The sequence below is a fragment of the Gossypium raimondii genome, chromosome 12, assembly GCF_025698545.1.
Source record: "Gossypium raimondii isolate GPD5lz chromosome 12, ASM2569854v1, whole genome shotgun sequence".
NCBI classification, from domain to species: Eukaryota; Viridiplantae; Streptophyta; class Magnoliopsida; order Malvales; family Malvaceae; genus Gossypium; species Gossypium raimondii.
This window is the reverse complement of record NC_068576.1, coordinates 1,759,735-1,815,479: the sequence shown is the minus strand read 5'-3', so window position 1 is coordinate 1,815,479 and position 55,745 is coordinate 1,759,735. Positions and strand designations below refer to the sequence as shown.

At 32.7% G+C, this 55,745-nt stretch overlaps 4 protein-coding genes across 8 annotated transcripts; 2 read left to right on the top strand and 2 right to left on the bottom strand.

Moving 5' to 3' along the window:
- Positions 1-7,990: 7,990 nt before the first annotated feature.
- On the bottom strand, positions 7,991-14,862 carry LOC105762723 (potassium transporter 7). Its single transcript, XM_012580582.2, has 10 exons — positions 14,239-14,862; positions 12,855-13,083; positions 12,487-12,735; positions 12,315-12,365; positions 11,241-11,501; positions 10,860-10,912; positions 10,621-10,735; positions 10,252-10,506; positions 9,523-10,045; positions 7,991-8,875 (listed from the first exon to the last, which is right to left on the bottom strand). The coding sequence occupies exons 1-10, from the start codon at positions 14,536-14,538 to the stop codon at positions 8,335-8,337; spliced, it is 2,577 nt and encodes an 858-aa protein (XP_012436036.1). The 5' UTR covers positions 14,539-14,862; the 3' UTR covers positions 7,991-8,334.
- Positions 14,863-29,124: 14,262 nt separating this feature from the next.
- On the top strand, positions 29,125-33,251 carry LOC105762722 (U4/U6 small nuclear ribonucleoprotein PRP4-like protein). 2 transcript variants are annotated; one of them, XM_052625632.1, is made up of 7 exons: positions 29,131-29,267; positions 29,567-29,673; positions 29,826-30,675; positions 30,926-31,379; positions 31,858-32,055; positions 32,144-32,225; positions 32,871-33,251. In XM_052625632.1, exons 3-7 carry the CDS (start codon positions 29,831-29,833, stop codon positions 32,969-32,971), a joined length of 1,680 nt encoding a protein of 559 aa, XP_052481592.1. In that variant the 5' UTR covers positions 29,131-29,267; positions 29,567-29,673; positions 29,826-29,830; the 3' UTR covers positions 32,972-33,251. The 2 variants fall into 2 exon arrangements, with proteins under 2 accessions (XP_012436034.1, XP_052481592.1); XM_012580580.2 differs by lacking the exon at positions 29,567-29,673 and having other exon boundaries at positions 29,125-29,267.
- A 1,944-nt stretch (positions 33,252-35,195) lies between these two features.
- LOC105762721 (uncharacterized) lies at positions 35,196-36,095 on the bottom strand. Its single transcript, XM_012580579.2, has 3 exons — positions 35,862-36,095; positions 35,578-35,734; positions 35,196-35,477 (listed from the first exon to the last, which is right to left on the bottom strand). Exons 1-3 carry the CDS (start codon positions 36,078-36,080, stop codon positions 35,341-35,343), a joined length of 513 nt encoding a protein of 170 aa, XP_012436033.1. The 5' UTR covers positions 36,081-36,095; the 3' UTR covers positions 35,196-35,340.
- A 6,813-nt stretch (positions 36,096-42,908) lies between these two features.
- Positions 42,909-48,540, top strand: LOC105762720 (protein LNK1). Of its 4 annotated transcripts, none has more exons than XM_012580571.2 (9): positions 42,909-43,215; positions 43,310-43,387; positions 43,717-43,832; positions 44,837-45,414; positions 45,631-45,958; positions 46,371-47,078; positions 47,172-47,320; positions 47,959-48,091; positions 48,177-48,540. In XM_012580571.2, exons 3-9 carry the CDS (start codon positions 43,809-43,811, stop codon positions 48,198-48,200), a joined length of 1,944 nt encoding a protein of 647 aa, XP_012436025.1. In that variant the 5' UTR covers positions 42,909-43,215; positions 43,310-43,387; positions 43,717-43,808; the 3' UTR covers positions 48,201-48,540. The 4 variants fall into 4 exon arrangements, with proteins under 4 accessions (XP_012436025.1, XP_012436026.1, XP_012436028.1 ...); XM_012580572.2 differs by having other exon boundaries at positions 43,292-43,387; XM_052625455.1 differs by having other exon boundaries at positions 42,910-43,215; positions 43,292-43,387; positions 48,180-48,540.
- The last annotated feature ends 7,205 nt before the right edge of the window (positions 48,541-55,745 follow it).

The following is a 55,745-nucleotide window of genomic DNA, read 5'->3' as shown; positions in this document are numbered from 1 at the left end:
CTATGGGGGCCACACGGGCAGACCACACGACTATTTGGTAGGCCGTGTCGATTTCGTGAATTTGCACCCTAAATTGCAAGAAATTGTGTTTTTAGGTTTTTCGGGCATTCTAAGGCTTATATATCACAAAAATAAGAAGATGAGAGTGAGCCGTCATAAAATATTCAAGAAAACAACTCGAAAAATAAAATTGAAGTCAATTCTAAAGCGGATTTCCGTCAAGATTGAAGATTCCCAATTGATTTCTTAGAAGAATATCATGAGTTTTTTTGTTTCTTTCGATTATCCTGTCTCTTAGTTGTTTTTATTTGCAAGCATGAACTAATTTTCTAAATGTCTAGGGGAGATAAACCCTATGATGGATTCTGTCGTTTGATTTTTATTTTATGCGATAAATACTTAGTTTCTTATTCTCAATAATGTGTGCTTAATTCTTGGTTTGATATTTCTAGGTTATTGATACATGTTTGGTGTGCTTAAATGAGAGGAGGAATAGACTCTGTTTAAGAGTATGTCTTGCGTAATTGAGTGGAGTTGCATGCAATCCTAGAACTAGGACAACATAAATCTACAGGATTATAGTCAAATCTAATAGGGAATCCATAGCACGAGTTAATGCAATAATAGAGGTTTTAATTAGAAAGAAATTTCAATTAATCAACCTAGAGTCAATTGCCCTTACTATCGAAAGAGATATTAGCCTAATTTAGGCATTTTTACAGATCAAGTTACTAATTAAATAAATTGTGTAATTTAGGTTGATAGTGATAGGTGAAGTCTAGGTGAATTATTTCTTGGGCATCGCTTTGTTTCTTGGTTGTTAATTGGTTATTTTCATGTTTTGTTTTTTGCCGTGTTTGTTAGTTAATTAATTTAGTTAATTTTAGTTTTTCATCAATCACTTGAATTTATCGAATAAATAATAGAAAGACAGTAATTACTAGTATTTTTAGTCTTCGTGGGAATGATATCTTTGCTCAATATAGATATACTATTAATTGATAGATGAACTTACTTTAGTCAAATTTTAGTTAATTTTGTGGACATCAAATTAAAAGATATAGATTTAAATTTTAAAACTCAAGCTTAATTTACATTTTAAATGTACAAATCTTTTTGAATTTCAAATTAACCTTATTTAACAAATGTAATGATGAAAAAGGTTGTGGTATTTTATATGTGAAAAGGACTACCAAATGAATAGACAAGTGCAACCGATGTAGTGTAAGCGATTTACAACGTGCAGATTTTCAAGAGTAATTAATGTGTGAAGGAGACGAGGTGAGGCAAGGTGTGAGGATTTATGGAAATGTATGATTGCGAGTGTCAGGAAAATAATGTTGGAGTGGGGAACTAGACCTGTCCATGGCCGGGTCGGGCCCGACGGCTCGCCTGAAATATGAGAGGGTTCGGGTAAAAATATAGGCCCAAAATATGGGCTTGGAAAAAAAATGAGGCCCGTTTAAAAAATGAGCCGGGCTCGGGCTCAACTTTTTTGGCCCGAGCCCGACCCGGCCTGGCCCGAATATAATAAATATATTTTTTATTTTTATTTTTAAATTTTAAAATACTTTAAAAATATTTTTATTTTTTTATTTTTAAAATATTTTTTTATGTTTATTAAAAATCGGGCCGGGCCGGGCCGGGCTCGGGCTTATTATTTTTTTCCGGGCCGGGCCTGGGCAAAATTTTAGGCCCATATTTCGGGCCGGTCCTAAGAGTCGGGCCGAAATTTTTTTCGAGCCCGACCCATGGATAGGTCTATGGGGAACCTACGGCTTTTTTTTATAAAATTAACCCTCAAAAATAATTAATTACTTAAATGATTTATTTTTTTGATAAAATACAAAAATAATCTAAAATCTACAGTAAAAATTGGTGAAGCCAAAGTGTTTGGCGCCACCAATATGCCATGTTAGCAATTTACATAAAAAATTATTTTTTTGGTGGAGCCATATAGAATGGCGCCACTTGTATAAATACTAAAAAAATACTGTAATTTTTGAAAAAATAGAGGGCTTTAAAAAATTTTACCTTTTTCTAATGGATACAAATAATTTAACGCCACCTGATTCCAACACCCTAGCCTATTCTGTTGCCTATTCAAACAGCCTGAATGTTTTTTACTTTTTTTCATTCGTTGCTTTTTCTATTTCTTTCTTTCATTTTTTTATTTTGTTTTTCTTTATTTACTATTTCAGTTTCTTTTATTTGTCCTTAATTTAAATATAATTTTTAAAAATCATTTTTTAATTTAAATATAATTTTTAAAATTATTTTTAAAAAATTTAAATATATATTTTTAAATTATTATTTTTAAAATTTCTTTTAAAGATATTCAAACATTTTTAAATTATATTTAAAATTTTAAAAATAATATTTTATTTATTTGTCCTTTATTTGTTTATTTATTTGTTTATTTTTTATTTTTATAATATTTTATGTATATTTATATAATTATTGTAGATTTTAAGTTATTTACGTATTTTATCAAAAATAGGTAATTTATGTAATTAATTTTTTAGGTTAGTTTTATAAAAAAAGCCTATAAATAATTTATGTAATGTGAAATTAAGAAAATTAAAGAGACACTTTTAATAGAAATAAAAAAATAAGGACCAAAAAATTGAAAAAATGATAAAAAAGTGAAAATTGAATTGATTGGAAAAAAATAAAAAGGATTTATTTGTTAAAAACTATGACTTTTTAAAATATATGTATATTAAAAATTAAAATTATATATTATGGCTAGTCACATCGTGACAGTGACATCAGCGATGTAACTAGTCATTAGCCTAATAATTGTTAGTTAAAAAAAAAAAGAGAAGAAGAACGTCTTATTTAATAATGTGAGGTTTTGGTCTCCCCGTCAAATATTTTAAAAAAAGAAGGAAGAAAGGAAAAATAAAAACTAGTAAGTTATTTATAGTTTGTATTTTGTATTTTATAGTTATTGTAATATAATAATTAATTATATTTAATTTATATAATTTTTTAAATTATACATATATCAAAATATTTTACGGAGTAAATACGGATCACACTTCATCAAGTATCAACGAAACAGTAAAATTGATTATAAATTAAATAAAAAATGTTTTAGTTTCTCGTTTTTTCTTACTAAGCGCTACTTTGCTCAACGTGTTTTGATTGTGTAAAACTGATCTCTATTTAGTTGTTATTATCCCTTTTAACTCATGTTTGCATGAAATTGATCTCTATGTGTTAGTTATAATTTTTTTAATTTGTGACACATTCATAAATTTATATATTAATTTTTTAATATGACGATATTTACGCTTAATTTTATAAAAGTTCTCGCATGTAAAATAAATTTTCGAGTTTGAATATGCCTAATTTATATTATATGTAAAATTCTATGTATTATTATCGATATCGATTCAATGAAAATAAGTCTTTTATTTTATATTTACCCATACCACCTATGTTTTTTAGAACATTATCGTTTTTTATGTACTTTTTGTAGTTATATGGTTGCCTTTTGTTTTAATGCTTAACTATGATTAGTACATAATAATCACATTTGATCTCTACGTGTTATTATTGATATTTTATGACAAATCTTTATTCTATTATTAATATTTTATTACTCATTTAATTTAAATTAAATAAAAAATACTTAGAATGACTACATTGGTATAGTATAAATGTGATGTTTTTGTTTTCTCAACCTTTTAGTTTTACTTTTCAATATATAATTTTATGTTTAAATTATATAGATAATTGATTTATCATATTTTTATAAAAATTTTACCATACAGGATGAGTATCGGGTTTTGAGGTCGCGGTTTCATTTTCCCAAGTACGATCTGGACTAGCGAATCATGTCATACTTACAGTTGGCGAGATTTGGGGACGTCGCATTGATCCTAATGTTTAACCTAATGGTGAACTTAATATCCGCCTTGGTTGAGCGGTGGTGTACGGAGACCTACACCTTTATTATGCCATGCGGGGAGTGAACTATCACATTGGAAGATGCGCTATGCAACTTGGGTTACGAGTTGAAGGTGTTGTGGTCACGGGCCGAAGCAAAGTGTTGGAACCTTCAGTACTATGCCACAGATTGCTTCGACGGGCCCCTAGTGATAGGGAACAGAATTTCACATGCTTGACATTGGCATGTTTGAGAGCAAATTTTAAGGAGTTATCGAGCACCGTCACTGAGCACGAGGTGATGTGTGCTGCTCGAACCTATATTATGCAGTTGATCGGGGGTACTTATGCCAGACAACACGTCTAATAGGGTCCATTTAAAGTACTTGCCTCTATTGGATGATTTCTCTCGTGCCGGTACTTACAGCTAGGGATCAGCAGTGTTGGCCATATTGTACCGTGAGCTTTGCCGAGCAACAAAACATGGGGTTAGTAAAATGGCTGGTTGCCTGGGTCTGTTGCAATCCTGGGCTCTATATAGGATGCCGTTTCTAGCGGCTGTTAGGCACCAACCATAATCGTGGCCACTTGTAAATAGGTAAAAACAAATTTATACTTAACATTTAACGACTCATAAGTGTGGATAATATTTTATCAAGTTTAACTGTTAATGTCGGTGTAGACTTGGCAACCTTGTAATCAATCAACAACTTCATGTTGTACTGTTTGATGACAAACACACAGTTTGTCTTGTTCTCAAACTGTTTCCCAACGAACAACTCCTCCTCCAACTACGGATTTGATGCCAATCTATGAGCAGGTACTATATCGGCGTACCTAGGGAACTCGGATGCATGCGTTGCATCTGGATTTACGTTCAACATGTCGCCCCCAGGTTCATTTCGTAAAACAATGCCACGACTCCAGTTATTGAATGAAGGGCCGTGAACATCTTCAACCTCCTTCGGGACTTCATCATCAATATCGTCTAGAACTTCATCAACATTGGGGTCACTAAAATCTTCAACGTCCTGATCAGAATCTTCACCATTATTGGTCCTTTCCCCGATGTTTGCCTCTGTGTTTATTATCACTTCCGAAGTATTTGTAGATTGGGATCGAGGGTAGAGTTGTTATACGAACTCCCACCATAATTTGGATTTTCGGGTATCTGCGATGTCTCTTCGCATTCTAACTGGTCTGTCCATCCGGCATTAAGATTAAAGTCAAATTCGCGATGTTGACTCATTGGACTAACATTCTCAACAGGCTTTATGTCCTCTAACTCAGCAAGTAACTCAACTGGTTGAGAGTTCTCACTTCCAGTCGACCACCATAGTGTCCAAGTCATCATCATCTAATAGTTGCATCTCACAAAATTTCAATGGATATGTAGAGATTAGAAACTTGTAAAATAATCTGGACATCGCCCTTCCACAACAGATAGCTATTTTCACACTAATCTTCCTTTTCATTTCTGCCAGCTTCACATTTTTTTTGAATCGCAACCCTACTCTTTGCCGACCTTGAAATACACAACTAACATCACCTTCAACAATTTCACCATAAAAAAGAACGTACACCAAAAACACCTCGTTATTCATCTTCAACAGAATTTTTGAACTCTCCTACTAAATACAACAACTTCACCATTCTATATATACTAGAGAACCAAGAGGTGAAGTCATTCTTATTGGCTCCAAAATAAAATATTAAAATTTAAAATTTTATATTAAAAAAACATATTTTAAAAAAATTACACTTGTAATAAAGTGGTGGAGCCATTCTAAATGGAGTCATTCTAAATGAATCCACCAAATAAAATACTATTTTTAAAAATTTTAAATATAGTTTAAAAAACGTTTGAATATCTTTAAAATAATTTTAAAATTTTAAAATATACATTAAAAATTTTATAAAACAAATAATAAATTTGAAAGGTTATATATTTAAAAATAATATATTTTAAATGTTTTATAATATTAAAATATGTTTAAATTTTTAAAATATATATTTAAATTTTAAAAAACAATATTTAAAATATTTAAAATATTATAAAGCCAATAATAAACAAATAAATAAAGCAAATAAAGGATAAAAAAACTGAAAAAGTAAATAAAGAAAAACAAAATATAAAAAAAGGACAAAGAAATGAAAGAAAGAATCAGAAAAAGCAACGAATGAAAAAAAAATTCAGGTTGTTTGAATAGGCAGCAGATTAGGTTAGGGTGTTGAAAGCGCCAAATTATTTGGCTCCACTAGAAAAATGTAAAATTGTTTAAAGCTCTCTCATTTTTTTTAAAAATCGCAATATTTCTTTAATATTTATACTAGTGGCACCATTCTACATGGCTCCACCAAGCAATTAATTTTTTTATACAGATTGCTGACGTGGCATGTTGGTGGCACTAAACACTTTGTCTCCACCAACTTTTACTATAGATTTTACGTTATTTTCGTATTTTATAGAAAAAAAAAAGGTTATTTAAGTATTTAATTGTTTTTTTAGGTTAGTTTTATAAGAAAAGCCGGTAACCTACCTATCTGAATTTGAAAAGGTATTTTAGCAACTCTACCACTTTTAGTCCTTTATTATTGAATTTCTGCGTCCTTATTTGCTCCTACCTTAGTTTAGTTTTATTACTAATATGGTTTATTTACCCGTGCTAGATTAATTATTTATTTGAATGAAATTATATAATAAAAATTTGAAAATTAAATATACTCTAAGCAAAATTTTTAGAATTAAAATAGCAGTTGAGCTGGTCAAACTACTAGTTCGTATTATTAGATTAAATGAATCATTAGAAACATAAAAATAAAAATATTTTTAAAAATAAAAAATCGGATCAATTGATTTTTTAGTCTAGTTCTACAAGCATGTACTAGTTCGCAAGTCAACCAATCTGATGCATTTCTTCGGACTGGCACCTCGAATGGTTCGACCAGTTCAAATAACCATGATTTTAAGTCTCTACACTTCATACATTTGAAATTAAGTACTCCAACTTTTATTTTCAAAAATTTAATTTCTCAACTTTATGGAATTAAAAAATTTGCTTTCAAATACATATAACCACATAATATTTAAATTAAAAAGCTAAGAATTTGAATTAATTAATAAAATTATAAAAACATAGAGACCAAATTAAAGTATAAAGATTAGATCTCAAAATGAAGCATATTAAAAGTACCAAAATTAGAATTTAACAAATTTTCATAAAATGAAAAAAAGAAAAGGTGGTAAGGAGGAGGGTACTCTGTAAACATTGTTTGTGCCCATGGTAGGACAGAAACCATGACCCATTATGATGGGTTGATGCCCTATCGGAGAGGATTCTGTCATTGTCCACCATCTAAATCAAAGGGTGTTAATCCCTTCTCAATCCTCAAGCCTTAAAAAAAAACATAACACAGTACTTATCTTACTGTTATCAAACTCTCTACTTAATTTGATATCACACCAACTCTTACTTTTGAACCTAAACTAAAATCACAATAATAATAATCTTTTAATGTTTATTAAATAACTAAGAAATAAAACATAACCAATTATTCAATATACTTTTTACATTTTTAAATTGTACCTTTTCTTTCCCTTTAAAATGTACCTGTTCTTTTAGAAATACGAGTAATTATTTCTTCCTACAATTAATATAATATATTTTTGCACAACAAAATATCAATTCACTCCAAAAATACATGAATATTATTCTAAATAACATATATCCATTTTTCTAAAACTTTTTTCTCAAAATATAAAATTCTAGTAAGGAAAAAGGTGAACTAATCCACACTAGTTAATATGATGTCTATATACAAAGATCATAATTAATGCATTCTTTACGTTCAAAAATAATAATTAATGCCTTTCTAATTCAGTACAAATTTTTTATTATTTCTTAACTGATAACCAGATCCTTAATAAATACCATTACCATAATAATTTCTAGAAAAAACTACAACACCGTTGGCATGTAGAGTTAAAATAACAAGTAATTTTTTAACTCAATTTTTTATATATATTAAGATTTGACCAAAATATCTATTCACTTAACGGAAAAAGTTAAAATTAAAATATCTGCCCCAATAATTACAACAAGATTTAATTTGATATGAACCAGCTTCTAACAGAGAAAAAACCAATACAGGAAAAGGAAAGGCAACTCCAGAATCGTTACAAAACTTCCTAATCAGCAAAACAAAATGAAAACAAACAGTATTCCATAACAAATTTGCAGATTCAAGGGGCCGGCGTTATCAAGAGAAAGGTTTAAGACTTACTGTTAGCAGTTGACTTGAGCTCCACGATGCAGCTTCGATCAGAGATAAGCTGAAAAGATAGGCCCTTTCTGAATGTTCATCTTCCTTTGTGGAACCGTTCTTTTCAAAGTGAGAAAAATTATGCACCTTATTTTGGTTTGCAAAAATGTACCATCAAACCATGTAAGTCATGCCAACCTGCATGAGATGCGAATGGGGCACACTCAAATTTGCAATGCCCCTCCTGCAATTTTTTCTCAAGAAAGCATAGAAGTAATTGATAACTAGTTTCTTAATAAACCAGGAATCCTTTCTTGCCCTAATATCTCCATGACCAAGAAGATAAACAACTCCAGATTCCTTAGCTTTGCGTATGAACGATAGCTCCCTCTCTAAACCATGCTCCGCATCAGAAATTGATGGATCTACAGGCAAATCTGCCGTCACCTCCTCTGAGGTGCTTGCTTCAGAAATGGGATTATTACTAGAGCTCCCGAACTCAGCCAACAGTGGAACAGCAAGTGAGTAAACACTTCCATTGGGAGCTATGAGAACCCTTGAGAGAGAGGTATCCTCTTCATTATCAGTGTCTTCATCGCCATCACTTTCCAATTGCCTTTCCTGAGCTTCTCGACGAATGAACTTCTCAATACTCTCGATCAGCAGCTGCTCAAATGTCTGGTGATTTTCTTTACGGACATCCTTATAACCATACCTGAGAATGGAGAAAGGGATAAGGCTGAAGAAAAATGAAAAAAAGGAAGGAATTGCACGCATAGTAATATATAATCTACTTTTCCGATTTTATTGCCAGTTTAATATTGACAACTTCCAGTCAAGGTGGCATTTTAACGAGGGATAAGTCTCAAATTTACACCTTAACTTTAATCTAATACGAAATGTGATACCTAAACTTTGATTTGATGCAATTGTACATGTAAAATTTTGATTTTGGTTCAATCATACAATTAAAACTTTGATTTTGATACAATTGTATGAATTTAGAAAAATAAATATATCCATTTATTTTCATGTGGGATAATGCAATTGTTTATGTAATATGTAAACATAAAGTGATGTTACATCAATCACATAGTTAGTGGTTTGTAAAAAATTGAATAAAATCACAATTTTTATGTATACAATTGCACAAAATCAAAGTTCACCTATCACATTGCACATTGGACTAGAGTTCTCGTATAATTTTGAGATTTATCTCTTTTTTACCATGCTAGTTAGTTTCTATGATAAATATTGCACTTCAAAGATTGAACCTGAAATGATGATAAATCCCAACTAACACAAAAAGGAACTGGGTTAGGCAAGATAACAGGTTTGGGGTTTCCAGCCAGAGCATCTTACCTGGCAATGCAACGAAAGATATGGTAACTCTTAGGGCAGACTCGCCTGAACAGGAATCTTTCACTCTGAGGCACCATAGGAACAGGGACATACTTTATGCAGACAAAGATGATCATGGAGTGGATTGCAGGGAGTGTAGTTAGAAAATGGCCAAATATAGCTGGTACTCCTTTTGCCAGCTCATTGTAAACCAAACCAATGCCAGGAGCTCTAATTGTCCCAAGATTGCAGCCCAATTCTCGCATCAAATCCATTGAGAGCTTTTGCTTTACTTCAGTTTCATACTTAAGCTTGCTACCATAATTCCAGATATACATAATGAGAAACATTATCACAGCAAAAACCAAGATTATCCAACTTCCATCTGTCACACTCCATAAAACTGAGGAGAAAAAAGTCAGTTCCAAACCCAGGAAAAAGATCACAAAGCTCAGGACAATTACAATGTTTATCTGCCATATGAGAAGCATGACAATGGTGACTAAAATTGTTGTCATCATCATGACTCCCAGCTCTGCTATACCTGAGAAAAAAAACCAAAACCAGAAAGATGAGAAAACTCGGATAAGATTGGCAGTTTGTTTCAGCTATCTTCCCCGTAAAACCAAAAAAATCTAGGTTTTTGAATTAAATGACATCACAGATTCATTCAAGGATAACAGAAATTATACTGTCAGTGAAAGCAATATATATAAATATATAGAGAGAGAGACTACGAGAAAATATTACCATATGCATTTCCAATCTCGTTAATGCTGGAGATAGAGCACACAACGATCAAGCAAACTACCAGCAAAAACCAGTTTATGACTGGGATATAGATCTGACCCATGAACTTTCTAGATGTATGAACGATTTTCAGGCGAGGGAAACAACCAAGAGCAGTTGATTGCTTTATGCATGAAAATGTGGCTGTTGTCATAGTTCGGCTGGCAATCAAAGCGGCAATATTAGCTACGAGGAAGATTGGCCAAAACATACCACCTATATGGAGCCAAAAAGTTCTCATTTAGAGGAAGGCAAGCAAGACAGTGTTCCAAATCAGAAAATAGGAATTCAATTATTTGGAGATCCACTACCCATTGATGATAAAGTTACCTGGAATTGAATAAAAGAAAGGCTGCTCTTCACCACTAGGATTATTAATAAGGTAGGCAGCTTGACCCAGATAACCCAACAATAGGCAAGGCAATACGAGAAAAACAAATGTAAGCTGCAGACAACCAACTATCACACAAATCAAAAGAAGTAACCTAGCAATTTCATCAGTCATTATAATGTATTAAAGTATGTATGAGAACCAGAAGATTGGTAACCAAGTTTTCTAGCTCCATTACCTGGATTGATTGCACCGAAAAATAGCAAAGATCTGCAAACATTGCCTCAGACCCTGAAACACAAACCATCAACAGCATCGAAAGATAAGATACAATGACCATTAATGCTCTACGTCAAATTCATCAAAGTTGAATCAAATGCATAACTTTTAACTTAACTGGGCTAACACCTAAAGAGTTACATTCCACTGCAGCAAATTAAGCATTAGGAGATGCAACAAAAATGTACAGGGCAATGTGAGATGATAACTTGAAGGAAAACTTATTCAAAGCTATTATTGTGCAGGACAAATATGTTGCACTACAGCACTCTCGGAAATTATATTTAAGATATGAATGAAATTTGAATAAAATGACAGCTATCTTTTACTAATGTGTTACCTGTTGCACATAAAAGACAACCGCCAAGAGCATACCAAGCTTTAACTGAGTTCCTCTTGAAGTATAAATAGATGTGAACAGGATTAAATGCCTTCAAGACACTGGTGTCATACTTAAGAAGATTGTAAATTCCAATGCCTGCTAGAGAACAAAACCATATGAACAAAGCAGGGCCTACAGCAAGTCCCACTTTACTTGTTCCAAACTTCTGTACACTGAACAAAATCACAAGAAAGGCAACTGATATCATCACCACTTCATCTGCATATAAAGAAAAGAGAAAAGTTAACTCAAAAAGCTAGCAATTCACTTGTAATAATATTGCAAAAATCATAAAGGAAAATAAACTCTTAAAATTTAAAGGCAGGTAGGCAGGCAAAAGAAAAAGGGATAGACATGGGGCTCCATCATAACATGTTTATAGATCCATGCAGAATGTAGGATTTAACCCAACTTACAAACTACAGTCTAGCAAAAGTTAAATCATCGTCACAAATAGCACAAAAACAATTCTAGACAAAGGATCACTCAATAACCTAGGAGACCTACAAGCTAGTCAACCGCAACATGGTCTGATATTAAATGCAAAGAACAAGTAAATTTTAAACATGTGAATTAAGTTTCGCAAAATATTCCTCACCAACATGGTAAACTAAGAAACAAAAGCAACCTATCCGAGAGAATTAGCTAACAAACAGCATAAAATCAATGGATGGAAAATTGGATTGGATTTGAATGATGGGGGCTCTGATCAAATCAAAAGAGATAATATTATTAATATGTTATTTTAGTATTAAATAAATATAAACTTTAGTTAATAGTTTAAAGGTTTGAAACTCACTGCTTAAAATAATTTGAGTAATAAAACAATAAATAAGTATTTAATCCAGGTTTTGTCTGCTCAATTGGATTTTAAGTGGTTTGAGAAAACCAGGTTTACAGCATATTACTGGATTAGATGGGCTACAAATTCAACCGGTCTGACCAGCCAGTCCCATTTGATTTTTTATTAAATAGTGCAAGCAAAGTAATAATGATCTCTTAATGTTGATAACAGCAGGGAATTCCACCTACCTTGCTCAATTGCATCAACTCCAACCTTTAAACCACCAACAGCTGACATCACTACATCAGAAAAAATAAACATAAGTTATCACATAAATGTCAATATGCAAAAGCAGTATAGCAATGCTCTACTCAATCGTACCACAATTATTAAAAAATCAAGAGAATAGCATATGGAAACCTGACATTGCCGGTGTGACAACCCCATCAGCTATCACCATAGAAGTGCCGGCAAGCACTAACACCAGAAGAAGTTTTTTCAGAGTCAATGAAGTCTCTAGTCTCTCCTTTATTTTAAGTGATCTCTCAAGTTCAGCAGATGGCACCTTTAGCCTGAAGCTTGATATGCGAGCATCTGATGGTAGCTGATTTGGGAGAAGGCTGACCTTAGCATGTCGACAAATCAATGAGTACAATGCGAAAGTACCACCTTCAAGAAACCAATTGGAAAAGTTATGAAGCAATTAAGATGGAATATATATTCTACACATGTTTAAGGCCTGCATAAAAGCTCATAAATACTGTCTTGATTGGGAAAATCCAGCATACCTTCACCATCATCATTTGCCCAAAGAACCACAAGGACATATTTGATTAGGGGGATCAAGATTAAGGTGTATATAACAAGTGATAATGCTCCAATAACATCTTCATTCCCATTGATAGGTGCCTTGCTAAACATCACACTGAAGGTATATAATGGACTTGTTCCAACATCTCCAAATACAACTCCAAGTGTCTGAAAGGCAAGAACTATTTTCCTCCCCATACCAAAGTCCTGAGATCAAAATTAAGTGAACATATAAACACGAGAATAAAAACAAATGTACCTGGAATAAATTTAATAAAAATTTATCTTATTTCCAGTACCATGGTTATCATAGATAGCTATAAGAAAGTTTTTCACTTGATCCAACAAACATCACGAGAAACAAGCTTTTTTATTTGCAACAAGAAAAGTATGATCTTTCAGAAAAATAAAGGTCATGAAAAACCATTAAAAGTCATATGGTCATCGTAATGCTACAAAACAACCTCCCTGCTAGTTAAGGCACCATTAATTTCAGAGTATCCCATCCTTTGGGATGGTAATTCAAGGGAATTTACCAGCATCCCTCATAATCTTGTGATAGAATCTAGACTTTTCATAAAAGTTTAAACATTCAAGTGTAATCATAAATACTGTCCACATGGACAGTGACGGGATGGAATCTAGACTTGCTACCAGGTAGAGTGATAGAACAATCTCGCACTCAATGTAACAGTGCAAGAAAGGTAGAATTCAACAGGAATGTCAAAAGTAACAAAATTATTCCTTGAGTTTATCATGTGTAGCTTTTCTAAAAAATAAAACCAAAGCAATAATAAAACAATGCTAAGCAGTCCAGACAACAGAATGGCAGATGTTGGAAGGACTGAAGGAAGTATGTAATGTTTCCAAAACAAAGTCACAGTTGCCTCGCAAACTTTATTTATTAATTATCTTGAAAAGCATACTAAGGTTAGGCTCAAATTCAGAGTAAATAACTCAGCCTGAATTAATGCATTATATAGAAATACAGCCATAACTTACCTCAGTCCAGATTTCTGTCCAAAATAGGCTGTAATTTTATTACCTTAAATTATATATTTAACAACTGAGATCACTAAATACTCATAATGTCAAGGGTTTCATTTCATTCATTCATTAACCTAGACTAAAACCATAATTCTTTCTGCCAACATACTATTGAAGCTTGACTTACCAAAGAAGAAATTATTAACTTCCCGCACAACCAAACAAATTAAAAAATAAGAAGTACTCCTCAAAGATACCAAAGTAAAAACCAATTGAATTCCAAATTCTCAAATTACAGTCAGCCAATAGTTCTATTAGATTAGCATAATAAAAGTGTGTCAAGCAAGTAAATCTGAAAACGAAACGACAATGTACCTCATAATCACTTCTTGGTGCACCGGGGACTTCGAGAGCTTCAACATCGAAGGAATCGATGCGTGGTCCAGTGCGAATCAAGCGCTGATCCTGAGTATCCTCGTCATCGGAATCTACTCCAGCAAGATGCGGCGCATCGTCATAGTCGTCGTCATCTTCCTCGTCATCGATCTCAGAATCGTCCTCATCTTGGAACACCCAACGAGATTCTAAAGAGTCCATCGAAGATAATCCAGCGCCATTAATCTCTTCTCTCCTCGAAGATGAACTTCCGCCGCTGCCGGCGCCGACCTCCGCCATGAGCAAAAAGGTAAAAAAAAAAACAAGAGGTTGAGGCAATAAAACAACTAATAGGAAAAGGAGATGAAGGTTTAGAGGAGAGAGGGTTGGGAGATTTTAGGGTTTCGCATTTTGATCTTCGTTTTGATATGAATTTGCGTTTTTCCTCTAATTGGAAAAAAAAATGGGGATGATGCTTGAAGATCACGCGGTGAACGGAAATGGAAAACGCTGTGTTTCAACTTTCAAGCGTGCGTGATTTTTTAACTACTTCCAGTTCATTTTAACTAAAAACCAGAAATTAAGGAGTAGGATAAAGGAGGGAGTTGAATTACACGCGCTTGAGGAACTATTCGTCCCACGGTGTTAGCCTATGACTGTGAGGATCTGGCTTTTGACGTACGCGCGGCTTTTTGCGGACAGCTCTTTTAACGAATTTGATGTTGTCACGTTAAAAAAAATAGAAATAAAAGAAAATTAATCAAATTTATGTAAGAAGTATATTCATGAAAATCTACGTAAGAAAATTAAAATAGAATTTTTTATATATAACTTAAATTTAAAAAGTAAGCTTTATAGAACTAAATATAGTTATTAATTTAATATGGATATATATGTCTAATTCAACTTGTTATGATTTTATCTATTTAAATTTTATATATTTAATTTAAATATAAAATTTGATAATACATATTAGTAGTATATAAAATACATGTTTTATTATAAAGTTTGGAAATATTAGAATGATTATAATAAATAGAGGGCTTAATATAAGATTTGGTATCCTGAACATGGCATTTTTCCTAATTCAAGATCTAAATTTTTTAGTACAATTTAGTACTTAAACTTATCAACCGCTAACGGTGTTAATATTTTGTATGAGGTACCACACATAACTAATGTATAGCTGACACATGGTATATGACATCATCAAAATTTCAGGCATAGAAAACACATAAAAATTTTAATTGTAATTTCTTAATTAAAATTAATTTCCTTTAAATCTGTTTTGGGAAGTCTTTACAAAACTTAGTCATTGAAAATAAAGAAACCAATATTAAAGTAAGATTTGTATTTTATCTCGAGTAAATCTAATGATTTTTTATCTGAAAATTTCTTTTTTTTTATAAACTCTTCTTCTAATTTTTATTTATGATTTTTCTTGTTAACCATTAAAGAAATAAATTGTGTTTTGCTTTCAAATACCAAGTTTTGAAAACAAAAAATTAGTAGAATAAAAGAGAAATCCAAAAGGGTTCATTTTAAACCATGTTTCGTTTACGGTTAGGCTTTTTATTTGTTTTAGGAATTTGAAAATCAATAATTATATCATTATTGTTAGTACTGTAAATATCATGTGAATTGATATTTGGGAAAAAAGTAATGTTTTAACCAAATTACTTATTTGGAGTTGGGGCTACTAGGATTTTGTTATTGAGTAAATATGGTGGAGTAAATATAAGCTTATTCATGTGTTGAGAACACGTTGTGGTGTCAATGATTAAATCCTACATCGAGCAATTAAATCCTAACAGGTAAGATTTCCAAATATTGTTATTTTTTAACATTGACATTTGTGTTTTTGCTCTTAGGTAAAGAGATTAATGTTTCACTTTGAAACCCAAGCTTTATAAAAAAAAACATAACATCAGTAGAATTAAAATTATTACAATAAACCATAAATAAAACTTAAACAGTAAATTACTTACATTCAAAACTTGCATGCTTGTTCTAACATCTGTGTATAAACCAATGCCTTGCAAGATTTGTTTTCCCCTTCTTCCAAGTCGACCAGAATTTGGCGTAGAAATTAAAGGTGGTATTGATGGACCACCAATTGTAAAGGTTGAAGGTGTTTCTAAAACCTCATAATAAATAGTAAAAATTCCTTGACCTTATAAAAATCTTAAAGTTATTCATTTTATATAAAAATTCATAGTATTTATAATAAGAAGTTTACCTTAATTATTGGTTGTGATGGTGGAGTTGTAATAGTAGGTTTACTATGTCTCTTGATCTAAGTTGGTACAAAATTTCATTGTCCTACAAAAGTATAACAAATGTAAGTTAAATATCTTAGAATTAAAAAATTTGTAATATTAATACATGAATGATTACCTGATTTGAAGTGCCACTAGTAGGGATTGAAGTGTTGTTGATAAAGGTTAGACCACTGCTTATAGGTGTCAGAGTGCCATTAGTAGGCGCTAAAGTGCCCTGCAATAATAACAACCATATAAATTTATATAGAGACATGAATGACTAGAATTAAATAAGAAAAATAAATCAAGAAACATTCACAGAACTCTTTGCATTGTGTTCGATCTTGAAACACTATTGGCATCGCATTTTCCTTCCTTTCCTTAATAATCAAGTGCCACAACTTCATTCACCCGCCTCCTTCACTTTGCATCTCTTGGGTCTTCCAGGCATCTTTCTTGGGATAGATGGATCAATTGATCTCATGTTTGTTGTTGTCTAAAATTTTTCACTTGGTAGATAAGACAATACACATTTATATATATATACTTGCAGTATATCCAACAAAGACATAATTTTCATTATCCTTTTTACTTTCACAATATGGCAACAATGGAATTAGGGCATGATATATCAGTGAGGTCCTAAGCCCTACAAGTGCATTTCCATGTAACAAGGTCAACCACATAAACATTATCTCCACAAACCACTTCAAATCCTTTGGATTCGTTCCATCTTACATGATAAAAAGCACTAAGTTCTTTGTTTCTCTCTAATTTCTCACATATCTTAGGACAAAAAAGATTATTCCATTTAGCACATCTAGCCATATTATTCACTATCCTACCCATTACATATTGCCTCACTTCCTCAAACAATGAAATAATGGCCATAAATCTAGCCCATACTACGACTAAATTAAAGGCATCAGCAAAGTTGTTATCCACCTCATCAGAGTGACATCTTGTAACAGTCCGGTTTTTAGTGGTGACAGAAATAATGGTTTTAGGATTACAAATTTCATCATGTCGACTTGTAAATATTATTTTTAGAATATTTATAGAGTCATTATAGTCGTATTAAAAATTGGTTAAGAAATATTAATGTTTAGTTAGTTAATTAAGAGAAAAGGACCTAATTGAAAAAGGTCAAAACTTGTTAATTAATACATTTAGGTGATTAGATGATTTAATTAATAAATGAGGAAGGGCTTAAGTGATAATTAAGCCATAAATAATGAGTGGGACGATAATTAGAGCTAAAAATGAAAGTAAATTTAATGATAATGGCATAATTGTAAATTTGTTGAAATTAAAACAAAATTAAAAGAAGAAAAAGACATTTTCTCTTCATCTTTCTATTTTTCATTGCTGAAACACCATTAGAGCTTAACTTGGAGGTTTGGCCACTTTATAGTCTTGCATGTGAGCTCAATTCTTATCTGTTTCTTGTAATTTTTATGTTTTTGAGATCGTTGCAACTAGGTCCAGCTAACTCGTACCTTTGATTTTGGAACTATTAAAGATTTTGAATGTTTCCATTGATTAACCTTGTGATTTTAGATGTTAAATGATTAATTTTAGATGTTGGTTGATATTTAAAAGTATTTTGTTAAGTAATTTTGATGAATTTTCTTATTAGGGACTAAATTGTTGAAATAGTAAAAATACAAGGGTTTGTTGTAAAATTATTGCAAAAATGGGATGTAATGAATTCCATGAATATTTTTCTAGCATGGTTTTGCATTAAAATGATTAATTTCCATGTTTAGGCTCAGAACTAAATTGAATAAAAGTAAAATGTTAGGAGTAATTTTGTAAAGATGTAAAAATACGAAATTTAATAAAATAAATTGTTTTATTGTCTGAATTAATAAATTGAATAAAATTATTAATTTAGATCAAGATCGAGTGGAAAATCGAGGAGAATAAAAAATTACCAAAATGCCCTTATACTTTGACATTTATGCAATTTAGCCAAGTAAGTTCGTACGGTTAAAATTTAACATTTGTATAAATTGATGATTGGTATTATATATATGTTTTATTTTTGGAATTGAATTATTGTTGGAAATATATTATCAAATTTAATATTCAGTTTGGATTGAACGCGGAAATTGAGTACATTTGTGATTTGGTGTATGACGGGGGTTTGGAGTGGAGATGATACTGGAGGGAGATATCGGCATTTTACCCAAGTAAATTGGGGTTCAGCATCTGTTGCGAACTCTCGCGTTTTACTTTCTATTTGGCGTGATTCTGGTGGATCAGCTCTTACGAGCTTCTGTTCAGCTCTTTTGAGCTTCTGTTGGCGTGTTCTAGTGGACCAGCTCTGTGAGCTTCTGTTGATGAGGTACTTTTATCTGTAAGTCGTTATTCGAATGGAAAATCTCGGTAAGGTAATCTGTTTAATGAATTTTATAAGATTTGTTATTTATTGAATATTGATTTGAACATAAATGAATTCAATAGTTGAGATTGTGGATGATGCTTAGGTTTATGCTAAGCTTATGGTTACATTATATCATGTTTAATATTAATGATATACAATGAAATGGTAAATGACAAAAATGGGAATATGCTTGCTTATGTTCATGAAAAGTTGGTGTGATTCAAAATGTGTAAATTCTTATAAAATGATTTATCATGTAATTGACCCCAAATGAGTTATATACATAAATGCACTAACTTGTGTATTGATGATGGTAATTAGGCTTACGTCAAGCTTGAGATAATTATTGATGTATATGCTTATGTCGGTATTATACAAATGAAACGGTAAGTTCATAATTGAAATATGATATGATAAAAGGGATTGATGAGTTGAATAATGTACTTATATATGAGAAATTACGTATGTTATGGTTGAACTTACCTATGTTATGAATAAATATATTAATTAGTTAATTGGTATTGTTATTTAAGTTTATGTTTAGTAAATGGAATGGAAAGTAAGTAAAGGAAGTTATTCGTAGTTTTATGAAAATGTTAATAATGGTGTAAAATGTTTTATAAAATCTTATTATGTTAGGAATGAATATATATATGATGTTGATAGACTTATATTTATCATATAAATTTTATTATTGAATTGGAATATTATGTTTAAAGTTTGTACGAGCTTATTAAGCATTCATTGCTTACGTAGTTGTTTATCCTTTACTTTACAGATTATCGGAAGCTTGATCGGGTTGGAAGCTCGTCGGAGATCTATCACATTATCCAGCGATTATATCGGTAGATTTTGATATATTGGTTAAGGTTATAATGGCATGTATAGGTGGATTATGTCTAATGTTTAATTGATGAGTTTGGTATATATATGTCATTTTGATTGATAATTATGGCATGAAATGTTGCCTTAAATTTGAGGTACTTAAGATACTATTGATATCTTTTTGGTTATGGTTAATATGGTCAATTTGATGCATGTTTAGAAATAACCAAAGTTGGTATATGTTGTATCGATCTCAATATGGCCAAGACATGGTATGTTTTGGAAAAGTCTTGAATAGATGTGCATGATTGAACTATGGTATGCCTAATATGGTAAGGGATGTATGTGTCAATTGGGTTATGTATTGGTATGGAAACAAGTCAATTGGTAAATGGTATAAATGTGGTCAAATGTGGTGAGATTATTTTTTTATATAGCATGGAAATAGTATTGAGATTAATTAGGTATGTATGGTTAAGGTTTGAACGAATATGCTCATGTATATATATATAAGTTTGATACTTGATGATCGAGGTGCCTTTTGGCATATTGGTTGTATGAACATTTGGTATGGAGATTAGTCATTCTTTGCATAATTTGAGTATGTTTAAAAGTCTTGTATACATGTACAAATTTCTTGTAGGTTTATGCTTGAAAGGGTGAAAGAAATGGCTTGGAAGTGGTCATTTTCTTGTCCACACGGCCTAAGACACGGGCGTGTGTCCCCTGTAATTTCTAAAGGTTTCAAGTAAGCTAGTTATACGGCCTAGCACATGGCCTGGCACACGAGCGTGTGAGGCCATTTCGAGTGTTACATGGCCGTGTGAACCCTGTAGTTTGAAGAAAATTCTATCTTTTTTTATGAAATTATAAATGTTTCTGATTTAGTCCCGAATTGTTTCTAAAGTGATTTTAAGGCCTCGAGGGCTCGAATTAGGGACGCCGTGCATGTTTTGATTGGATATTGCAATAATTATGAAATGTTGGAAAGGAATGATTTGAGTTATGTATTTACGGTAATGCTCTATAACCCTATTACGGCGACAGATACAGGTTAAGGGTGTTACACATCTAGTTTGGAAGAATGCTCAACAATAGTGCTCCATTTTAAAACTTTGAAGATTTACTATGGCTTCATGTTTGATTCACCTACCTTCTGTATATTGTTCTCATATTCGACCTCAGTTGTTGATTTACAACAAGCCTAGAACGCATGTTGTAAGTCACCACCAGTGTGCTCTTTCCTTCAATTAGTGTAACAATGACTTGCACAAAATCGATGCTCCACTTGTGGCAACATGTACGCATTCTCCTGTTCCAAACCCTTACATAACAGAAATATTAAACTTATTAGCACAAATATGGTTAAATTTGCATGAAAACCAACTAAATAAAAATTAAAGAAAAGATATTAACCTTTTCCATATCACTCATTATGGTGAATGTTGGAAAAAAATCCGATTCAAAAATGGTTTTCTTGCACATCGGAAAATAAAAATTTTGAAAATTGAGCCAGTTTGTGATATTTATTATAGGGAGAAGAGGTGAAACCCAAGTTGAATTGTAGAAGTCTATTTAAAGTAGAAAAACGAACTCCTAATCTAACTAAGAGTATAGGGGGTGGCAACCCTGGTTAATTATACTAGGGTTTGTCGTCCATAGCATTATCATGAGGGGCTTTTGGGCCTATACTATATCGGGTCCAATTGCAAGTACTTACTGAACATTTAACCTAGTATTTTATAATTTGATCCAACCCAATATTTTTTTCTATTTCCCGAAATAAACATCTTAAATTAATTTAAATAAATCAATTTCTCAATTAAATAAATTTCTCAATCCAATTCTAATTCTGTTAAAATCATGATGACTTTACCGTAAAAGAATCTATGAGAAAATATATTAAATATTTATACATTCAACGAATTCATTATGACCAAATGATTAATTTCCATTTTCGAACTTCATTTAATTTCGAAAACCATAAATTCATTTCCAGGTCATTTTCATTTTGGAGAAAACCACATTCATTTCTAAATGTTTCCCATTTCTCCATTTTTACCATTTCTATCCATTTCTGTTCATTTTATTCAACATGCAATTCATTTATGGTTACAACAAGCTAACGAAGAGACTGATTGGACATATGTGATTAGGGCTCAAATGATTTATAATTAAGTTCCAACTTTTTGCCTATTAATTATAAACTTATTTTGTCACTAAGTCATTCCACTATAGTATTGTGACTGAGCTCTCCCCAACGACACACCATTATGAAAGCAATTTGACCAGTGCTTGTCTAATGACCTTATCATAAGTGTGTTACCCTCATAAGATATTTTTGATCTCTTTGGAATAGATCTGTTCTCCCAATATGATCTTATTTTATCTCATGGTAATCATTACATTTTCCTTCATGAAAATTCAATTACTATCAAATTGTAATCAAGTCATTCATCACAAAGACGAACGACCCATTGCCACATTTACTTTTCATCAACCTTTTAATGTCAATTTGATGATATCATTTACCTATGTCTCGAGCTATGAATTCCACTATTGTGAATGATGCTATATATTGCAGAAGTAGTATACCCAACGCACCAGCTTTTGATTCCTTATCTATTTGAACTCAAACTTTTACTTATATCAAAGTATATGAGTCATAAATACATAGTCCATTCATCCACTCAGGATTAAGGTATGCCAAACTTTGAACATCACAAGCGAATAAATCCATAAACTAATGTAGGATCTATTCTACTTGGGCTCAGTTCGATGTACTGTTAGTCTAGTTAGTCATATTGATGTCTCTATCTTTCGGAGTCATTCGCTTCGATGCCTAAGACAAGACATCTCCTAATTGGACTTGATAGATGACATATTAGTTTTTCAATCGGTTTGATCATTTCTGATTAGACTAATGACATGTTTAGGTTCATCCACTAATATATGTTGTCTTTCTGTATTACGATCTAACCACGTAATACCGCTTAGTATTAGTTTAAAAATTAGACAGCTAGTGAGCCAATATTCACTTCTATTTTTCTTTGCATACAAAAATAACATGAGGACATTATACAAAGTATATTAATGTAATCCATGAATTATTTTATTAACCAATTTGTTCGAAAAAATTACAAGTGTACATAAACAAAAATACTACACTTAAAGCACCAAATCCAACAGTAAATCCATCACCCAACTACAGATCTGATTACAAATTTTCAAGGAACCACCCCCATGTTTCCCTATTCTCTAACTCAACAACAACCCATGCAATAGGGTATATTTGATCATTCTCATCTTTTCCCATAATTGATAAAATCTTACCTTTGTAAGAACCTTTCAAGAAACATCCATCTAAACATATAACAAGCCTACAAAATTGATTAAACCCACTTTTTAAGGTTGTAAAACAAACATACATTCTCTTAAATTTTGGGTGTGGTTAATAGTAGGTCGCTCAACCATTAGCTCTATATTGGCAGTTGGATTTATCTTTCTTAGAATAAAAGCGTAATCATACAAACGGCTAAACTCAAACTTCACTTTACCTTTAATTTGTTCTAAGGCATATGCCCTAGATCTACCATATACATTTATTTACAAGTCCACCTCCAACTTCTTTTTTTGCAAGCCTTTGCATCTAAACTAGCTTTAACTAAGGTAACACTCTCAACTTGCTAAGAAAATGCCTTCCAACTAGCTGACTCAACTATTTCAAAATGTTACAAAACATTGGTGTTCATTCACAAAGGTCTTAATCTTGAAAAATCCATTAGTACTATCCTTAGCAACATATATAAGAAAAAGACAACCAACACATTTACACTTAGCACTTGTCCTAAACTTTTCGCTCCTAATGTACTTAATATCAAATCTTTTAGCTATAGCATAAGTTGTTAAAGCATTCTTGAACTAAGTGTTATCAGTAAAACTCATTCCAAGCTGGAATTTAGGTATTGTGGCCAATGTATCAAATAAGACACTTTTCCCTTTCTTACAAGCTAACTCACTATTTGAATCAATTTCATAGCTGCCTAAATTAGAAGACCCCAAATACTCAATGTCATCTCTATTAGACCTATCAGAATATGCTTCTACGCCATTTACTTTCCTACCATTTGTTTTCTTCCTCTCAAGTTCACTATTGGGACCTTCAAATTTAGTTTAGGTTAAAGGCCAATCTTCTCATTGGGACATCGTGGTCATCTCGTTATGACGTCGTCTCTTTCTCGTCATGAAGCTGGCTCGTAAATATGAGACACACTTCACAAATCTCCATATTGACTCGTATTTTCTCATACCTCTTTTTTTGAGGCCGTCACAGGCTTATCTAAACCTTTATAAGATACTAATCACATCTAAACCGACGTTTGAACTTGAAAACTGAAAGACTCTTAATTGGAAATCCATTGCCTAACCTGAAAAAGTCAAATTTCTTAGACTAGCGTCGAGTTCACTTCGACTTCATAATTGTCAAGAGACATTTTGTTTCATTGGTCACCATTTGTCCTTGCAGAACGTAAATATTGTAAATATTTCCACCTTTCATCAAAATGATATCCCTACAAAATATCTTAATGTCGTTTGAGTCGATGTTAATTCTAGAACCTATCAAGTCCAAAATTCCCAAGGAGATGTGATTTCTTTTTAAATCAGACAGATATCTAACATCTGATAGTGTTCTAATTGTCTTATTGTGCATCTTAATATGAACGGTACCAACACTGATTACCTTGCAGGGTGAGTCATTCCCCATAAGCATAACTCCATCTTCAACTGAACTGCATATGAAAAACCAGTCCCTATTGGGACATATATGAAAAGAACGCTCCAAATCTAGGATCCACTCGGATGTAAGCTTGGAGTTTTCGCTCATCGACACCAACAAGAAATTATCACCATTGTCGTCGGCCAAATTAGCATTAGCTAATTCTTTCTTGTTGCCCTTAGCAGCCCTCTTATTTTGTAGTTTGTAACAATCTGACTTAATGTGACCTAACTTATTATAGTAGCGACATCACTTGTCTCGATTCCATGATGCTACCAAAATCGAGGCTTGCCTATCTGACTTGCTATCCGAACCAAACTCATTATTGAATTTTTTTTTGCTCAACAAGTAACATTTTACTTCCTCAAACGAGAGTTTATCTTTTCCATAAATCAGGGTCCCCCTAAAAGACTTGTATGAAAGGGGTAATGAACATAATAATAGCATAACATGGTCATCATCATCAATTTGAACCTCAACATTCTTTAAATCATTCAAGAGAGAAACAAACTCACTGATGTGAGCCTTAATAGATTCATCTTCTTTCATACAGAATGTGAACAGTCGTTGCTTCAACACTAAACAGTTAACTAGAGACTTTATCATATATAGAGATTCTAACTTTCTCAATAAGCCTGTTTTTGTTTTCTCTGAAAGTACCTTTTGCAACACATCGTTCATGAGGCATAACTAAATTGCAAACAGGGCCTTCTCATCTAGCTCATTCCATTTTGATTGATCTAGCTTTCTAGGTTTTTTCTCGATAATGACATTTTTCAAGCAGTTTTGAACTAGAATTATCGTCATTTGAACTTGCCACAAACTAAAATTTGTGATTTCATCGAACTTCTCAATATCAAACCTTGTTGATGCCATCTTTGAATGGGTTGAATGCGAAAATTGAACTAGCTCTGATACCAATGTGTTGGGGATCGACCCATATAAAAAATGGGAAAATAAAAGTAAAAGTAGAGAAGATCAAACACAAATATTTGCATGGAAAAATTCCTCCTAAGAAGAGGACAAAAAACCATGGGCAAAGAAGGCTTCACTAAATAAGCAAAAACCAAAAGAGTGTAAGATATAGATAAATCTCAACAAACAACCCTAAATCTCGAAAGAACAAAGCACTTTGGCTAAATCCCGAAAGAACAAAGCATTTTGGCTAAATCCTGAAAGAACAAAACTCTTTAGCTAAAACCTGAAATTCTCCAAAACTCACAAAGCTCTTTCAATCTCAAAGATGATGAAGATAATTATTTTAGGTTACAACAACCCCTTTTATAGGCTAAATTCGTAGATTAAATATGACTAAAATAACTTAGACTAATCAGATTTTAACTGGGAAGCAATAGTAGAGTTTAACTAGGAGAAGAAAACCTAGTTGAATTGGGGAACACGTCGCAATGTCTCATGCTCTTTGTCAGGACACCGTTCTTCACGTTGTCAGGATATGACCAATCTTCTCGTTGAGGCATTGTGGTCTTCTTGTTGCGACGTCATCTCTTCCTCATCGTGACATCAGCTTGTAAATACGAGGCACACTTCACAAGAGTGTTAATAGGGACAATTTTGGTATTTAATGTAATTGATAAGATAATCATAGTATTTAAAATAGTTTTTATATTATATCAATATTAAAAAATGTAATTATTAATTATTAAATATATTTACTTAATGTTTTCTTTTTACAATTCATTATTTTTGGTTTCATCTATATCTATATTTATATATTATATATTTCCAACTCGAAGTCATAGAAATTAAATAAGGATATAATTGCCATTTGTTATTTTTAGTTTTTAAAAAACTATTAAAATTAATAGGATATAATGACCATTTACTATTAAAACTAATATTTTCTTCTTTCAAAATTCAACAGAAAATGCAAAAGGAAAACTTGGTTCCAAGTTGTTCAAGAATAATGGCTTTGTTGAGTTTCTCGATCTTTTAACTTAGGATTGGTCAATTCTATTTCTTGATGGGGGTAGGGAAGGGATATAACTCAGCGGTAGAGTGTCACATTGACTTGATGGATGTCACCAGTTCGAGCCAGATTATCCCTAAACCTAATGTGAGTTTTTCTATTTTGCCATATTGTTATCAAAACTTTTTATTATTACTAGCCCATCGATTGGAAAATCTGTCAACAATGCTACATCTTCCGCTATTATTGTTGCTTGGCCGCATGAGAGATGAAATGTACAGGTCTCAGGTGTCTATCGTTTAATCAAAGTGAATAATTTCCAATATGGAAGTAAAACTCTCAATCTGACTAACATGATATAAACCAACATCTCTTGGATGATAAAAGATTTGTAGTCACTGCTTTATTTTCAAATCGACACCAATACACTAGAGATGCCTCCATTATTACTGCATTTTGAGCGACATATCCTTCTCTAATCTCAACAAAGAGGTGGTCATTATAGAACTTTGAAATTCAAATTTAGAAAATCTTTGGTATGTAGGATGATATAAAATATATAAGATGGATTATTTTTTGTGAATAATAAACAGAGAGGGTTTTTGATAGAACCTCCACACTTATAAGTCACATGGTCGTTTTAAATTTCTAAAATTGTCTCTCTTTTTAAATGTTGTTTAAAGATTATATTTCGTTAGGGTTCTTAAAAAGATCTTAACCCCTATGTACATCTACCTCAAATTTCATGCTTTTTAATTTTAAATCACGTTTTAAGGCTTAGGTTTCGTTAAGATTTTTAACGAGACTTCGACACCATTTTCTCTAATTAAAAAGAAAGAACCTTAACTTTTAAAGTTTTTAAATTTTACATAATTGTGGTTTTGATGCTAAAGGATTAAGGAAGTATATTCAATGTCCAAAATTTGTTCATTGATTAGTTCTTTATCTCAATTAAAATGTTAGGCAAAGTTTTTTTTTAAAAAATACTGTTCTAACATATTACGTCGAGATAGATTTTTGTGTGTATGTTAAGAAGGTGTTTTTAAGAAGAATTATCTATATACATAGAAGGAATGCCCTGAGGGCTTCTCTCCATGACACTTCTACAACTCTTCTACTTTTCTCATTTTTAGCCATTATAAATAATGGTCAAATCGAAGTTTTGATCCCTTTAGTATGCTCATATATTGGATTTAGTCTTTATATTTTAATTTAACAAAACTTTGTCATTTAATCTTACATTGACATTAGTTAATCTAAGTTGTTAACATCTTTCATCGTTCAAGTTAAAATGATGACGTGATTTTGTTTAAAAGCACATTTTTAACACACACACACACAAAAAAAAATCCAAATTCGAGCATGATAAGTTTGAATGAGTATCTTTAAGAAAAAAAAGTTGACTTCAACATCTTAACCGAACTAGTTAAGGGTATCAACTATTTGGACTAACAAATTATATTATAAAATTACAAGAATCAATTTATATCAAATTAAAGTATAGTTATTAAATCCTAAATTTAAACATAGTAGTAGGACCATAACCATAATTTGACCTAAAACAATCTATTACTAGCACAATCATTTGTCATTTGGTTTAATAAAAGGTTTGATATATATATTTTTAAATTCAAAAATGTTAGTAAGCGGAAATTTTAAATTGGAAAAAGTAAATGAACTAAATTCTTTAAAATAAAAATTTGAGACCAAATTTCAAATATGCCAATTGTAAAAATACTTAAAAATTATATCAACCTTCAAATTTTTACTCTATAGCTTAACCCAAAAGATAAAATAATCCAATGCAAAGCGTGGGTAACCATACTAGTACACATAACATGTGGCTTTCGTTTTTCTATTTCCGTCTACATTAGGGGATAGTGATTAAATTTTAATTTTGACTCCTATAATATATTGAAATTGGAGATTTAATTTATATAATTTAATTTTGATATAATTTCATCTTCTACTTTTATAATATCGTTACTTAATCTAAACAATTAATATAATTATTTCGATTAAAATACTTATGCCAATTTTTCTTAATCTTAAAAACACTGTCCCAACAAAAAAATATTTTATTATGATGAGTTGAAATAAGTATTTTAAATAAAGATTCACATAAGCATTTTCAATGCTATTTTTATTACATTGTTATCAAATGAGTATTTTTTTAATCAAAATATCACACTTGGGGATTTAACATAAACTTTTTAACAGTAGTAACAACTGAATTTAAATTTTAAATTTGAAAAATAAAGGATTAAATTCTTAAAAATAAAACTACATAAACTAAATTCTAAATATAAAAGGTTAAAATATGATGTTAGTCGTTGTACTTCTATAGAATTTAAAATTTAATCCTATACTTTAAAACTTAAAATTCAAACCCCATATTTTTAAAATTTAAAAATCATATTCGATCATTATTGTTGTTGTAGTTTCCGTTAAAATTTGTCAACATAATATGTTTCTTTTTGTAAATCATATGTCATATCACATGAGAGTAGCCTAATTAACATGTCAAAATTTTAAATAAAATCGATGGAAAATACTTATGATTGGAGTAGAATTTTAAATTAAAAAAAAAAAAAAGCTTAATTTTAAAATTTTTAAGTATAAAGATTAAATTTCAAATTTTACCAAAGTACATGGACTAACAACATATTTTAACCAATATAAAAAAAATAAAAAACGGCAGCGTTACCTTTCTTTAATTTTGCCTTCTTTTCTATTACTGACTCGTTTTGGAAGTTTGAACCTCTTAATTTTCATTAATTCTTTCAAATTCACCCCCTTTCCTTCGCCACCCAAACGACTCCCCGATCTCCTGCAACTTTTCCTTTCCAGGTATGTCTGGCAATGACGTTGTGCATTGATATAAGGTTTAAATTCTGATTTGTTCACTGTTTCTTAACTTGGTTTTGCTTAATTGTTTTCGCTGGACAAGAACCCTGTTATTTACAATTGACTCTTATGAGTAAATGAATATTTTAACCTTCATTTACATATATTTTGGCTATTACTTTGCTGGAAAACAAATTGCTTTGGATGCTTTTTGTTGCTTTAATAAGGATGCAGTTTCGCTCACCTTGTGTTTGTTGATTTGTCTGACACATAAAACTTTCGTATGCTTGGTTTTCATTAAGGAGAAAAGTTCGGCCGAAGATACCCTTTTCATTATAATAGAAAGTACCAGTCTCTAAACGATCAAATCTTTTGACTCTCAAGCCTAGTAGATACGGTTTTTTTTTAGGTATGTTTTCAGTTTAAGTAGTCTAGATTCGAATTACTCACAACTTTATGTCGGTTTAAATCGTGCTTCTTTGCTCTGTGCCTTGAGATGGAGACAACCCTCTTTTTTCTGTACTATTTGAAACTTAATAATTTTCAGTTTCACTTGGATAGGTTCAATGGAAGTTGATGATGACAACAGTCCAACTTCAGCTGCAGTTCCGGATGGCGAAACCACGGTGCCTACAGCTAATAGCACACCGGTTCAGCCTCCAGCGGTCCCACCTGCAGTTGTACCACCAACTATTGCTCCACTACCGGCAGTTGTGCCACCTATTGCTCCAATACCTGCAGTTCGCCCTCCCGTCTTTAAACCACCTGTGCCTCAAAATGGTGAGGTGAAAGCTGTTGATTCAGACTCTGACCATGAGGATGATGGGCGAGCTACAGCTGGTGAATATGAGATCTCAGAAGAGAGCAGACTGGTTCGAGAGCGGCAAGAAAAGGCAATGCAAGAACTTTTGATGAAACGTCGTGCTGCTGCACTGGCAGTTCCTACTAATGACATGGCTGTCCGGACTCGACTTCGCCGACTTGGTGAACCCATAACACTTTTTGGAGAAAGAGAGATGGAAAGACGGGAAAGGCTGCGAATGATTATGGCAAAGCTGGATTCTGAGGGGCAACTGGAGAAATTGATGAAAGCTCACGAGGAGGAAGAGGCTGCAATTTCTGCTAAGGCAGAGGACATTGAGGAAGACATTGAATATCCCTTTTATACTGAGGGTCCAAAAGAGCTTCTGGATGCTAGAATTGATATTGCAAAGTACTCTATTGTAAAGGCAGCTGCACGTCTTCAGCGTGCACGGAGAAAAAGGGATGATCCAGATGAAGATATGGATGCTGAAATTGATTGGGCTCTAAGGCAGGCAGGGAATTTGGTTCTTGATTGCAGTGAAATTGGTGATGATAGACCGCTTTCGGGTTGTTCTTTCTCACGCGATGGAAAACTTCTTGCCACCTGGTTTAACTCCGACTCTTTATTGTTCTCTCCATTAAACAATAAAGCTTAATCTTAATGGAGATCCTTTCTTGCTTTGGTTTACAAATTTGTTTTTCCATTGTAAAAAAGAGTGGACACAAGTTTAAATTCTTCAAATTTCCTGTTCTTCAAAGTGCTAAGTTTGATCCTCTTAGGGTAGTTATAAAATATGGTTTTGAAACCACTAAAGGTGACAAGAAGATTGTAACTTGATTGTTTCCCTTTTCTGCAGCTCTTTGAGTGGAGTTGCTAAGTTGTGGTCAATGCCTAGGGTAAGCAAGGTTTCTGCCTTAAAGGGCCACACAGAACGTGCAACTGATGTTACTTTTTCTCCGGTGCATGATCTTTTAGCAACTGCTTCTGCTGACCGAACTGCAAAGTTGTGGAGCTCTGATGGATCTCTCCTGAAAACATTTGGGGGCCATTTGGATCGCCTTGCACGTATTGCCTTCCATCCTTCAGGGAAGTATCTTGGTACAACAAGCTTCGATAAAACATGGAGATTGTGGGACATAGACACTGGCATGGAGTTGCTTCTCCAAGAAGGTCATAGCAGGAGCGTCTATGGAATTGCCTTCCACCAAGATGGATCTTTAGTAGCATCCTGTGGACTTGATGCACTTGCTCGTGTTTGGGATCTGCGCACTGGGAGAAGTATTCTGGCTTTGGAAGGCCATGTGAAGCCGGTAAGTCATCATGGTTATGCGGTTCTTTCACTTTTTATTACAGTCATGGTTTCCAAATGCTACATGCAGGAGTAGCATATTGTGTTGCCCTAGTAGCAAGAATACACTAAAGTACCTGACACATACAATATACCTAGTAGTAACTAATATAAATTTAACATGGATTCCTTACAGGTTTGAAGTTTGTAATGCATGGAAAATAATAATTTTGATTTTAGCACAAATGGCCTCAATGCTTCAAAAGCAAGTTTTTTAAATTTTCCACCAGATTCCCAGATATGGGAGGAAATGCTGCTACAATTATTTTGAAGTTTTTAAGGTTTAATTAGACAAGTAGAATGCATAGTGTTTAGTTGCATTGCCTTGTTAATATCTTAAACATAAATCCATAGAAGTTTTTAGGAGGCAGGAAATTTTTTCTATTAGTTGAAAGATATTTGATAGCTAAAAGTCCACATATCTCTGCCACTCTTTCCAGGTTCTTGGTGCTAGTTTTTCACCCAATGGCTATCATCTAGCCACAGGTGGTGAAGATAACACTTGTCGTATATGGGATTTGAGGAAGAAAAAGTCCCTGTATATCATACCAGCCCATTCAAATCTTATATCACAAGTTAAATTTGAGCCTCAAGAGGGATATTACTTGGTCACTTCTTCTTATGACATGACTGCGAAGGTACGACTCCTTTCTGAACACAAATGCCTTTATAACTGAAGTATAATTTTTTAATATGCCATGTAAAGCTTTGAATGTGATCTACCAGGTTTGGTCTGGAAGAGATTTTAAGCCCGTCAAAAGCTTACCAGGTCATGAAGCTAAAGTCACTGCTTCAGATATTAGTGCAGGTAACTTTCAGAAATTTAAATAAATTATGCATGAATCTCTCCTCTTTTTCCTCTCCGTCTTTTTGCATCTATTCTTGAATAAGTAAAGCATGATCTCTTCTTTCATTTGTATACTGCTGGGTGCTGGTTATTACTCTTCTTCCCTTCACCAGAACTTCTAGATCATAATCTGTGAGCATTGGCTTTAAAGTATTTTGACATCGTACGATGTATTATAGTAGTTATAGACTGGAACAACTTAGACCATATGTTAGCAGTGACTCTGAGGGGAGGGAAAGAGAGGAGGGGGGGTGAGTAATGCACCTTCCCTTTGTTTCTATGGGTGATATCAAGCTTAAGCAATAAAAGCCCCAGACCCTTCATTGAGTTCTCTTTTCTTTTTTCTCCCCTAACCACTTTCAAGGGTGGAAAGGGGGGTTAGGGTCATCAAGTTTCTTATTTTGCCTTTAACCTGGTTGATTTCTTAGCTTCATTCGATGGAAAATTTAGTGGTCATCTTTATTTTTTGTATAACCATTTGCGTTAACATCTTTGCATGTTTTCATTTTCTATCCTCCCTTATTGACTATCAAATACCAAGCAAATAGCAATACAACTAATCCTATATAAGAAAACTGAGCATTGATTTGGTGTTTTGCATGGCAGATGGGCGATATATTGTGACAGTCTCTCATGATCGAACTATAAAGCTATGGACTGCTGGTAACATTGAACAGGAAAATGATATGGATTGGACTGAGGGTTGATTTGGAGAAGTTTAGGTGGTTTTTGTAGGAGTGTATCTTTCAACATAATTTTTAAAGTCAGATTAAAACAATATTGTTGCTGTAATGGATTAGAAAGGGACTTGCTTAAAACACTTTTTTATATGAAAATCCGGCTTCATAGTTTTCGCTCTTTGTTTTGTTGTAAGCGAGAAAGGATCCGGCCTAGTGAAAATGTTAACGCTTTGGTTCAGCTACCAATTTGTATAATGCCGCTTTCCTTTTTCACTCACAATAAATTTTTAGATAAATTATTACTCAACTTTGATCTCAATAACAAAACAGTCACTCAACTTTTGAAAAATAATAAATCAGTTACACTAATCATTTTTTGTCACAGACGTAACGGAGTTGTCATTTTTTGTTACAAACTTAACGGAGCTGTCATTTTTCATTCTTCTCTCCCCCTATCATTGCTCTCTCATCACTCCCCCTTTTCCCCACCATCCCTTCCCTACTCCGATTCTCTCTCTATGTTATCATTGAGATCAAAGTTGAGTGATTGTTGGTGTAATTTATTTTAAATTTTTTGATATGTAAATTAGTTAATATGGCTGATATTTACTGCAAAAATTTTTTAAAAAATTGCTGAGAAGCTTCAAATCCAATCCTTGACAATTTTATTTTTCTCAGCATCGCTCACAATTTAAAGTAATACTATTATTCATCTATTTTGTTTTGTTTATTATGAGTTAATAAATTTTATGATTTTGTAATTGTTAATTTTATTAGTATTTACATTAATAATCAATAATAAAATATCTTAAATAAAAATATATAAATTTAGTCTTTAAGTGATCCTTTTTGACTCCAAAATTGGGTGTCAAGATCCACCACGTTGTAGAATATTAATTGGTTTAAAAGAATTTTCATTTTTATATAGCACTTTTTTAGAATCAACATGAAGTCAACACAATATGCAATTTTTGAAAGAGTTAATTAATATGAATTTCATTTTAAATTAACCTTAAAATTTAAAACATTTTAATTTCATCTCTAAACTATTGAGGTTATACTAACAAGGTCTTTTAATTGTTAGAATCGTATCTCATCTAGCATAATTTAAAATAAAATTAAAAACAAACATATTTTGTAAAAACGAATATGAAAATCTTGACTGTGAGCTTTTAATTTGTTTTAGTTTTGCTTTTAAAATTATATGACAAGGTTTTATTTTTCTATAAAATTTTATTTTAAATTATGCCAAAAAATTTGGACATATTACTTAACAACTAAATTAACGATTTTAATAATAAAATAACTTGATTGATATAACATCTATAATTTAAGGATGTAATTAAAATGTTTTAAAGTTGAGAGACCAATTTAAAATGAGAGTCATAACTTAAGGATATCTAATACAATTAACACTTGAAAGACTAAATTTGTTATTATGTCAATTTATAAAAGGCCACATTACCTTTCAATTATTGACTTGGCGAAAATAGATAAAAAAAGATAATTGAAAACGTGGCGGTTATATTAAACTTTTTACAGTTAAGTGACAAAAATAAAAATTAAACATAATAGTGTGATCTGCAGCATAATTTTCCCCAATTTTGATCTGAATCAATGATATAATTAGCTTACCATCACACTGCTAATGACTTAGGGTGGGTTTGGATGGCGATTGGGTGCGGTGCGGTGCGGTGCGTTTAGCTTACTTTTTGTCTTACGCTACAGTATCGCTACAATATCTAATCTCACCGCCACCGCTGTTTTTACACTGACCGCAGGTAAACGCACCGCCCATTCAAATTCACCCTTAATGGCTTAGTGATCGTAAAGCAACAAATTGGTGATCGGTAAAGCAAGCATAAGTGATGGTTTAATCGATTCAAAATGTTTGAGACATAAATACAAACAAGTTTTCTAAGCGGGTGCGGCATCGAGATGGTTGTGTTAGCTATTTGGTGCTAACAAATGTTGAATCCTGATTTACAGTAAGGTCAAGTAAAGCCATTTTCATTTTCATGGTAGAGCCTTATCGCAAATCCGATCTGCAGATGAAGTAGGAAAAAGGCGATAGGCGATCATGAAAGTCAGGAGCTCTCCTACGCTAAAAAGGCTTTCCCATCTTTCAGGTGAGAAAAAGGAATAGAACTTGCAATTGAAACATTGGGCAATTTACTTTATACCTACTATTCCGTCTGGTTTTTGGTTCCTAGTCTGATTTTATTAGTAGCCATGATTGGGGCTATAGTACTGACTATGCATAGGACTTTGCAAACTTTCGTTACGATGACAGTAAAAGATTTGTATAAACTGATTACATTACACTAAAAAGAAAATTTGATACGTAGTATGATGAGAAAACTAAGTTTTATTGTTTCCTTAAATTTCTTTTTTCCTCATTCAAGGTTGGAAGAGCGAGAATCTTTACCGCCAAGTGTTTGAATTATTGCTTCAAGTAGTTTAATTTCCTTATCACGCTTAGAGATCTCTTCTTGCTTTGCTCGCAACTCTTCCATATGAAGTTCAAATACTTCTGCAATCAAAAAAGGTAAATCCAATATGAACATATATAATCATTACCCTAAAATTGGGAGTGGGGGGGGGGGAAGAAACAAGAGATGAGATTTAGGTACTTGTGGTGTTCTCGAGCTCCTTTGTAACCTCTTGAGCACGCAATTCGGCGGCCTTTTGCGCAGCCTCAGCCTGTCGCTTCTCGGAACGAGCACTCGCCGCTGCTGTGATTGCAGCATCTACCTCTCTTTCAAGCGTCTCCACCCTTTGTTCAAGGACCTAAACTCGCTAGATCAGGTTTCAATTGATTAGATCAAATAATTATTATAACCTAATTAATGATGTTCAGATCAAAACAATAAAAACACAGATCACAAATTCAATAATTAAGACCAAAAAGAAAAACCTTGATGGTTCGGGCTTGTTCGGAGGTAAGAGAGGCCTTGGCGAAAGTATCTTCGTCGACGAAAACAGCTTTTTTGAGAAGTAATTTCTGAAGAGAATCGAGATTTGAAGCCATCTCGGTGAGATTTGCTATGGCTCCTGTCCATCGCTCTTCGCTTCCTTTGCCCTTCACCTCCTGCTCCATTATTTCTGATCCTGCAACTGTTCTCAACAAATCCATTTTAAACCTTTCTTGGGCTTTTCTTTTTCTTTTTTTAATGGCCTTCAATTCAACCCGTCTTCTTCTTTCTTGATTTCGGGTTAGTTGAGTTGGGCCGTATCCTTAATTTTTATTTGGGTGAATGCATTATTTAGTGCATGAGTTCAACAATTATTCTGATTTTTTTTTTCAATTTAGTCCTTAAACAACGTGTAGGAGCAAAGTTGTGTAATAGTCTCCAATTTGTAATTTTATTTTAGAGGGCACCTTGAGCTTCCACAATCTTTGTATAATTCCCTATTAGTCATATTAGGATTAGGCATCATAGAGCTTGTCAATAGATATTTATGTCTGCTACACATCATATACTCTCCTGTATTCTCTACCTGTCAGATTAACACGTCATCTTGAAAGCTAACGGATAAAGGAATATGATCTGTTTTAATTTGATCTAACAAATTAAGTCATTTTTTTTATATTTAATGAGCTTGTGTTTAAGCATTTTATGACTTTATTTTATATTTTTTTAGTATTTATTAGATTTTTATTTTAGAATTTAATTTTATGCATTTTTAGTGTGTGTTTTAACCTAAATGACAAAACTATGCCTTTGGGAGTTTAACAATCAATTTGAGCTTTATGCAGGAGGTGACCTAAGCAAAACCATAAAGAGATCTTGCCACTGTGCCCCAAGTCGCGGCACCAGATCTTTGGTGTCGCGACACCGAAGCTATTTGTCACTTTGAGAACTTGAATTTCAACAACAAAACACTACAAGTGAACTGGTGATGTCACGACATTAGGTTCTTGGTGTAGCAACATTGAAGCTTGATGAGGAAAATTGTTGAAGAACATTTCGCTGTTGAGCAAGCCTCAAATTAAATTTAAAATAAGGGCATTCTTGTCTTTTTTAGGTTAAGTTAGAAAAGATTATAAATAGCACTTTATAGGGGTTTTTAGGGAGAGTAGAAAATTATGTTAGATTTTTAGCCATTAGACAATTTCTCTTTTCTTCTTATTTTTAGAATAGGGTTTTATTTTATTTTATTTTATTTTAGAGTATATTTTTTATTTTTTATTTCTTCTCTTCTATTGAAGATTTTTGCAAATGAAGATGGATTAAAAGCGTGTGCTTCATCGGATTCATATTATTGATTGAGCATTTTCTAAATAGTTACCCTTTTTATTTTCTTGTGCCTACCAAGTGGTTGATGAAATGATTATTTTGTTTTTAAGTTTAATCATGTGCTTAAATTATTTGTTGGTTGATTGATTAAGTTTATTGTTAAATTAGGTTGATAGCTATGTTGATTGATTGGTTGTTCTTTTATATCGAAATTCTTAATATGTTAGAATTGATGCCTTTAGCGGAATATTTAGATAAACGAGACCGTAAGGAGAGTTTATCATTAGATAGTTCAATATAATTGTACCAGGTAGTGAGACCAACAGGAGAGCTTAGTTGGTAATTTCGAATTAGGATGAGATTGAAAGGAGATTCCTAATTAAAAGTAGCGAGTGTTTTAATCGGGATAAGTTATTAGCTTAATTAGAAATTGACTAATCAATTGACCATCATCTTATCATTTACATTGTTCAAAGTAATAGGGAAGAAAATTAGATTAGTTTATTTTATTTCTTAATTCGAATTATCTTAAATATCCCTTTTATTTGGATGCATTAATAATTCTCGCATCGATTAGATTTGCAATTACTTAATTTTTGATTAATTTGACAAACACGTTTACCAATTGAAAATCCCTTTGGTTTGATCATGGGAATACTTTCGTATTTTGCTGTAATGACAAACTATATTACAATGTGACATTGTATACTTGTAGTAACAAACTGCTTTTAAATTGTTTTATTTGTTTATTTTCTGCGCATGCGATTAAGTTATTGGCCTCGTTGATAGAGAGATTTTGTGTTTGCTAGTTGAATTATTTGGTGATAATTTGCATGCTTTGTAGTGAGATAATTAGTAAACTCTAAAATTATAGATATGAAGCTTTAGTTTTTATGCATTGTTTTATTTTCCTTTGTTAAACTTTTAGTTTGTTTACGTGTTTAATTTGATTGAGTTTCTTGTGTTTTTATCATTCAGTGTATGAATTGGAGCAGAAACGAGTTGATTCTATTTGATCCCGAGCCGAAAAGAATGTTACATAATGCGAGAAGGGGGTTATTTCCTAGGAAGGACCCATCACACGTTGATCCACTAAGACAAAACCCACTTTTCGAGGAACCATCGTTGCAAGTTCAACAAGTAGAGGAACCCAGTCCTTCATTTAGACTAAGACAAATGGCACACTATGCACTAATAGACTATGCTATGCCTAACTTAGATGTTATGCAAGGCAATATCAATAGGCCAACGATCAACGCCAATAATTTTGAGATTAAGCCAACGATGATCCAAATAATCCAGAGTAATCTACAATTTTAGGGTTCGATGAATGAATACCCTAACCAACATTTTAAGTGCTTCTTAACTCTATATGATACCTCTAGATAATGGGGGGTAGTTGATGACGTTACTCATATTTGGCTCGTCCCTTTTTCATTATGTGATGACGCTTTTATGTAGTTAGATTTGTAATGGGTAGATTCCATCACAAAGTGGGAGGAACTCGTCAACTGATTTCTTGCAAATTATTTCCCATCGAGCAAGACGATGAAGCTGAGGATGGACATCACCAACTTCTGGCAGCTAGAGGGGGAATCACTTTATGAGGCGTGGGAGCGCTTTAAACTAATGTTACGTAAGTGCATTTATCTTGGCCTATAGGATTGGTTGTAGTTAAAAACATTTTATAATGGTTTGAATGGAAATTTAAGGTCTAGTTTAGATGAGACGTCTGCGGGGGCATTCATGTCTAAGACATATGCTAAGGGTTGCCAACTCATCGAAGATAGAGAAATGGATTCTTATATGTGGCTAACTAATTAGTTCACGTATAAAGCTAAACTAACGACTGTGAATACAATCAGCGGTGAAGATAAGTATCAAAAAATCTTTGAGAGGCTTAACCACCTCGAATTTAGCTCGAATAGACCTCATATTCCTGACCAACATCATTTTATGGGAGTCCATGTAGGTGACATGAATGAAAACACTATTTAGGGGAATAACCAAAAGGAGAATTATGTTGAGGTAAACTGTATGGATGACCTGTATTCAAATACCTATAACCCAGGGTTGTGTGATCATCCTAATCTTAAATGAGGAGGAAACCAATGGGGAACTTCGAACCAAGGGACAGGAAATCTTAACCACAGTAGGCGAGCTCCTCCATACCAACCTCCACAACCTTTTAGACCCCAAGAGAAAAAGAGAAACCCACCTTTCTGATAACCATTCAAGTGAACAAGCTGGAAGAAGTGACGCATTCAATGTATGCAACTCTGCGTCAAATGCAAATTCAAATGGAGTAAATGCTTGAAGTGTTGCAAAAAAATGACAACACGAGCATCCCTAGTAGTATTGAGAATAGCCTTAAAAAGGAGGGTAAGGAGCATGTGAAAGCTATTATTCTTCGTTCAGGAACAGTAGCGATTAGGTAAACCAATGTGGTTATAGATGATAAGATGCTCGATACCCCAATACCTAATTCAAAATAGGGGTCAATAAGGATGAAGAGGATGTGAATGAAATTAGGGTAGCTGGTCCTAATTTTAAACAAGTTAATCAACCTAGTATGGGAAAAAAATTCATTTCTAACTAGGTTAGAAGAGACAAAGAGAAATGATGATGAATGATTTGTAAGTTTTCTAATTATATTTAAATCGTTGAAACTCAATCTACCTTTACTTGAATTAATTGAAAAAAATGCCAAAGTACACTAAATTCCTTAGAGAAATAATGTCTAGGTGCAAGAGGATAGGTTAGGGCGAGAAATAGTTGTGAATGTCGAGTGTAGTGCGATTATTGCTAGGAAAATCCTTCCTAAGCTTAAAGATCCTAAAAGCTTTACTATACATATAAAGATAGAGGGAGTAAATTTTGGGAAAGCTCTTTGTGATTTAGAAGCTAGCATTAATCTAATTCATCTTTATATTTATCATATATTAGGCTTAAGGGAGTAAAGAGATACTTCGATTACCATGCAACTTGCTAATAGATCTTTAATGCATCTTAAGGGTGTGTTAGAGGATGTGTTAGTCAAAGTTAGTCAATTTGTTTTTTCGGTTAACTTTATTGTGCTAGATTTTGTGGAAGATTTAGAAATTTCCATTCTTAGGAAGGCCATTTTTGGCCATTTCTAAATCCACCATTGATGTAGAAAAAAGAGAGTTCATTATAAAAATCAATGGTGATGTAGAGGTATTCAAATGTGTTAATTCCTATTCAGAAATGAGAAATTCTTTTTATCCTATTAGTGCTTGTCATTCACTTAATTCATCAAATTCTCATCATACTAAAAGACCTGATCAATGGTATTTGTAGTGGTTTGAAATTTTAGGTGTACATTCGCAACCATGAGGGAAGAAGCTCAGGAAAGATCTGAAGATTTGGCGGTGCTTTAGGAAGAAGGGACAGATGACTAACTTGTGGAAAAAGTGGAGAATTCAAGCATATAACACTTTTTTGATGGATTCTCATGGGGGCACAGATGATTGGCCTAACGACATTTTTAAATTATTTGGCTATTTGGTGGCTGTGTATATTATTTGAATTTATGGATTTGAATTTGGATTTTTGGATTTTTAATTTTTTTCATTTAGGACTAGATTTTATTAATATTTTATAGAGGTTTTTTGTAAGGGGTTGATGAATTAACATTTGAAGTAAATTGTATCGAAACTATGATTGGTGTCACAACACAGGGGTGTTAGTGTCGCGACATTGGCAACAGTTTTGAGTGAAGATTTATGGATTAAAATAGAATCAATGTCGCGACATTAGCACTCCATTGTCAATACATGATCATCAGTTTGAAGTTTGAGACTTCAGGCTAAAATCAGGGTCAATGTTGCGACACCATGCTATTGTAGCTACAACACTATGAGCAGACTGTTTGAGAATGTCGTGACATCAAGACCTTGATGTTGCGACGCTTAAGTCGGATATTGTGAAATACCCATTTTCAAGTTGCGAGCTAGTTCACTTTTAGCATTAAAATCTCTGTTTTAATCCTCATTTACTCCATTTATTTCAATTTTCAAGGTACTTGCTTTATTTGAAACCAGAGTAAGTGAAGCAAAAGCAAATTCTATGATTTGTAGGACAAGTTTTAAGAACTTGTTTCAGGTTGAAGCTTAGGTGGAATATGGATCATATGCAACAATAGTGTTAGCATGGGAGTTTTATCTATCTCAAGATAAATTATTCAATCTGTGTTGTAGTAGAGGGTCTAAAAGTCACAAGAAAGCAATATTGCACAAAAGAAACTAATTTTCAGAATTGAAAATTTTATTAATGAAAAACAATTGTGTTTTTAATGAACAATGAAGAGGCTTTTATATAGGCTAGCTAATTACATCCAAATAAAACTCTCAAGCATAATAAAACTCTAATTAATTTAAATAAGAAGTAGTTTTAAACTAAATTTTCTTGTTGACTTGGAAACATAAAACTTCTAAATAACTTAAAATGCTTAAAAATCCTAAAATTCAAAATAAATATATAATAAAACCTAATAAATATAATATTGGACTCATATATAATAACTAAACTTAAAAATCTAATCCAATATGATTTAAACTCAAATTAAAGCCCGAAACTCATAATTTCCCGTAATAATCCAATCCAAAAATTTTGCTCGCGTAGCCTTTACTAAAATAGTAATAACTTAAACTCTCGAACTTAAAATCAAGTGATTCAAAGTGTATTGTGAAGCTAAAAGATAGATTTCGATCAATATGAAGACATATTACCCAGAAATGCCTGAATCCCATCCAAAAACTTGTCACAAATCATTGATTTTCCAAACTTAAAAATTGACACATTTGGTTAATGAAATTTAATAAATTTCACTCCATCTATGCATGTATCACCCATCCCCATCTTGCAATTCAATATCATTACCGAATTTTCACGCACCAGAAGATTCAACTTTATTATTCTCAACCATAAGTTTATCTTTAAACGTTGGCTTTTCCTTTACAACATTCACCATTAACGAGTCATCATTTCCTTGTGACACTCCATTTTCTGTGCTTAAATTTTTTGGTTGTCCTTTCGAGAACAAAGGGCACAGGGGATCTTGGACGCTCAAGCACCAAAGAGAGAGAGTTGGCTCTAACATAACGGAGCAAATAGTTATAATAAATATAAAAATATGATTAATGGTGTAATTATTGAATTTTAAAAATAAATTAAATCTTAAATATATGATGATTAGTTTAACTCGAATAATTTAATTTAATTCAAATTCCATTTCACTCTTTTAATTTTGAAAAAAATTCAAACCAAAATAAAATCCAACTCAAATTTCTTTTTACCCTATTAACCCTAGCAGCAGGTAATAGTAATGTATGCAAAGTCAGCAGTTTCTCCGCAACATCTCGCGAAAGAATCAACAGAGCGATGGTCGCCCCCGTAACAACTCAATTAATATTTTAGTATTAAAAAACTGAAGAGTCGGCAGACAAAGGTAATTAAAAAATGTTAAACTTCTAAAAACCACCCAAATCACGCTAAACCACGTGAACGGTGAACTCCATCTTTCAAGTATTCCTCGCCAAGTGTCCTGGACGCGTGTCCACATTTCCCAATCTTGTACGTACGTGGACCAATCACGTCAAAGAAACTGATCGGATCTCATCGCCTTACTCTCGTCCACTAATTATGGTATCTACCCGTTTTAGCACAGCCGTTGTTTTGATCTCCTCGCCACGTTTCATCTTTACCATCTCCTTCCTTTACGTTTTAGCCTTTTGAAAATAGTTAATTAAATTAGTATTTTATTTCCATTCACAGAAAAAACAAAAAAATTATTAATTTAAAAAAATCGAGTGCTTACTTTGTTCAATTGTTCTCCAGAACCTACTGGAAATCACATCTTTTGAATTTAGGGTAAAAAAAAGAGAGCTGGCTTTGTTAACTGGTGAATAGCTTTTACTTTGGATTTCGTAGCCTTCGTTTTACGGTGAAGTTTTACGTTTATTGCGGGAAAAAGAAATTTGTTTTTTCATTGGAGTAGTTGATCTTCAGGTGATAATTGTTTGCTTCAGACGAGTCTTCTGTTTTATATTTCGTTGAAATTTGATTTTATTGTTGATTCCTTTAGATTTGGCTTTTCTTGTAGATGTGTATTTCTGTTTGGTTGCTGAGAAAGTGCAGGAAATGAAACGGAATTTTATATTTTTTTAAACTAAAAGCTAAGGTAAATCTGATACTTATAGCGTTTACATTATTATCTTTTTTTCTGTTAATAAAATTAGATTTTTATTTTCTGAATTCGTCTGCGGTTTAAGAAAAAGTTCGTTATGGAAATAGATTTACACGAAACATAATGAATTTGAAAATACTAGATTACTGTGTATATTCAATGCTATAAGGGATGCAGATTGAAGAAAATTACTCTTTTTTCTTCTTATTTGTATCCGTAGCTTTTAGATTTTAAACTTGATCATGATTCAAAATTTTGAGTTGGTTTAATTTCTGCTGAAGGGTTTTCCTAATTTGTTATAATTATTCTGTTTTCTTCGTCAGAAAGCTAAACCGGACATCATTCTCTGCTATAAACATGACAGCGGATCAAAAGGTTGAATTTGTGTTTAGTGGTGGCTAAGGATCTTTGAGGAATGACTGACTTGTGCATGTTTGAGGTAAGTTACTTGAAATTATCTTTTAAGTTTATTCAGTTTACTTTCATGTTTAATTGTACACCATGCCAATAAAGCTTGTGCGGGATGCCATAATTTGAGCTTCTTGATTCAACTTGAGATTTGGTTGTACTTTCAGTTGCTCACTAGATTTCACATGTCAATAGAACTTGCAAGTTTCTAGTTGTTTAATGTGGATTAGTGCCTAAAAATTTTGTTATGATAGTAGTGGTATTTATTGAAAAATCGAGGATGTGACTGATTTGAAGCTTTTAGGCTCCTTTGTTTCAGGGTTTTCTGTTGGTAATTGACGTTGTTGACAATTTGGGATTTCAGGGTTCAGTGTGATCCCTTATTTGTTGGAGCAGGCTAGGTTTAAGTTCTAGTTTGATATTTATATTCTATCTGTGATGGAGCTATTTTATATGTTTATGTTATAAGCATCAATGGACTTCACCTCGACATGGTTTTATTGTTTTACTTCATGGTGCTTGTCAAGGATTGAAGCTAAGCTTATTAGTTGGAGATTAATAGCATTGTACTGAAAAATGGAACCTTTATACTAATTTCTTCTTCAGAGTGTTGTTTTAGCAAATGTTTTATTCACTTTAAGGACTAGATATGCCAATATTAGATTGTTTTATGATACCAATTTTTGTTGCAATAAAGCCATTATCTAATTGAATGGTTAAAACCTGGGGGTTGAAGTGTGCAATAATGGGTTCAAGCATAATGTGGCTGACTTACAAAAAATTACTTAGGAATAGGATTTAATCTGATTGGCTCATAACTGGATGGCTATTCTTTGAAGCATTGTTTTTTCAGATATGCTCTGAGACTTCTTAGTTACCTTAATGTTTTTGGTTGCATTACCATTATAAGAAATGTTTGTTCCATCTAAGGGATGTATATCTATTGTTCAAAATTATTAAATTTCATGTTCTTTATTTTAGTTTCCTTTGATGAAGAATGACTGACTGACTAAACCTGACTAATTCATGTTACAGCTTGTAGATAATGTTTGGGATGAATTTGGTGCTAGTAATGATCATATAGTGCCTCATACTGTTGATGAATATGGATCTCAGTTCGAAGTTCAAGGTGATAGTCGAAAGAAACCACGACATGAAGTGATTGAAGTTAGTAGGAGTTCTGAGGATATGACTAAATATAGTATTGTGGGGGAGAAGGAAAAAGGCATGCATACTTTGACCAAAAACAGAATGTTAGAGAAGGGCCTGTGGTCTCACAGTCCTGATGGTATGTTTCCCACTGCCGGTGATAATGAATCAATCAAAGAAGTAACAAGCTTGGCTTCTGATGATCCAAGGTTGTCCAACTATGGTCTAAAAACTGTCAATATAGATTCAGTGGGGAGTGAGTTTTATTCTGATGATTCTATCTTGGTTGATAAGTGTGATACAGAGGACAATAATGTTTACCGTTTTCCACTAAATCACATATCCAAAGCTGATGATGATCTCAGCTTTTTTAATAATAAGAATGAAGACAAAGAAAACAGTGATCTTTTATATTATGGCTGGGGAGACATCGGCAATTTTGAGGATGTTGACAGGATGTTCAGGTAGTTCATAAAATCCCATTATTAATTATTTTTCATGTTATCCTCTGCTATGCAACATCTGATATGTAGCTTGAGTAGGACCTCCCTTGTTTGAGTACCAAAATTCATACATCTATAGGTATCAACATATATGTACCTGCACCTTATATGTTTGCATGTGTATATTTAGGTTTACAGAGTACTATTAATACTTATTCATTCCTATTTTTCTGGAAGGAGTTGTGATTCAACATTTGGGTTAGGGAGTCTCAGTAATGAAGATGATTTGTGCTGGTTTTCGTCTTCACAAGTGACTGAAAGTTGTCAGGATGCATTGAAGGCAGATACTAAACTTAATAATCTATTAGAGCATTGTGCAAGTTCAAGACCAGACAGTGCAGCTTCTGCAACAATTGGTTCCAGCAAGAAAAGTGTATGTCTAAGTGACGGAATAAGTTCCCTTAATGTGAAAGGTGATAATGCTGGTGTAGCTCACATGTCCTATTTAAATGTATTCAATGAAGAACCTGAAACTAAGGATGAGTTGACACCCAATGAGCAGCAGGTTAGTAAGCTGTTCCTTGCTTCTAAATGTTACCTCTCTGTTGATTTTTATTTTTAATTTCACATTGTGATTACGAATATGTAGATATCTAGCTTTTAGCACTTTTGGCAGCTAGAACTTGTCTTCCTCCAAAAACCTTCTAGGCAGTTTCCCTTTCTGAATATAAATTGCATTCTACAAAGATTAGTAGAAATATGACTATGGTGGGACTTTGAAGGAAAATGCAGCCTGCTATCATCCAAGAATTATATTTTCTTTATAGTGCATGTTCATGATTGATATAAAAGGTCCAATTTATAGTTAGATAATGATCAACATACTCCACTCTTGAGCTGGTTTCAGAGGAAAGATTCTTCTCTATAGATTTTCCTTGACATATTGTTGACGTGTTGATTTTTTTTCCAAATTACAGATCAGTCCAAAAAAGCAGTCAAAGCAACTGAGTGCATCAGGAGAGAGAAAAGATCAACATCTGGAAAATGGTGGTTCCTTTAACCAATATGGTAATATCAAGCACTCTGCAGATGTGAAGCACACCTTTACTGATTCATCTTGTCAATTCTTTTCCCCATCAGACCTTCAGCAGCACAAACAAAACATTGGACCTGATTCTGTGAGTTGCGTACAGACAAACATTCCTTATATGCATCTCAACTATAGCAGTCCTTTGGATCAACTTTTAGGTTGTCGAACTTTTTCCAGTATCAAATCTGAAAATAATGGTTACCCTTCATCGACAAACGAGTCATCTTATGCTTCAGATCAGGTGCAGTCTATTGAAAGCTCTAGTGGGCCTTCATTTGGGGGTCCTGCCATTATAATGAATGAGAAGAGAGAAGAACTACATTACCAACAAGATAAACAAGCCCCACTGAAAAAGAATGTCAAACATGCAAAAGTGGGTAGTAAGATGGCATTTTATGATCCAGTTACTGTTCAAAAGCAGGTCCGTCAATCTGAACAAGATGAAGGTCATAGTGAAGTTGAAGGAGTTAGTGTAGGGAAGCTGACACAATTAGATTCTTCAAATGATCAGCTAAGCTCTTATATGAGCTCTGTGTTGGATGAAGTCTCACTAGAAGCATCTAGTTTTTGGCAGCTTCAACAAGTCATGGAAAAGGTATCATAGATGGAAAGATTTTGTGATCACATGTTCTTTTTGGCAGTTAATAAACACTGTAATTGATCAAGTTAAACTACTTGGATTTTTCAGTTGGATATCCGGACAAAATTGTGCATACGGGATAGTTTGTATCGTTTGGCTAGGAGTGCTGAACAAAGGCATAATTGCACAAATACGAAAGGTGGCATCAAAGAGGAAAAAGATGAAGCTGGTTCATTTGTGGCCAATGAAACAAACAAGTATGTAGTTGTTGCTTGAAAGTGAATTTCTTAGTACCTTTTACATTGCACTGTCGCTCATAAGGTACATAATGATGATGTGGAAGTCAACACTTGAAACCTATGGTGGGTAGAAATATTTTTGAATTGTTTATATATTTGGCTTCCTGGAGATCAGGGACATTCCAACTAGCTTGTCCCAAAATCGTTATATTAATAAAATAAAGGCACTCATAATTTTGAATTTTGAACCATAGTGTAAATGTCGGATAAATATGGGTATGCTAAATTTTTCTAAAGCCTTTTGATGTGCTTGTATGGTATTTAGAATGTTGCATTTCTGTACTCATGTCCAGATATGCGGATATGCGTTAGTATTAGATATCCCTTTGGAAAAGCCGTAAGGTGGGAATTTATTAGCAATTTGAGCATATATTGATTTAAGTCCTCTTCCACTTACAAGCCTCCTTTCTGCTACTAGTTTTGTGAATAAAGAAATTAATAGAGGTAAATACAGCGATGGTCGGTTTGGCTGTTCCAAACTTTAAACTGCATGTTGCATCTTTTGAGTGTCGTGTGTATATTTGTTCCTTAATTTTTATTTAATCCTGTCTTCCAATCAGTTGTTCATGTAATTCTAAATATTGGGTTCTTTCCAGGTGCACGCGATTTATGGATATGGAAACTGGCACAAACACTATAGATAGATCCATAGCACACTTGTTATTTCACAGGCCTTCAGGTCCATCTCTAAACCATACTACCGATAATGCGTTTAAGCCTCACGGCTTGGTAAGCATATATGCTTTATCACATGTTCTTAAAGTTGAAGAAATTTCATGTTTCATTTCATAACCTCAAAGCCTTTAATGAATAGCAGATTCATGGCTCCATCATGTGATATGCTACGCATCGTGGACAACAACAAAAGCAGGTAACCACGAATTTGTTAACATCAGTGTTAACTCCTTTTAGAGTGTATAGTTTTTTTTTTTTTTTTTTAATTTATGGTGGTGTAAAATGGTCTTCGTATTGCCTTCAACATAAAATGCAGTTTGGTTTAACATGGATGTAGTTTGTGGTGTTGTAAATGGTTGTAAATGGTAATGGTTTGTGACCCTTTTTATCCGTCACTAATGCGTCAGTTTGCTTTTCTCAAACTATTCAGCGTGCTTGCCACCAATTCACTGGACTCTCTTTTTATATCTGATGATGACAATGAAATCTTTTTCATGCTATCATTTAATCATCCAGAATGAATGGTTGTAGTTCCAACTTTTTTATTTTTACTATCCAGAAGATCCTTTCGGATCAATTTAAGCCTCTGTTTACAGCCATTGCCAAATGTCAGATACCAATTGTGTTCAGCTGGCACTGTTTTTGTTCAAAGCCTGAAACGCCTCCATAATGTTGTGCGCCACACAATTATTCTGATTTGGTCCCAAGTACTGATGCTTCTGAGTTTGTCTTGTCTCATTATGGATTTCTAATGTATTCCAGTTTTTTAATCAACGCATTATCCCAACGGAAATTCAGACCATGCAGTCCTTGGAAAATTACGATCTCTAAGGAGGTGATCCATTGCGTACAAATCTATATTGGACATCTGTCATTTAGCTCTATGGATTTTCTTTTAAGTTTTTTGCCTAAACATTACCATAAAAAGACGCATACCTTAAAAGGGATCTTCATTCTCCGTGGAACCTGAGGCATTGAATACCATACAAGTTGTGCCAAATGTGTTGGAAGGCATTTTTAACAGAAAATGAACTTGAGGAATTAATTTCCACACAAATTGGTCAACACCTTGGAAAAGGGGAAAGTCCGTTTTTGTCAATTGTTTACACTAGTCCTCGCCCAACCCCTGTGGAATGAGCTGATAATTCCATGTTTGTTGTTTAGGATGTATAAAATTGGCAAGGCTTCTTAGGCCAAGTTGATTTTGCGGATCACTCGCATGTAACATAGAAGATTGAGTCTATTGAAAACACATTACCTTTCCATTTTTGGATCTTTATGCCCTCTTTACATACATCTCACTATCGAATTAAACCCCTCGACACTCGACTCTAAAACTTCTTTTTTTCATAGAGCATTTACCCAAAGCTATCTGTTGGGTTAAACCAAGGTTCGGTGAATATTCATTAAGTTTTCTTCTTTCATAATGCTGCAAAACTCTTGTATATCTAAACCCATGTTCTTTTGAAATCGATTTACATAACGTGTCTTAATTACATATCCTTTAAAAGACATTTAAGAATGCGATCAACTCTATTAATTATGTATTCGGCACCTTAAAGCAAGATAGCAAGTAGATGAGAGTAATGGAAAATATTAATTTGATAAGTGCATGTCTTCCACCTTGGGATGTACATAAGGACTTTCAAGTTGCTAGTTTCAATTGCAATTTTCAAGGAGAGGTAGAAAGAACAACCGTTTATTATAAATTTACCCCTTTCGTTTACCCAAATATTTGCCTGGTTGGGTAGTTTATTTTGCGTCAAGGATACTCGACATCCACCTTCGACGCTTGTCCTATAATTTAGACTCGTTCGAGTCATGACTCACAATATTGGGCAAGTGTTCCTTCGGGTACTCCACAGGAATGTATGTTTGCATTGAAGAAAAGGTGGCAGCCATCTGCCAATAGTAAGCGAGAGACTAGGGACAACTTGTTGCTTCTATTTTGTTGATTTTTTGATCACCTCAACTTTCATTAACATTAGAGAGAACACATTTTTGGCATAGGAGAAATGAACAAAGAGATAAAGCATCAACTTGTCATAGTCCTCGTCTGAAAATGACCGATTTTGTAGGCTACCATTCAGTAGGACCTAATATGAAACCGTGTTGGCACATGAAAAATGATTTGACACTATCGCCCATTGGAGTTCACTTTAGCTAACACGATCATGTCTTACACATACAAGGTGCCCAATATCTTTTTTTTTCTCTCTAACGAATAGTATGGATAATCTTGTTGCCCAAAATTATATTATCAAGGATATTTCTCCTATGCACAAATGCATTTGGTAAGGGATGGTTGTATCTTGCATGATTAGTTTAGGACGATCAAAGCTTCCACAAAAATCTTGTAGGCAACACAGCAAAGGCTAATTGGCTGGAAATCAAAGATCCTTTGCAGTATTTGTCTTTTAAGCACTAAGGTGATTAGATTTTTGTTAAACTCTTTCAACATGAATCATATAAGCTTGTGTCATTACCGACTGAACAAGATTCCAGAAAAGTTGGTAAAAGAAACCTGATTCTATAATTAAATTTAAGGGTTAGTTGTATCTAAATTATGGTCAAACTTACAAATGTATAGATCCAATTAAAAAAAAGTATGTAAAGATTAGATGTCAAATTCAAGCATCTAACATGTATTTAATGTTAAAGTTAGATGGAATCTAACAAGGATATACTGCTAAATTTGAAAGACTAGTATAGGAAGATTTAGTTTTTGGTTTTTGAAAGCTAAGGTCTAACCTAATATGAGGAGAGTAGTCTAGCCGTCTATTGGCAATCATTCATATTTATGGAAAGTCAAAGATATGGTATCAAATAATAGAAAGTCAAATATATGAGTACCAAATATTGGAAACTTAAAGATATGGGTGTCGAGATATTGACATAAGAAATCTGAGATATTTGCAATATTTGGTCCCTAATTGTAAAGTGACTTTGCAAGTTGATCCCTGAATCTCAACTATAAATAGGCATAACCATCTCTCATTCTGTATCTCATATATTTGCCATTCTCTACTTAAGGCATTGTTCTCTCTCTCTCTCTTTGTAAATTCTCACTTGTATTTTGGAGTGAAATATATTTGGTAGTGCCCGAGGACGTAGGCAAAATTTGCTGAACCTCGTTAAATTCTTGTGTTCTTTATTGTATTATTCTGCATGAATTGTGAGTGTGATTGTAGTGATTTATTGTGCTATTAAATTACGATTGAGGGATATTCTATCTAGGAAAGACCTGATACTTAAGCGATCTTTGTGATCCACCTCTCTTTCTTGGGAATTAAACTTAGTGTGATTTTTTAGTACAATAATTTTACTCTTTTACACGCTTCCGCACAACACCGTCTCATGTTCAAAAGTTTTTGCAAAATTACAAGGAAAAGGAGCCAAAGCTCAGTATAATTAAACGAAAGCAAAGCTCCGAACGAGATAAAGCTTTACAAGACAGCTTTTAGCAAATATGGCACAATTGAATGAGTTTTAACATTTTGGTCGATACAAAATGGTCTTAATAGCAAGTAAACTTGAAGTTGGAATTGAGTAGCAAATCAACATGTTGAAATAACTAGATCATCAAAAAGGAGCGAAAGAAGACTCAAGTATTGACAATTAGATCATCAAATTGGACAGTTCCCTTGATGTGTCTTGAAACAACAAAAGTGTGACAATTCATATGTAGACTTGCTGGAATTCTCTTGATTTTTCATGTATTCAGACTTTGACTTGAATCGTGACGGACTTTATATATATATTATGCATTCTTTGTTAAAAAGATAAAATATATTCATGATTTGTTTCTTTATTGTGCTTGAATTTGGGGATATTATTTGTTGTTAGTCCATTAGACATTTTTCATGAATTGATATTGAATTGATGTAGCTAAATGATTCTTGAATTTTCGCATAACTCAGGGAAGATTTACCGATTCATATTTTGTTAGTTTTGTAAAGTGATGATTTTTAGATTGACTGCATGCTTCCAGTTTGGTTTTAGTCGACTATTAAATTTTTTTTAAAGAAATCTCAAACACATATATTTTGAATATATATATAGAGAGAATTTTTCTTTATAGAGAATTGTTTAGGTTGAATGCACATTGAACCTTATTGATTCAACTTGTTATCTTTTTTTTTGTGTGAATATATATTTAATTTTTGGGTGTTTTAACTGTACATGTTTAATGAATTTGGTTTTAAGTTTGGTTTTATAAAATTTGATTTTGATTTTTAATCGTAAAAATTTTGATGGCGGCTTGTTTAAGTATTAAAAAAAGTCAAAGATTAAGGTTTTTGATTTTTTTCTTACGCTATTTAGGCAACCTTATTTTAGGTTATTTGAAATTGTAGTGCAATAACAAATTTTAGTTTTGACCTTTGACTATTGGGTACTTTTTAAATTTAAATATTGGTATGTTAATATGTATTTTAAAATAACTTAATCAAAGCAATAAGTCGCCAAAGTGACCTCTGTTGTGAAAAATTATTTTATTTTAAAATATAACAGGTTGTGTGCATGTAATTTAAGTTAACTTAATATTGATCCGCCCAAAGGAATGTTAATATTTAACAAAATTACATGTACAACCCTGTTCATAAACATGTGACAATTAGTTAGTTTTGCATGTGAGTAATAAATCGTCCCAAAGGAAGATTTATTATTTGACATAGTCTTATTGTCAGTGTTCGATTACTACACCAAGATATCACTTACAAGTTAATGTTTTGTCCAAAGATGAGATATTAATAGAGTGTCCGATATTTTGAGATAGGGTTTAGCTTTATTCAAATTGTTTTGGTTTAAATTTAAAGTATTATGTAAGCTTATTTTGTTTTATTCGGCTACTATTATACCTACCATTGAAACATTCAGGGGATAAAAGCCTTCTTACCCTAGGACTAGTATAAATAACGGATAAAATCCATTGAGAATGATTGTCATGTACCTTAACGATGGTGTGGATCTTCTACTCAGTATCACATAGGTGCTTGATAGAGACAGTAGTCAAGAGCCAAAGAAGCCAAATGCCACCCTTGCGACCATCAGTAGTGGTATCTTTCCATCCATCAAAAGGCAATCTATTCACAACTGCTGAAACTCTAGCCGCTCGCATATTCATTTCAGTTATTATCATAATTTAAGGGTTATGGATTCTAACCAGTTCACGTAACGTTGGGATGAAATCATGATGATTTGTTTCCCTACAATTCCATATCAAGACTGAAATGGGTTAGCTGTAGGAAGGGAGCTCTAGATACTTGTCAAATCTTATAAGGTCATTGTCAACCTCATCGAAAACATCTCCACTTTTTGAAGTAGGCTTTCTCTTCCTTGAACAATTAGTGAACTCAGGCAAGCTTTGAATTTTTCCGCATCGTTCTCCACTTTCAATACTAGGGTAGCTTGTAGGTCGTTTTGGAGGTGGGTCTCTGTGACTCTGTCCACATGTTTCGAAATATCGACAGTGGTATCCTTCGAATCCATGGCAAGTTGGCGTTGCAATAGCTTTGGTTGTTTCGTTAATCCCTTGATGGTGAGAAGGCTAGCTTTAGAGATGGCAAAATGGGAGCTGCAGAGAGGATCGATGTCTGCAGCTACCCGATTTTCAGTAGTACCAGAAAATGTGTTTTTGGAATCTTATTTTTGTAAATATTAAATATGAATATTTACGGAGCTAATATAAAAATAAATTAAATATTGATCCAATAATTTAGCCAAATTAATAGTTAATAAAGATTCAGGGACTAAATTATAAAACTCCAATTGCTATAGAGTTTTAATTGACCAAAGGCTTGAAGACTTAAATAGCAATTAGTCAAAGCCCAAAATGATAATTAAACCATTTTAAAGTTGGAGTTAATGGATGATGATGCCATTTCATTAAATTAAACTAATAGTTAAATTAATATAAGAAATCATGATTAACCTCAATTAAACTAGATTAATTAGTCCATAATTATTTTATATATATATGAAGTTAGTGGAGGAAAGATGTTGTCTTCTTCCTCATTCCTCCAATGCTGTCCAAGAAAGAATAAAACATAAGGAAAAAATTCTATGGCATTCAACCATTAACTGTAAGGTAATTTCAAGTAATTTTCTTGTAATTTTTATGAATTTGGGGCATGAGAGCTTGATTTAACTAGCCCATGTACCAATTTGGAAAACTATTAAAGTTTTAGAAAGTTTTCATTGTTGATTTCTTGGATAATTAGGCTTAAAATTGATAGATTTTAAGCTTAGATTATGAAAATGACTAGATTGTAAAGTTAATTTAGCTTTATTGTTAACTTTTGTTATATTAGGGACCAAATTGAATAAATGTACAATTTTTCATGAATGCTATTAGAAATAGAAAGTATAAGGTCCATAGAATATATGAAATTGGATTTTAACTCAAGCTATGAACCAAAAGTTATGCTTATCCTAAGTTTAATGACTAAATTGAATAAAATGTAAAATATGAGGAAATCGAGAAATGAATTTATGTAGGTTCATGCATATCATAACCTTGTATGAAAGCGATTGATATTGATTTGTATATAAAATAATTGTATAGGTCAAGATTTGGACCAAAGTGGAGATTACAGATTAATTCTTGAAGTATCCACTCTTTTCACATTTTGAACAGGTAAGTTCATATGAAGCTTACTATCTTATTTTATGTTATGTGTAATTTTGTGTTTGATTTCATATATGTGTTTGGATATAATTAAAACGCTAGTGAAATTGGCATGTATGGCTAGTAATGGACCGAATTGAAATGTTATATGATCGTTGGTTATTATATAATAGTACATGGTACAAATGTGAAAGTTGATTGGTTATAGGGTATGTAAATGAAATATGTGGTCATGTACAGGTACAATATGAATTATGGTTGATTACAGTTAAGGGCGAAGTTAGAAAATTTTTTTTAGAGGGCCGAAATTAAATTGTAAATTTTATGATAGTAAAAATGTAATTTTTAAAGGATTAAATCAAAATTTTATCATTTTGGGGGGCAAAGTACAATTTTACCTTTAATAATTTAAAATTTTTATGGGGGACTGGATCCCTGCTAGCCCCCTAGGTTCGCCCCTGATTACAGGGATTGTTAATGATATATATACAAAAATGATGCCCGTGAGAACTTAGTAAAAGGTACGTATAAGATTGGCATGCTAATAGGGTTATACACGCGCTTGATCAGAGATTTTACATGTTATAATGAGATTTAGCATTTATTGCAGATTCTTTGGGTTATATGTAACATATGTTTAGCCTGGACGGGTAACCTGATATAATTTCAGCTTGTATGAGCAACCTTGATGTAATTTCAACTTGTGTGAGCAACTCAGTTCACTCGTGTATCCAAGTTTGTTTTACTATAGTTCCATCGGGCGATATTCATTTTAATTGAAATGAAAAATTTTGAAAATATATTGATATGAAATGATATATGTTTATAATTTGTTATGTGACATGAAATTGGTTTGGTATTAAGCCTGTAAGTATATCTAACTTATTTGAATGTTAATGTTGGCAAGTGACTAGTTAAGGCATTATGTGCCAAAGATAGCCAAATTGTATTCCAAACTGATTGATAATTGTTATTCTTATAAGCGATCAAGGTAAGCGTAGTATTTCCATTTGAACTTACTAAGCATCCTTAATGCTTACTCTAGTTGTTTCTCTTCTTGTAGATTTCTACTTTGCGGAA

Excerpts from the sequence above, each read along its gene's own strand:
- LOC105762722 (XM_012580580.2), top strand. The coding sequence starts at position 29,831 with ATGGAAGTTGATGATGACAACAGTCCAACTTCAGCTGCAGTTCCGGAT. Across the intron at positions 30,676-30,925 it reads GGAAAACTTCTTGCCACCTG|CTCTTTGAGTGGAGTTGCTA; the intron begins GTTTAACTCCGA and ends CCTTTTCTGCAG. Across the intron at positions 32,056-32,143 it reads CTTATGACATGACTGCGAAG|GTTTGGTCTGGAAGAGATTT; the intron begins GTACGACTCCTT and ends GTGATCTACCAG.
- LOC105762720 (XM_012580574.2), top strand. The coding sequence starts at position 43,809 with ATGACTGACTTGTGCATGTTTGAG. Across the intron at positions 43,833-44,836 it reads CTGACTTGTGCATGTTTGAG|CTTGTAGATAATGTTTGGGA; the intron begins GTAAGTTACTTG and ends TTCATGTTACAG. Across the intron at positions 45,959-46,370 it reads TGACACCCAATGAGCAGCAG|ATCAGTCCAAAAAAGCAGTC; the intron begins GTTAGTAAGCTG and ends TCCAAATTACAG.
- LOC105762721 (XM_012580579.2), bottom strand. The coding sequence starts at position 36,080 with ATGGATTTGTTGAGAACAGTTGCAGGATCAGAAATAATGGAGCAGGAG. Across the intron at positions 35,735-35,861 it reads AACAAGCCCGAACCATCAAG|GTCCTTGAACAAAGGGTGGA; the intron begins GTTTTTCTTTTT and ends TAGCGAGTTTAG. Across the intron at positions 35,478-35,577 it reads GGAGCTCGAGAACACCACAA|AAGTATTTGAACTTCATATG; the intron begins GTACCTAAATCT and ends TTTTGATTGCAG.
- LOC105762723 (XM_012580582.2), bottom strand. The coding sequence starts at position 14,538 with ATGGCGGAGGTCGGCGCCGGCAGCGGCGGAAGTTCATCTTCGAGGAGA. Across the intron at positions 13,084-14,238 it reads CACCAAGAAGTGATTATGAG|GACTTTGGTATGGGGAGGAA; the intron begins GTACATTGTCGT and ends TTTTGATCTCAG. Across the intron at positions 10,736-10,859 it reads TTTCGGTGCAATCAATCCAG|CTTACATTTGTTTTTCTCGT; the intron begins GTAATGGAGCTA and ends GGTTGTCTGCAG.